This window comes from Camelus bactrianus, chromosome 28, assembly GCF_048773025.1.
Source record: "Camelus bactrianus isolate YW-2024 breed Bactrian camel chromosome 28, ASM4877302v1, whole genome shotgun sequence".
In the NCBI taxonomy this organism is placed as follows: Eukaryota; Metazoa; Chordata; class Mammalia; order Artiodactyla; family Camelidae; genus Camelus; species Camelus bactrianus.
In genome coordinates this window covers 4,436,477-4,508,565 of record NC_133566.1, presented here as the reverse complement: position 1 = coordinate 4,508,565, position 72,089 = coordinate 4,436,477, and positions in this window count along the sequence as shown.

Here is a 72,089-nt window from a genome sequence, read left to right as displayed (position 1 = left end):
GTGTTCCCAACAAGCTAGGTGAAGGACGGCTTTCACACACACATATCTCTCAGAACTGAGCATGTGGAGAAACGTTCGTTCATCTAGCACAAAGGGAACGGGTTGCAGGAGAAACTTTTACTCTGGTTTCTCTCTCTGTATCCTAGTGCCTGTTTGAAGTTCCTGCAGTTTTCACTGTAAAACCGAGTTGGAGCTAGTACCTCCCCATATATATGTATGGATTGGAGTTTACAACTGAAGAGAAATTTTTTGTTCCCAACAAGCTAGGTGAAGGAAGGCTTTCACACACCCTTATCTCTCAGAAATGAGCATGTGGAGAGACGTTCGTTCATCTAGCACAAAAGGAACGGGTTGCAGGAGAAACTTTTACTCTGGTTTCTCAGTCTGTTTCCTATTGCCGGTTTGAAGTTCCTGCAGTTTTCACTGTAAAACTGAGTTGGAGCTTGTACCTCCCCATATATATGTATGGAGTGGAGTTTGCAACTGAAGAGAAACTTTGTGTTCCCAACAAGCTAGGTGAAGGACGGCTTTCACACACACTTATCTCTCAGAATTGAGATTGTGGAGAGACGTTCGTTCATGTAGCACAAAGGGAAAAGGTTGCAGGAGAAACTTTTGCTCTGGGGTCTCAGTCTGTTTCCTAGTGCCGGTTTGAAGTTCCTGCAGTTTTCACTGTAAAACGGATTTGGAGCTAGTACCACCCCATATATATGTATGGAGTGGAGTTTGCATCTGAAGAGAAACTTTGTTTTTCCCAACAAGTTAGGTGAAGAACTTTTTTCACACACACTTATCTCTCAGAACTGAGCATATGGAGAGACGTTCGTTCATCTAGCACAAAGGGAACGGGTTGCAGGAGAAACTTTTACTCTGGTTTCTCTGTCTGTTTCCTAGTGCCGGTTTGAAGTTCCTGCAGTTTTCACTGTAAAATCGAGTTGGAGCTTGTACCTCCCCATATATATGTATGGAGTGGAGTTTGCAACTGAAGAGAAACTTTGTGTTCCCAACAAGCTAGGTGAAGGACGGCTTTCACACAAACTTATCTATCAGAACTGAACATGTGGAGAGACGTTCGTTCATCTAGCACAAAGGGAACGGATTGCAGGAGAAACTTTTACTCTGGTTTCTCAGTCTGTTTCCTAGTGCCGGATTGAAGTTCCTGCAGTTTTCACTGTAAAACCGAGTTGGAGATAGTACCTCCCCATATATATGTATGGAGTGGAGTTTGCAACTGAAGAGAAACTTTGTGTTCCCAACAAGCTAGATGAAGGACGGCTTTCACACACACTTATCTCTCAGAACTGAGCATATGGAGAGACGTTCGTTCATCTAGCACAAAGGGAACGGTTTGCAGGAGAAACATTTACTCTGGTTTCTCAGTCTGTTTCCAAGTGCCGGTTTGAATTTCCTGCAGTTTTCACTGTAAAACCAAGTTGGAGCTTGTAACTCTCCATATATATGTATGGAGTGGAGTTTGCAACTGAAGAGAAACTTTGTGTTCCCAACAAGCTAGGTGAAGGACGGCTTTCACACACCCTTCTCTCTCAGAACTGAGCATGTGGAGAGACGTTCGTTCATCTAGCACAAAGGGAACTGGTTGCAGGGGAAACTTTTTCTCTGGTTTCTCAGTCTGTTTCCAAGTTCCGGGTTGAAGTTCCTGCAGTTTTCACTGTAAAACCGGGTTGGAGGTAGTACTTCCCCATATATATGTATGGATTGGAGTTTGCAACTGAAGAGAAACTTAGTGTTCCCAACAAGCTAGGTGAAGGACGGCTTTCAAAAACACTTATCTCTCAGAATTGAGCTTGTGGAAGGCGTTCGTTCATCTAGCACAAAGGGAACGGGTTGCAGGAGAAACTTTTACTCTGGATTCTCAGTCTGTTTCCTAGTGCCGGTTTGAAGTTCCTGCAGTTTTCTCTGTAAAACCGAGTTGGAGCTAGTACCTCCCCATAAATATGAATAGAGTGGAGTTTGCAACTGAAGAGAAACTTTGTGTTCCCAACAAGCTATGTGAAGTACGGCTTTCACACACACATATCTCTCAGAACTGAGCATGTGAAGAAACGTTCGTTCATCTAGCACAAAGGGAACGGGTTGCAGGAGAAACTTTTACTCTGCTTTCTCAGTCTGTTTCCTAGTGCCGGTTTGAAGTTCCTGCAGTTTTCACTGTAAAACCGAATAGGAGCTAGTACCTACCCATATATATGTATGGAGTGGCGTATGCAACTGAAGAGAAACTTTGTGTTCCCAACAAGCTAGGTGTAGGAAGGCTTTAACACACACTTATCTGTCAGAGCTGAGCATGTGGAGAGACGTTCGTTCATCTAGCACAAAGGTAACGGGTTGCAGGAGAAACTTTTTCTCTGGTTTCTCAGTCTGTTTCCTAGTGCCAGTTTGAAGTTCCTGCAGTTTTCAATGTAAAACCGAGTTGGAGCTATTACCTCCCCATATATATGTATGGAGTGGGGTTGGGAACTGAAGAGAAACTTTGTGTTCCCAACAAGCTAGGTGAAGGACGGCTTTCACACACACTTATCTCTCAGAACTGAGCATGTGGAGAGACATTCGTTCATCTAGCACAAAGGGAACGGGTTGCAGGAGAAACTTTTACTCTGGTTTCTCAGTCTGTTTCCTAGTGCCGGGTGAAATTCCTGCACTATTCACTGTAAAACCGAGTTGGAGCTAGTACCTACCCATATATATGTATGGAGTGGAGTTTGCAACTGAAGAGAATCTTTCTGTTCCCAGCAAGCTAGGTGAAGGACGGCTTTCACACACAATTATCTCTCAGAACTGAGCATGTGGATAGACGTTCGTTCATCTAGCACAAAGGGAACGGGTTGCAGGAGAAACTTTTACTCTGGTTTCTCAGTCTGTTTCCTAGTGCCGGTTTGAAGTTCCTGCAGTTTTCACTGTAAAACCGAGTTGGAGCTAGTACCTCCCCATATATATGTATGGAGTGGAGTTTGCAACTGAAGAGAAACTTTGTGTTCCCAACAAGCTAGGTGAAGGACGGCTTTAACACACACTTATCTGTCAGAACTGAGCATGTGGAGAGACGTTCGTTCATCTAGCACAAAGAGAACGGGTTGCAGTAGAAACTTTACTCTGGTTTCTCAGTGTGTTTCCTAGTGCCGGTTTGAAGTTCCTGCAGTTTTCACTGTAAAACCGAGTTAGAGCTAGTACCTCCCCATATATATGTATGGATTGGAGTTTGCAACTGAAGAGAAACTTTGTGTTCCCAACAAGCTAGGGGAAGGATGGCTTTCACACACAATAATCTCTCAGAACTGAGAATGTGGAGAGACGTTCGTTCATCTAGCACAAAGGAACGGGTTGCAGGAGAAACTTTTACTCTGGTTTCTCAGTGTGTTTCCTAGTGCCGGTTTGAAGTTCCTGCAGTTTTCACTGTAAAACCGAGTTGGAGCTAGTACTTACCCATATATATATGTATGGTATTGAATTTGCAACTGAAGAGAAACTTTGTGTTCCCAACAAGCTAGGTGAAGGACGGCTTCCACACACACATATCTCTCAGAACTGAGCATGTGGAGAGACGTTCGTTCATCTAACAAAAAGAGAACGGGTTGCAGGAGAAACTTTTACTCTGGTTTCTCAGTCTGTTTCCTAGTGCCGGTTTTAAGTTCCTGCAGTTTCACTGTAAAACCAAGTTGGAGCTAGTACCTCCCCATATATATATATAGAGTGGAGTTTGCAACTGAAGAGAATCTTTCTGTTCCCAACAAGCTAGGTGAAGGACGGCATTCACACACAATTATCTCACAGAACTGAGCATGTGGAGAGACGTTCGTTCATCTAGCACAAATGGAACGGGTTGCAGGAGAAACTTTACTCTGGTTTCACAGTCTGTTTCCTGGTGCCGGTTTGAAGTTCCTGCAGTTTTCACTGTAAAACCGAATTGGAGCTAATACCACCCCATATATATGTATGGAGTTGAGTTTGCAACTGAAGAGAAACTTTGTGTTCCCAACAAGCTAGTTGAAGGACGGCTTTCACACACACTTATCTCTCACAACTGAGCATGTGGAGAGACTTTCGTTCATCTAGCACAAAGGGAACGGTTTGAAGGGGAAACTTTTACTCTGGTTTCTCAGTCTGTTTCCTAGTGCCTGTTTGATGTTCCTGCAGTTTTCACTATAAAACGGGGTTGGAGCTAGTACCTCCCCATATATATGTATGGAGTGGAGTTTACAACTGAAGAGAAATTTTGTGTTCCCAACTAGCTAGGTGAAGTAAGGCTTTCACACACACTTATCTCTCAGAACTGAGCATGTGGAGAGACGTTCGTTCATCTAGCACAAAGGGAACGGGTTGCAGGAGAAACTTTTACTCTGGTTTCTCTCTCTGTATCCTAGTGCCGGTTTGAAGTTCCTGCAGTTTTCACTGTAAAACCGAGTTGGAGCTAGTACCTCCCCATATATATGTATGGAGTGGAGTTTACAACTGAAGAGAAATTTTGTGTTCCCAACAAGCTAGGTGAAGGAAGGCTTTCACACACCCTTATCTCTCAGAACTGAGCAAGTGGAGAGACGTTCGTTCATCTAGCACAAAGGGAACGGGTTGCAGGAGAAACTATTTCTCTGGTTTCTCAGTCTGTTTCCTATTGCCGGTTTGAAGTTCCTGCAGTTTTCAGTGTAAAACTGAGTTGGAGCTTGTACCTCCCCATACATATGTATGGAGTGGAGTTTGCAACTGAAGAGAAACTTTGTGTTCCCAACAAGCTAGGTGAAGGACGGCTTTCACACACACTTATCTCTCAGAATTGAGATTGTGGAGAGACGTTCGTTCATCTAGCACAAAGGGAAACGGTTGCAGGAGAAACTTTTGCTCTGGTGTCTCAGTCTGTTTCCTAGTGCCGGTTTGAAGTTCCTGCAGTTTTCACTGTAAAACGGATTTGGAGCTAGTACCTCCCCATATATATGTATGGAGTGGAGTTTGCATCTGAAGAGAAACTTTGTGTTCCCAACAAGTTAAGTGAAGAACTTCTTTCACACACACTTATCTCTCAGAACTGAGCATATGGAGAGACGTTCGTTCATCTAGCACAAAGGGAACGGGTTGCAGGAGAAACTTTTTCTCTGGTTTCTCTGTCTGTTTCCTAGTGCCGTTTTGAAGTTCCTGCAGTTTTCACTGTAAAATCGAGTTGGAGCTTGTACCTCCCCATATATATGTATGGAGTGGAGTTTGCAACTGAAGAGAAACTTTGTGTTCCCAACAAGCTAGGTGAAGGACGGCTTTCACACACACTATCTATCAGAACTGAACATGTGGAGAGACGTTCGTTCATCTAGCACAAAAGGAACAGGTTGCAGGAGAAACTTTTACTCTGGTTTCTCAGTCTGTTTCCTAGTGCCGGATTGAAGTTCCTGCAGTTTTCACTGTAAAACCGAGTTGGAGATAGTACCTCCCCATATATATGTATGGAGTGGAGTTTGCAACTGAAGAGAAACTTTGTGTTCCCAACAAGCTAGATGAAGGACGGCTTTCACACACAGTTATGTCTCAGAACTGAGCATGTGGAGAGAAGTTCGTTCATCTAGCACAAAGGGAACGGTTTGCAGGAGAAACTTTTACTCTGGTTTCTCAGTCTGTTTCCAAGTGCCGGTTTGAATTTCCTGCAGTTTTCACTGTAAAACCAAGTTGGAGCTTGTAACTCTCCATATATATGTATTTAGTGGAGTTTGCAACTGAAGAGAAACTTTGTGTTCCCAACAAGCTAGGTGAAGTAAGGCTTTCACACACCCTTCTCTCTCAGAACTGAGCATGTGGAGAGACGTTCGTTCATCTAGCACAAAGGGAACTGGTTGCAGGGGAAACTTTTTCTCTGGTTTCTAAGTCTGTTTCCAAGTTCCGGGTTGAAGTTCCTGCAGTTTTCAATGTAAAACCGGGTTGGAGCTAGTATTTCCCCATATATATGTATGGATTGGGTCTGCAACTGAAGAGAAACTTTGTGTTCCCAACAAGCTAGGTGAAGGACGGCTGTCAAACACACTTATCTCTCAGAATTGAGCTTGTGGAAGGCGTTCGTTCATCTAGTAAAAAGGGAACGGGTTGCAGGGAAATTTTTACTCTGCTTTCTCAGTCTGTTTCCTAGTGCTGGTTTGAAGTTCCTGCAGTTTTCACTGCAAAAAAGATTTGGAGCTAGTACCACCCCATGTATATGTATGGAGTGGAGTTTGCAACTGAAGAGAAACTTTGTGTTCCCAACAAGCTAGGTGAAGGACGGCTTTCACACACACTTATCTATCAGAACTGAGCATGTGGAGAGACGTTCGTTCATCTAGCACAAAGGGAACGGGTTGCAGGAGAAACTTTTACTCTGGTTTCTCAGTCTGTTTCCTAGTGCCGGTTTGAAGTTCCTGCAGTTTTCGCTGTAAAACCGAGTTGGAGCTAGTACCTGCCCATATATATGTATGGAGTGGAGTTTGCATCTGAAGAGAAACTTTGTGTTCCCAACAAGCTAGGTGAAGGACGGCTTCCACACACACTTATCTCTCAGAACTGAGCATGTGGAGAGACGTTCGTTCATCTAGCACAAAGGGAACGGGTGCAGTATAAACTTTTACTCTGGTTTCTCAGTCTGTTTCCTTGTGCCGGTTTGAAGTTCCTGCAGTTTTCACTGTAAAACCGAATTGGTGCTAGTACCTCCCCATATATATGTATGGAGTGGAGTTTGCAACTGAAGAGAAACTTTGTGTTCCCAACAAGCTAGTTGAAGGACGGCTTTCACACACACTTATCTCTCAGAACTCAGCATGTGGAGAGACGTTCGTTCATCTAGCACAAAGGGAAAGGGGTGCAGGAGAAACTTTTACTCTGGTTTCCCAGTCTGTTTCCTAGTTCCGGTTTGAAGTTCCGGCAGTTTTCACTGTAAAACAGAGTTGGAGCTAGTACCTCCCCATATATATGTATGGAGTGGAGTTTGCAACTGAAGAGAAACTTTGTGTTCCCAACAAGCCTGGTGAAGGACGGCTTTCACACACACATATCACTCAGAACTGAGCATGTGGAGAAACGTTCGTTCATCTAGCACAAAGGGAACGGTTTGCAGGAGAAACTTTTACTCTGCTTTCTCAGTGTGTTTCCTAGTGCCGGTTTGAAGTTCCTGCAGTTTTCACTGTAAAATCGAGTTGGAGCTAGTACCTCCCCATATATATGTATGGAGTGGCGTTTGCAACTGAAGAGAAACTTTGTGTTCCCAACAAGCTAGGTGTAAGACGGCTTTAACACACACTTATCTGTCAGAACTGAGCATGTTGAGAAACGTTCGTTCATCTAGCTCAAAGGGAACGGGTTGCAGGAGAAACTTTTTCTCTGGTTTCTCATTCTGTTTCCAAGTGCCGGTTTGAAATTCCTGCAGGTTTCACTGTAAAACCTGGTTGGAGCTAGTACATCCCCACATATATGTATGGAGTGGAGTTTGCAACTGAAGAGAAACTTTGTGTTCCCAAAAAGCTTGGTGAAGGACATCTTTCACACACACTTATCTCTCAGAACTGAGCATGTGGAGAGACGTTCGTTCATCTTGCACAAAGGGAACGGGTTGCAGGAGAAACTTTTACTCTGGTTTCTCAGTCTGTTTCCTAGTGCCGGTTTGAAGTTCCTGCAGTTTTCACTGTAAAACCGAGTTGGAGCTAGTACCTCCCCATATATATGTATGGAGTGGAGTTTGCAACTGAAGAGAATCTTTCTGTTCCCAACAAGCTAGGTGAAGGACGGCTTTCACACACAATTATCTCTCAGAACTGAGCATGTGGAGAGACGTTCGTTCATCTAACAAAAAGAGAACGGGTTGCTGGAGAAACTTTTACTCTGGTTTCTCAGTCTGTTTCCTAGTGCCGGTTTTAAGTTCCTGCAGTTTCACTGTAAAACCGAGTTGGAGCTAGTACCTCCCCATATATATGTATAGAGTGGAGTTTGCAACTGAAGAGAATCTTTCTGTTCCCAACAAGCTAAGTGAAGGACGGCTTTCACACACAATTATCTCTCAGAACTGAGCATGTGGAGAGACGTTCGTTCATATAGCACAATTGGAACGGGTTGTAGGAGAAACTTTACTCTGGTTTCACAGTCTGTTTCCTGGTGCCGGTTTGATGTTCCTGCAGTTTTCACTGTAAAACCGAATTGGAGCTAGTACCACCCCATATATATGTATGGAGTGGAGTTTGCAACTGAAGAGAAACTTTGTGTTCCCAACAAGCTAGTTGAAGGACGGCTTTCACACACACTTATCTCTCACAACTGAGCATGTGGAGAGACTTTCGTTCATCTAGCACAAAGGGAACGGGTTGCAGGGGAAACTTTTACTCTGGTTTCTCAGTCTGTTTCCTAGTGCTTGTTTGATGTTCCTGCAGTTTTCACTATAAAACGGGTTTGGAGCTAGTACCTCCCCATATATATGTATGGAGTGGTGTTTACAACTGAAGAGAAATTTTGTGTTCCCAACAAGCTAGGTGAAGTAAGGCTTTCACACACACTTATCTCTCAGAACAGAGCATGTGGAGAGACGTTCGTTCATCTAGCACAAAGGGAACGGTTTGCACGAGCAACTTTTACTCTGGTTTCTCAGTATGTTTCCTATTGCCGGTTTGAAGTTCCTGCAGTTTTCACTGTAAAACTGAGTTGGAGCTTGTACAACCCCATATATATGTATGGAGTGGAGTTTGCAACTGAAGAGAAACTTTGTGTTCCCAACAAGCTAGGTGAAGTACGGCTTTCACACACACTTATCTCTCAGAATTGAGATTGTGGAGAGACGTTCGTTCATCTAGCACAAAGGGAAACGGTTGCAGGAGAAACTTTTGCTCTGGTGTCTCAGTCTGTTTCCTAGTGCCGGTTTGAAGTTCCTGCAGTTTTCACTACAAAACGGATTTGGAGCTAGTACTTCCCCATATATATGTATGGAGTGGAGTTTGCATTTTAAGAGAAACTTTGTGTTCCCAACAAGTTAGGTGAAGAACTTCTTTCACATACAGTTATTTATCAGAACTGAACATGTGGAGAGACGTTCGTTCATCTAGCACAAAGGAACGGATTGCAGGAGTAACTTTTACTCTGGATTCTAAGTCTGTTTCCTAGTGCCGGATTGAAGTTCCTGCAGTTTTCACTGTAAAACCGAGTTGGAGATAGTACCTCCCCATAAATATATATGGAGTGGAGTTTGCAACTGAAGAGAAACTTTGTGTTCCCAACAAGCTAGATGAAGGACGGCATTCACACACACTATCTCTCAGAACTGGGCATGTGGAGAGAAGTTCGTTCATGTAGCACAAAGGGAACGGTTTGCAGGAGAAATTTTACTCTGGTTTCTCAGTCTGTTTCCTAGTGCTGGTTTGAAGTTCCTGCAGTTTTCACTGTAAAACCGAGTTGGAGCTTGTAACTCTCCATATATATGTATGGAGTGGAGATTGCAACTGAAGAGAAACTTTGTGTTCCCAACAAGCTAGGTGACGGACGGCTTTCACACACAATTATCTCTCAGAAATGAGCATGTGGAGAGACGTTCGTTCATCTAGCACAAAGGGAACGGGTTGCAGGAGAAACTTTTACTCTGGTTTCTCAGTCTGTTTCCTAGTGCCGGTTTGAAGTTCCTGCAGTTTTCGCTGTAAAACCGAGTTGGAGCTAGTACCTGCCCATATATATGTATGGAGTGGAGTTTGCATCTGAAGAGAAACTTTGTGTTCCCAACAAGCTAGGTGAAGGACGGCTTCCACACACACTTATCTCTCAGAACTGAGCATGTGGAGAGACGTTCGTTCATCTAGCACAAAGGGAACGGGTTGCAGTATAAACTTTTACTCTGGTTTCTCAGTATGTTTCCTTGTGCCGGTTTGAAGTTCCTGCAGTTTTCACTGTAAAACCGAGTTGGAGCTAGTACCTCCCCATATATATGAATAGATTGGAGTTTGCAACTGAAGAGAAACTTTGTGTTCCCAACAAGCTAGGTGAAGGACGGCTTTCACACACACTTATCTCTCAGAATTGAGATTGTGGAGAGACGTTCGTTCATCTAGCACAAAGGGAAAAGGTTGCAGGAGAAACTTTTGCTCTGGTGTCTCAGTCTGTTTCCTAGTGCCGGTTTGAAGTTCCTGCAGTTTTCACTGTAAAACTGATTTGGAGCTAGTACCTCCCCATATATATGTATGGAGTGGAGTTTGCAACTGAAGAGAAACTTTGTGTTCCCAACAAGCTAGGTGAAGGACGGCTTTCACACACACTTATCTATCAGAACTGAACATGTGGAGAGACGTTCGTTCATCTAGCACAAAGGGAACAGATTGCAGGAGAAACTTTTACTCTGGTTTCTCAGTCTGTTTCCTAGTGCCGGATTGATGTTCCTGCAGTTTTCACTGTAAAACCGAGTTGGAGATAGTACCTCCCCATATATATGTATGGAGTGGAGTTTGCAACTGAAGAGAAACTTTGTGTTCCCAACAAGCTAGGTGAAGGACGGCTTTCACACACACTTATCTATCAGAACTGAACATGTGGAGAGACGTTCGTTCATCTAGCACAAAGGGAACGGTTTGCAGGAGAAACTTTTACTCTGGTTTCTCAGTCTGTTTCCTAGTGCCGGTTTGAAGTTCCTGCAGTTTTCACTGTAAAACCAAGTTGGAGCTTGTAACTCTCCATATATATGTATGGAGTGGAGTTTGCAACTGAAGAGAAACTTTGTGTTCCCAACAAGCTAGGTGACGGACGGCTTTCACACACACTTATCTCTCAGAACTGAGCATGTGGAGAGACGTTCGTTCATCTAGCACAAAGGGAACGGGTTGCAGGAGAAACTTTAACTCTGGTTTCTCAGTCTGTTTCCTAGTGCTGGTTTGAAGTTCCTGCAGTTTTCACTGTAAAACCGATTTGGAGCTAGTACCTGCCCATATATATGTATGGAGTGGAGTTTGCATCTGAAGAGAAACTTTGTGTTCCCAACAAGCTAGGTGAAGGACGGCTTCCACACACATTTATCTCTCAGAACTGAGCATGTGGAGAGACGTTCGTTCATCTAGCACAAAGGGAACGGGTTGCAGTATAAACTTTTACTCTGGTTCCTCAGTCTGTTTCCTAGTGCCGGTTAGAAGTTCCTGCAGTTTTCACTGTAAAACCGAGTTGGAGCTAGTACCTACCCATATATATGTATGGAGTGGAGTTTGCAACTGAAGAGAATCTTTCTTTTCCCAACAAGCTATGTGAAGGCGGCTTTCACACACAATTATCTCTCAGAACTGAGCATGTGGATAGACGTTCGTTCATCTTGCACCAATGGAACGGGTTGCAGTAGAAAATTTTTCTCTGGTTTCTCAGTCGGTTTCCTAGTGCCGGTTTGAACTTCCTGCATTTTTCACTGTAAAACCGAGTTAGAGCTAGTACCTCCACATATATATGTATGGATTGGAGTTTGAAACTGAAGAGAAACTTTGTGTTCCCAAGAAGCTAGGTGAAGGACGGCTTTCACACACAATTATCTCTCAGAATTGAGCATGTGGAGAGACGTTCGTTCATCTAGCACAAAGGGAACGGGTTGCAGGTGAAACTTTTGCTCTGGTTTCTCAGTCTGTTTCCTAGTGCCGGTTTAGAAGTTCCTGCAGTTCACTGTAAAAAGGATTTGGAGCTAGTACAACCCCATATATATGTATGGAGTGGAGTTGGCAACTGAAGAGAAACTTTGTGTTCCCAAAAAGCTTGGTGAAGGACATCTTTCACACACACTTATCTCTCAGAACTGAGCATGTGGAGAGACGTTCGTTCATCTAGCACAAAAGGAACGGGTTTCAGGAGAAACTTTTACTCTGGTTTCTCAGTCTGTTTCCTAGTGCCGGTTTGAAGTTCCTGCAGTTTTCACTGTAAAATCGAGTTGGAGCTAGTACCTCCCCATATATATGTATGGAGTGGAGTTGGGAACTGAAGAGAAACTTTGTGTTCCCAACAAGCTAGGTGAAGGATGGCTTTCACACACACTTATTTCTCAGAACTGAGCATGTGGAGAGACGTTCGTTCATCTAGCACAAAGGGAAAGGGTTGCAGGAGAAACTTTTACTCTGGTTTCTCAGTCTGTTTCCTAGTGCCGGTTTGAAGTTCCTGCAGTTTTCACTGTAAAACCGAGTTGGAGCTAGTACCTCCCCATATATATGTATGGAGTGGAGTTTGCAACTGAAAGGAATCTTTCTGTTCCCAACAAGCTATGTGAAGGACGGCTTTCACACACAATTATCTCTCAGAACTGAGCATGTGGATAGACGTTCGTTCATCTAGCACCAATGGAACGGGTTGCAGTAGAAAATTTTACTCTGGTTTCTCAGTCTGTTTCCTAGTGCCGGTTGGAAGTTTCTGCAGTTTTCACTGTAAAACCGAGTTGGAGCTAGTACATCCCCATATATATGTATGGAGTGGAGTTTGCAACTGAAGAGAAACTTTGTGTTCCCAACAAGCTAGGTGAAGGACGGCTTTAACACACACTTATCTGTCAGAACTGAGCATGTGGAGAGACGTTCGTTCATCTAGCACAAAGGGAACGGGTTGCAGGAGAAACTTTTACTCTGGTATCTCAGTCTGATTCCTAGTGCCGGTTTGAAGTTCCTGCAGTTTTCACTGTAAAACCGAGTTGGAGCTAGTACCTCCCCATATATATATGTATGGTATGGAGTTTGCAACTGAAGGGAAACTTTGTGTTCCCAACAAGCTAGGTGAAGGACGGCTTTGACACACAATTATCTCTCAGAACTGAGCATGTGGATAGACGTTCGTTCATCTAGCACAAAATGAACGGGTTGCAGGAGAAACTTTTTCTCTGGTTTCTCAGTCTGTTTCCTAGTGCCGGTTTGAAGTTCCTGCAGTTTTCACTGTAAAACCGAGTTGGAGATAGTACCTAAACATGTATATGTATGGAGTGGAGTTTGCAGCTGAAGAGAATCTTTGTGTTCCCAACAAGCTAGGTGAAGGACGGCTTTCACACACACTTAACTGTCAGAACTGAGAGTGTGGAGAGACGTTCGTTCATCTAGCACAAAGGGAACGGGTTGCAGGGGAATCTTTTACTCTGCTTTCTCAGTCTGTTTCCTAGTGCCGGTTTGAAGTTCCTGCAGTTTTCACTGTAAAACCGATTTGGAGCTAGTACCTCCCCATATATATGTATGGATTGGAGTTTGCAACTGAAGAGAAACTTTGTGTTCCAAAAAAGCTAGGTGAAGGACGGCTTCCACACACACTTATCTCTCAGAACTGAGCATGTGGAGAGACTTTCGTTCATCTAGCACAAAGGGAACGGGTTGCAGGAGTAACTTTTACTCTGGTTTCTCAGTCTGTTTCCTAGTGCCGGTTTGAAGTTCCTGCAGTTTTCACTGTAAATCCGAGTTGGAGCTAGTACCTCCCCATATATATGTATGGAGTGGAGTTTGCAACTGAAGAGAAACTTTGTGTTCCCAACAAGCTAGGTGAAGGACGGCTTTCACAAACACTTATCTCTCAGAACTGAGCATGTGGAGAGACGTTCGTTCATCTAGCACAAAGGGAACGGGTTGCAGGAGAAACTTTTACTCTGGTTTCTCAGTCTGTTTCCTAGTGCCGGTTTGAAGTTCCTGCTGTTTTCACTGTAAAACCGAGTTGGAGCTAGTACCTCCCCATATATATGTATGGAGTGGAGTTTGCATCTGAAGGGAAACTTTGTGTTCCCAACAAGCTAGGTGAAGGACGGCTTCAAGACACACTTATCTCTCAGACCTGAGCATGTGGAGAGACGTTCGTTCATCTACCACAAAGGGAACGGGTTGCAGGAGAAACTTTTACTCTGGTTTCTCAGTCTGTTTCCTAGTGCCGGTTTGAAGTTCCTGCAATTTTCACTGTAAAACCGAGTTGGAGATCGTACCTCCCCATATATATGTATGGAGTGGAGTTTGCAACTGAAGAGAAACATTGTGTTCCCAACAAGCTAGGTGAAGGACGGCTTTCACACATATTTATCTCTCAGAACTGAGCATGTGGAGAGACGTTCGTTCATCTAGCACAAAGGGAACGGGTTGCAGGACAAACTTTTACTCTGGTTTCTCAGTCTGTTTTCTAGTGCCGGTTTGATGTTCCTGCAGTTTTCACTGTAAAACCGAGTTGGAGCTAGTACCTCCCCATATATATGTATGGAGTGGGGTTGGGAACTGAAGAGAAACTTTGTGTTCCCAACAAGCTAGGTGAAGGACGGCTTTAACACACACTTATCTGTCAGAACTGAGCATGTGGAGAGACGTTCGTTCATCTAGCACAAAGGGAACGGGTTGCAGGAGAAATTTTACTCTGGTTTCTCAGTCTGTTTCCTAGTGCCGGTTTGAAGTTCCTGCAGTTTTCACTGTAAAACCGAGTTGGAGCTAGTACCTACCCATATATATATGTATGGTATGGGGTTTGCAACTGAAGAGAAACTTTGTGTTCCCAACAAGCTAGGTGAAGGACGGCTTTCACACACAATTATCTCTCAGAACTGAGCATGTGGAGAGACGTTCGTTCATCTAGCACAAAGGGAACGGGTTGCAGGTGAAACTTTTACTCTGCTTTCTCAGTCTGTTTCCTAGTGCCGGTTTGAATTTCCTGCAGTTTTCACTGTAAAACCGAGTTGGAGCTAGTACCTCCCCATATATATGAATGGAGTGGAGTTTGCAACTGAAGAGAAACTTTGTGTTCCCAACAAGCTAGGTGAAGGACGGCTTTCACACACACTTATCTCTCAGAACGGAGCATGTGGAGAGACGTTCGTTCATCTAGCACAAAGGGAACGGGTTGCAGGAGAAACTTTTACTCTGCTTTCTCAGTCTGTTTCCTAGTGCCGGTTTGAATTTCCCGCAGTTTTCACTGTAAAACCGAGTTGGAGCTAGTACCTCCCCATATATATGTATGGAGTGGCGTTTGCAACTGAAGAGAAACTTTGTGTTCCCAACAAGCTAGGTGAAGGACGGCTTTCACACACACTTATCTCTCAGAACTGAGCATGTGGAGAGACGTTCGTTCATCTAGCACAAAGGGAACGGGTTGCAGTAGAAACTTTTACTCTGGTTTCTCAGTCTGTTTCCTAGTGCCGGTTTGAAGTTCCTGCAGTTTTCACAGTAAAACAGAGTTGGAGCTAGTACCTCACCATATATATGTATGGAGTGGAGTTTGCAACTGAAGAGAATCTTTGTGTTCCCAACAAGCTAGGTGAAGGACGGCTTTCATACACACTTATCTGTCAGAACTGAGCGTGTGGAGAGACGTTCGTTCATCTAGCACAAAATGAACGGTTTGCAGGGGAAACTTTTATTCTGGTTTCTCAGTCTGTTTCCTAGTGCCGGTTTGAAGTTCCTGCAGTTTTCACTGTAAAACCGAGTTGGAGTTAGTTCCTCCCCATATATATGAATGGAGTGGAGTTTGCAACTGAAGAGAAACTTTGTGTTCCCAACAAGCTAGGTGAAGGACGGCTTTCACACACACATATCTCTCAGAACGGAGCATGTGGGAGACGTTCGTTCATCTAGCACAAAGGGAACGGGTTGCAGGAGAAACTTTTACTCTGCTTTCTCAGTCTGTTTCCTAGTGCCGGTTTGAAGTTCCTGCAGTTTTCACTGTAAAACCGAGTTGGAGCTAGTACCTCCCCATATATATGTATGGAGTGGCGTTTGCAACTGAAGAGAAACTTTGTGTTCCCAACAAGCTAGGTGAAGGACGGCTTTCACACACACTTATCTCTCAGAACTGAGCATGTGGAGAGACGTTCGTTCATCTAGCACAAAGGGAACGGGTTGCAGGACAAACATTTACTCTGGTTTCTCAGTCTGTTTCCTAGTGCCGGTTTGAAGTTCCTGCAGTTTTCACTGTAAAACCGAGTTGGAGCTAGTACCTCCCCATATATATGTATGGAGTGGAGTTTGCAACTGAAGAGAATCTTTCTGTTCCCAACAAGCTAGGTGAAGGACGGCTTTCACACACAATTATCTCTCAGAACTGAGCATGTGGATAGACGTTCGTTCATCTAGCACAAAGGGAACGGGTTGCAGGAGAAAATTTACTCTGGTTTCTCAGTCTGTTTCCTAGTGCCGGTTTGAAGTTCCTGCAGTTTTCACTGTAAAACAGAGTTGGAGCTAGTACCTCACCATATATATGTATGGAGTGGAGTTTGCAACTGAAGAGAATCTTTGTGTTCCCAACAAGCTAGATGAAGGACGGCTTTCATACACACTTATCTGTCAGAACTGAGCGTGTTGAGAGACGTTCGTTCATCTAGCACAAAATGAACGGATTGCAGGGGAAACTTTTATTCTGGTTTCTCAGTCTGTTTCCTAGTGCCGGTTTGAAGTTCCTGCAGTTTTCACTGTAAAACCGAGTTGGAGCTATTACCTCCCCATATATATGTATGGAGTGGAGTTTGCAACTGAAGAGAAACTTTGTGTTCCCAACCAGCTAGGTGAAGGACGGCTTTCACACACAACTATCTCTCAGAACTGAGCATGTGGAGAGACGTTCGTTCATCTAGGACAAAGGGAACGGGTTGCAGGAGAAACTTTTACTCTGGTTTCTCAGTCTGTTTCCTAGTGCCGGTGTGAAGTTCCTGCAGTTTTCACTGTAAAACCGATTTGGAGCTAGTACCTCCCCATATATATGTATGGAGTGGAGTTGGGAACTGAAGAGAAGCTTTGTGTTCCCAACAAGCTAGGTGAAGTACGGCTTTCACACACACTTATCTCTCAGAACTGAGCATGTGGAGAGACGTTCTTTCATCTAGCACAAAGGGAACGGGTTGCAGGAGAAACTTTTACTCTGGTTTCTCAGTCTGTTTCCTAGTGCCGGTTTGAAGTTCTTGCAGTTTTCACTGTAAAAAGGATTTAGAGCTAGTACCTCCCCATATATATGTATGGAGTGGAGTTGGCAACTGAAGAGAAACTATGTGTTCCCAAAAAACTTGGTGAAGGACATCTTTCTCACACACTTATCTCTCAGAACTGAGCATGTGGAGAGACGTTCGTTCATCTAGCACAAAGGGAACGGTTTGCAGGAGAAAATTTACTCTGGTTTCTCAGTCTTTTTCCTAGTGCCGGTGTGAAGTTCCTGCAGTTTTCACTGTAAAACCGAGTTGGAGCTAGTACCTCCCCATATATATGTATGGAGTGGAGTTTGCAACTGAAAAGAATCTTTGTGTTCCCAACAAGCTAGGTGAAGGACGGTTTTCACACACACTTATCTGTCAGAACTGAGCGTGTGGAGAGACGTTCGTTCATCTAGCACAAAATGAACGGTTTGCAGGGGAAACTTTTATTCTGGTTTCTCAGTCTGTTTCCTAGTGCCGGTTTGAAGTTCCTGCAGTTTTCACTGTAAAACCGAGTTGGAGCTAGTACCTCCCCATATATATGTATGGAGTGGTGTTTGTAACTGAAGAGAAACTTTGTGTTCCCAACAAGCTAGGTGAAGGACGGCTTTCACACACATTTATCTCTCAGAACTGAGCATGTGGAGAGACATTCGTTCATCTAGCACAAAGGGAACGGGTTGCAGGAGAAACTTTTACTCTGCTTTCTCAGTCTGTTTCCTAGTGCCGGTTTGAAGTTCCTGCAGTTTTCACTGTAAAACCGAGTTGGAGCTAGTACCTCCCCATATATATGTATGGAGTGGAGTTTGAATCTGAAGAGAAACTTTGTGTTCCCAACAAGCTAGGTGAAGGGCGGCTTTAACACACACTTATCTGTCAGAACTGAGCATGTGGAGAGACGTTCGTTCATCTAGCACAAAGGGAACGGGTTGCAGGAGAAACTTTTACTCTGGTTTCTCAGTCTGTTTCCTAGTGCCGGTTTGAAGTTCCTGCAGTTTTCACTGTAAAACCGAGTTGGAGCTAGTACCTCCCCATATATATATGTATGGTATGGAGTTTGCAACTGAAGAGAAACTTTGTGTTCCCAACAAGCTAGGTGAAGGACGGCTTTCACACACACTTAACTCTCAGAACTGAGCATGTGGAGAGACGTTCGTTCTTCTAGCACAAAGGGAACGGGTTGCAGGAGAAACTTTTACTCTGCTTTCTCAGTCTGTTTCCTAGTGCCGGTTTGAAGTTCCTGCAGTTTTCACTGTAAAACCGAGTTGGAGCTAGTACCTCCCCATATATATGAATGGAGTAGAGTATGCAACTGAAGAGAAACTTTGTGTTCCCAACAAGCTAGGTGAAGGACGGCTTTCACACACACTTATCTCTCAGAACTGAGCATGTGGAGAGACGTTCGTTCATCTAGCACAAAGGGAACGGGTTGCAGGAGAAACTTTTACTGTGCTTTCTCAGTCTGTTTCCTAGTGCCGGTTTGAAGTTCCTGCAGTTTTCACTGTAAAACCGAGTTGGAGCTAGTACCACCCCATATATATGTATGGAGTGGCGTTTGCTACTGAAGAGAAACTTTGTGTTCCCAACAAGCTAGGTGAAGGACGGCTTTCACACACACTTATCTCTCAGAACTGAGCATGTGGAGAGACGTTCGTTCATCTAGCACAAAGGGAATGGGTTGTAGGAGAAACTTTTACTCTGGTTTCTCAGTCTGTTTCCTAGTGCCGGTTTGAAGTTCCTGAAGTTTTCACTGTAAAACAGAGTTGGAGCTAGTACCTCCCCATATATATGTATGGAGTGGAGTTTGCAACTGAAGAGAATCTTTGTGTTCCCAACAAGCTAGGTGAAGGACGGCTTTCATACACACTTATCTGTCAGAACTGAGCGTGTGGAGAGACGTTCGTTCATCTAGCACAAAATGAACGGTTTGCAGGGGAAACTTTTATTCTGGTTTCTCAGTCTGTTTCCTAGTGCCGGTTTGAAGTTCCTGCAGTTTTCACTGTAAAACCGAGTTGGAGTTAGTACCTCCCCATATATATGAATGGAGTGGAATTTGCAACTGAAGAGAAACTTTCTGTTCCCAACAAGCTAGGTGAAGGACGGCTTTCACACACACTTATCTCTCAGAACGGAGCATGTGGAGAGACGTTCGTTCATCTAGCACAAAGGGAACGGGTTGCAGGAGAAACTTTTACTCTGCTTTCTCAGTCTGTTTCCTAGTGCCGGTTTGAAGTTCCTGCAGTTTTCACTGTAAAACCGAGTTGGAGCTAGTACCTACCCATATATATGTATGGAGTGGCGTTTGCAACTGAAGAGAAACTTTGTGTTCCCAACAAGCTAGGTGAAGGACGGTTTTCACACACACTTATCTCTCAGAACTGAGCATGTGGAGAGACGTTCGTTCATCTAGCACAAAGGGAACGGGTTGCAGGACAAACTTTTACTCTGGTTTCTCAGTCTGTTTCCTAGTGCCGGTTTGAAGTTCCTGCAGTTTTCACTGTAAAACCGAGTTGGAGCTAGTACCTCCCCATATATATGTATGGAGTGGAGTTTGCAACTGAAGAGAATCTTTCTGTTCCCAACAAGATAGGTGAAGGACGGCTTTCACACACAATTATCTCTCAGAAATGAGCATGTGGATAGACGTTCGTTCATCTAGCACAAAGGGAACGGGTGGCAGTAGAAACTTTACTCTGGTTTCTCAGTCTGTTTCCTAGTGCCGGTTTGAAGTTCCTGCAGTTTTCACTGTAAAACAGAGTTGGAGCTAGTACCTCACCATATATATGTATGGAGTGGAGTTTGCAACTGAAGAGAATCTTTGTGTTCCCAACAAGCTAGGTGAAGGACGGCTTTCACACACACTTATCTCTCAGAACTGAGCATGTGGAGAGACGTTCGTTCATCTAGCACAAAGGAACGGGTTGCAGGAGAAACTTTTACTCTGGTTTCTCAGTCTGTTTCCTAGTGCCGGTTTGAAGTTCTTGCAGTTTTCACTGTAAAAAGGATTTAGAGCTAGTACCTCCCCATATATATGTATGGAGTGGAGTTGGCAACTGAAGAGAAACTTTGTGTTCCCAAAAAGCTTGGTGAAGGACATCTTTCTCACACACTTATCTCTCAGAACTGAGCATGTGGAGAGACGTTCGTTCATCTAGCACAAAGGGAACGGTTTGCAGGAGAAAATTTACTCTGGTTTCTCAGTCTGTTTCCTAGTGCCGGTGTGAAGTTCCTGCAGTTTTCACTGTAAAACCGATTGGAGCTAGTACTTCCCCATATATATGTATGGAGTGGAGTTTGCAAATGAAGAGAATCTTTGTGTTCCCAACAAGCAAGGTGAAGGACGGTTTTCACACACACTTATCTGTCAGAACTGAGCGTGTGGAGAGACGTTCGTTCATCTAGCACAAAATGAACGGTTTGCAGGGGAAACTTTTATTTTGGTTTCTCAGTCTGTTTCCTAGTGCCGGTTTGAAGTTCCTGCAGTTTTCACTGTAAAACCGAGTTGGAGCTAGTACCTCCCCATATATATGTATGGAGTGGAGTTTGCAACTGAAGAGAAACTTTGTGTTCCCAACAAGCTAGGTGAAGGACGGCTTTCACACACATTTATCTCTCAGAACTCAGCATGTGGAGAGACATTCGTTCATCTAGCACAAAGGGAACGGGTTGCAGGAGAAACTTTTACTCTGCTTTCTCAGTCTGTTTCCTAGTGCCGGTTTGAAGTTCCTGCAGTTTTCACTGTAAAACCGAGTTGGAGCTAGTACCTCCCCATATATATGTATGGAGTGGAGTTTGCATCTGAAGAGAAACTTTGTGTTCCCAACAAGCTAGGTGAAGGGCGGCTTTAACACACACTTATCTTTCAGAACTGAGCATGTGGAGAGACGTTCGTTCATCTAGCACAAAGGGAACGGGTTGCAGGAGAAACTTTTACTCTGGTTTCTCAGTCTGTTTCCTAGTGCCGGTTTGAAGTTCCTGCAGTTTTCACTGTAAAACCGAGTTGGAGCTAGTACCTCCCCATATGTATATGTATGGTATGGGGTTTGCAACTGAAGAGAAACTTTGTGTTCCCAACAAGCTAGGTGAAGGACGGCTTTCACACACACTTAACTCTCAGAACTGAGCATGTGGAGAGACGTTCGTTCTTCTAGCACAAAGGGAACGGGTTGCAGGAGAAACTTTTACTCTGGTTTCTCAGTCTGTTTCCTAGTGCCGGTTTGAAGTTCCTGCAGTTTTCACTGTAAAACCGAGTTGGAGCTAGTACCTCCCCATATATATGAATGGAGTAGAGTTTGCAACTGAAGAGAAACTTTGTGTTCCCAACAAGCTAGGTGAAGGACGGCTTTCACACACACTTATCTCTCAGAACTGAGCATGTGGAGAGACGTTCGTTCATCTAGCACAAAGGGAAATGGTTGCAGGAGAAACTTTTACTGTGCTTTCTCAGTCTGTTTCCTAGTGCCGGTTTGAAGTTCCTGCAGTTTTCACTGTAAAACCGAGTTGGAGCTTGTACCACCCCATATATATGTATGGAGTGGCGTTTGCTACTGAAGAGAAACTTTGTGTTCCCAACAAGCTAAGTGAAGGACGGCTTTCACACACACTTATCTCTCAGAACTGAGCATGTGGAGAGACGTTCGTTCATCTAGCACAAAGGGAATGGGTTGCAGGAGAAACTTTTACTCTGGTTTCTCAGTCTGTTTCCTAGTGCCGGTTTGAAGTTCCTGCAGTTTTCACTGTAAAACCGAGTTGGAGCTAGTACCTCCCCATATATATGTATGGAGTGGAGTTTGCAACTGAAGAGAATCTTTCTGTTCACAACAAGCTAGGTGAAGGACGGCTTTCACACACAATTATCTCTCAGAACTGAGCATGTGGAGAGAAGTTCGTTCATCTAGCACAAAATGAACGGTTTGCAGGTGAAACTTTTATTCTGGTTTCTCAGTCTGTTTCCTAGTGCCGGTTTGAAGTTCCTGCAGTTTTCAATGTAAAAACGAGTTGGAGCTAGTACCTCCCCATATATATGTATGGAGTGGAGTTTGCAACTGAAGAGAATCTTTCTGTTCCCAACAAGCTAGGTGAAGGACGGCTTTCACACACAATTATCTCTCAGAACTGAGCATGTGGAGAGACGTTCGTTCATCTAGGACAAAGGGAAAGGGTTGCAAGGGAAACTTTTACTCTGGTTTCTCAGTCTGTTTCCTAGTGCCGGTGTGAAGTTCCTGCAGGTTTCACTGTAAAACCGAGTTGGAGCTAGTACCTCCCCATATATATGTATGGAGTGGAGTTGGGAACTGAAGAGAAGCTTTGTGTTCCCAACAAGCTAGGTGAAGTACGGCTTTCACACACACTTTTCTCTCAGAACTGAGCATGTGGAGAGACGTTCGTTCATCTAGCACAAAGGGAACGGGTTGCAGGAGAAACTTTTACTCTGCTTTCTCAGTCTGTTTCCTAGTGCCGGTTTGAAGTTCCTGCAGTTTTCACTGTAAAACCGAGTTGGAGCTAGTACCTCCCCATATATATGTATGGAGTGGCGTTTGCAACTGAAGAGAAACTTTGTGTTCCCAACAAGCTAAGTGAAGGACGGATTTAACACACTTATCTCTCAGAACTGAGCATGTGGGGAGACGTTCGTTCATCTAGCACAAAGGGAACGGGTTGCAGGAGTAATTTTACTCTGGTTTCTCAGTCTGTTTCCTAGTGCCGGTTTGAAGTTCCTGCAGTTTTCACTGTAAAACCGAGTTGGAGCTAGTACCTACCCATATATATATGTATGGTATGGAGTTTGCAACTGAAGAGAAACTTTGTGTTCCCAACAAGCTAGGTGAAGGACGGCTTTCACACACAATTATCTCTCAGAACTGAGCATGTGGAGAGACGTTCGTTCATCTAGCACAAAGGGAACGGGTTGCAGGTGAAACTTTTACTCTGCTTTCTCAGTCTGTTTCCTAGTGCCGGTTTGAATTTCCTGCAGTTTTCACTGTAAAACCGAGTTGGAGCTAGTACCTCCCCATATATATGAATGGAGTTGAGTTTGCAACTGAAGAGAAACTTTGTGTTCCCAACAAGCTAGGTGAAGGACGGCTTTCACACACACTTATCTCTCAGAACGGAGCATGTGGAGAGACGTTCGTTCATCTAGCACAAAGGGAACGGGTTGCAGGGGAAACTTTTACTCTGCTTTCTCAGTCTGTTTCCTAGTGCCGGTTTGAAGTTCCTGCAGTTTTCACTGTAAAACCGAGTTGGAGCTAGTACCTCCCCATATATATGTATGGAGTGGCGTTTGCAACTGAAGAGAAACTTTGTGTTCCCAACAAGCTAGGTGAAGGACGGCTTTCACACACACTTATCTCTCAGAACTGAGCATGTGGAGAGACGTTCGTTCATCTAGCACAAAGGGAACGGGTTGCAGTAGAAACTTTTACTCTGGTTTCTCAGTCTGTTTCCTAGTGCCGGTTTGAAGTTCCTGCAGTTTTCACAGTAAAACAGAGTTGGAGCTAGTACCTCACCATATATATGTATGGAGTGGAGTTTGCAACTGAAGAGAATCTTTGTGTTCCCAACAAGCTAGGTGAAGGACGGCTTTCATACACACTTATCTGTCAGAACTGAGCGTGTGGAGAGACGTTCGTTCATCTAGCACAAAATGAACGGTTTGCAGGGGAAACTTTTATTCTGGTTTCTCAGTCTGTTTCCTAGTGCCGGTTTGAAGTTCCTGCAGTTTTCACTGTAAAACCGAGTTGGAGTTAGTACCTCCCCATATATATGAATGGAGTGGAGTTTGCAACTGAAGAGAAACTTTGTGTTCCCAACAAGCTAGGTGAAGGACGGCATTCACACACACTTATCTCTCAGAACGGAGCATGTGGAGAGACGTTCGTTCATCTAGCACAAAGGGAACGGGTTGCAGGGGAAACTTTTACTCTGCTTTCTCAGTCTGTTTCCTAGTGCCGGTTTGAAGTTCCTGCAGTTTTCACTGTAAAACCGAGTTGGAGCTAGTACCTCCCCATATATATGTATGGAGTGGCGTTTGCAACTGAAGAGAAACTTTGTGTTCCCAACAAGCTAGGTGAAGGACGGCTTTCACACACACTTATCTCTCAGAACTGAGCATGTGGAGAGACGTTCGTTCATCTAGCACAAAGGGAACGGGTTGCAGGACAAACTTTTACTCTGGTTACTCAGTCTGTTTCCTAGTGCCGGTTTGAAGTTCCTGCAGTTTTCACTGTAAAACCGAGTTGGAGCTAGTACCTCCCCATATATATGTATGGAGTGGAGTTTGCAACTGAAGAGAAACTTTGTGTTCCCAACAAGCTAGGTGAAGGACGGCTTTCACACACAATTATCTCTCAGAACTGAGCATGTGGATAGACGTTCGTTCATCTAGCACAAAGGGAACTGTTTGCAGGAGAAAATTTACTCTGGTTTCTCAGTCTGTTTACTAGTGCCGGTGTGAAGTTCCTGCAGTTTTCACTGTAAAACCGAGTTGGAGCTAGTACCTCCCCATATATATGTATGGAGTGGAGTTTGCAAATGAAGAGAATCTTTGTGTTCCCAACAAGCTAGGTGAAGGACGGTTTTCACACACACTTATCTGTCAGAACTGAGCGTGTGGAGAGACGTTCGTTCATCTAGCACAAAATGAAAGGTTTGCAGGGGAAACTTTTATTCTTGTTTCTCAGTCTGTTTCCTAGTGCCGGTTTGAAGTTCCTGCAGTTTTCACTGTAAAACCGAGTTGGAGCTAGTACCTCCCCATATATATGTATGGAGTGGAGTTTGCAACTGAAGAGAAACTTTGTGTTCCCAACAAGCTAGGTGAAGGACGGCTTTCACACACATTTATCTCTCAGAACTGAGCATGTGGAGAGACATTCGTTCATCTAGCACAAGGGGAACGGGTTGCAGGAGAAACTTTTACGCTGCTTTCTCAGTCTGTTTCCTAGTGCCGTTTTGAAGTTCCTGCAGTTTTCACTGTAAAACCGAGTTGGAGCTAGTACCTCCCCATATATATGTATGGAGTGGAGTTTGCATCTGAAGAGAAACTTTTTGTTCCCAACAAGCTAGGTGAAGGGCGGCTTTAACACACAATTATCTGTCAGAACTGAGCATGTGGAGAGACGTTCGTTCATCTAGCACAAAGGGAACGGGTTGCAGGGGAAACTTTTACTCTGGTTTCTCAGTCTGTTTCCTAGTGCCGGTTTGAAGTTCCTGCAGTTTTCACTGTAAAACCGAGTTGGAGCTAGTACCTCCCCATATATATATGTATGGTATGGAGTTTGCAACTGAAGAGAAACTTTGTGTTCCCAACAAGCTAGCTGAAGGACGGCTTTCACACACACTTAACTCTCAGAACTGAGCATGTGGAGAGACGTTCGTTCTTCTAGCACAAAGGGAACGGGTTGCAGGAGAAACTTTTACTCTGCTTTCTCAGTCTGTTTCATAGTGCCGGTTTGAAGTACCTGCAGTTTTCACTGTAAAACCGAGTTGGAGCTAGTACTTCCCCATATATATGAATGGAGTAGAGTTTGCAACTGAAGAGAAACTTTGTGTTCCCAACAAGCTAGGTGAAGGACGGCTTTCACACACACTTATCTCTCAGAACTGAGCATGTGGAGAGACGTTCGTTCATCTAGCACAAAGGGAACGGGTTGCAGGAGAAACTTTTACTGTGCTTTCTCAGTCTGTTTCCTAGTGCCGGTTTGAAGTTCCTGCAGTTTTCACTGTAAAACCGAGTTGGAGCTAGTACCTACCCATATATATATGTATGGTATGGGGTTTGCAACTGAAGAGAAACTTTGTGTTCCCAACAAGCTAGGTGAAGGACGGCTTTCACACACACTTATCTCTCAGAACTGAGCATGTGGAGAGACGTTCGTTCATCTAGCACAAAGGGAATGGGTTGCAGGAGAAACTTTTACTCTGGTTTCTCAGTCTGTTTCCTAGTGCCGGTTTGAAGTTCCTGCAGTTTTCACTGTAAAACCGAGTTGGAGCTAGTACCTCCCCATATATATGTATGGAGTGGAGTTTGCAACTGAAGAGAATCTTTGTGTTCCCAACAAGCTAGGTGAAGGACGGCTTTCACACACAATTATCTCTCAGAACTGAGCATGTGGAGAGACGTTCGTTCATCTAGCACAAAATGAACGGTTTGCAGGTGAAACTTTTATTCTGGTTTCTCAGTCTGTTTCCTAGTGCCGGTTTGAAGTTCCTGCAGTTTTCAATGTAAAAACGAGTTGGAGCTAGTACCTCCCCATATATATGTATGGAGTGGAGTTTGCAACTGAAGAGAATCTTTCTGTTCCCAACAAGGTAGGTGAAGGACGGCTTTCACACACAATTATCTCTCAGAACTGAGCATGTGGAGAGACGTTCGTTCATCTAGGACAAAGGGAACGGGTTGCAAGGGAAACTTTTACTCTGGTTTCTCAGTCTGTTTCCTAGTGCCGTTGTGAAGTTCCTGCAGTTTTCACTGTAAAACCGAGTTGGAGCTAGTACCTCCCCATATATATGTATGGAGTGGAGTTGGGAACTGAAGAGAAGCTTTGTGTTCCAAACAAGCTAGGTGAAGTACGGCTTTCACACACACTTATCTCTCAGAACTGAGCATGTGGAGAGACGTTCGTTCATCTAGCACAAAGGGAACGGGTTGCAGGAGAAACTTTTACTCTGCTTTCTCAGTCTGTTTCCTAGTGCCGGTTTGAAGTTCCTGCAGTTTTCACTGTAAAACCGAGTTGGAGCTAGTACCTCCCCATATATATGTATGGAGTGGCGTTTGCAACTGAAGAGAAACTTTGTGTTCCCAACAAGCTAATTGAAGGACGGCTTTCACACACCCTTATCTCTCAGAACTGAGCATGTGGAGAGACGTTCGTTCATCTAGCACAAAGGGAACGGGTTGCAGGAGAAACTTTTACTCTGGTTTCTCAGTCTGTTTCCAAGTGCCGGTTTGAAGTTCCTGCAGTTTTCACTGTAAAACCGAGTTGGAGCTAGTACCTCCCCATATATATGTATGGAATGAAGCTTGCAACTGAAGAGAAACTTTGTGTTCCCAACAAGCTAGGTGAAGGGCGGCTTCCACACACACATATCCCTCAGAACTGAGCATGTGGAGAGACGTTCGTTCATCTAGGACAAAGGGAACGGGTTGCAGGAGAAACTTTTACTCTGGTTTCTCAGTCTGTTTCCTAGTGCCGGTGCGAAGTTCCTGCAGTTTTCACTGTAAAACCGATTTGGAGATAGTACGTCCCCATATATATGTATGGAGTGGAGTTGGGAACTGAAGAGAAACTTTGTGTTCCCAACAAGCTAGGTGAAGGACGGCTTTCACACACACTTATCTCTCAGAACTGAGCATGTGGAGAGACGTTCGTTCATCTAGCACAAGGGGAACGGGTTGCAGGAGATCTTTTACTCTGGTTTCTCAGTGTGTTTCCTAGTGCCGGTTTGAAGTTCCTGTAGTTTTCACTGTAAAACCGAGTTGGAGCTAGTACCTCCCCATATATATGTATGGAGTGGAGTTTGCAACTGAATAGAATCTTTGTGTTCCCAACAAGCTAGTTGAAGGACGGCTTTCACACACACTTATCTCTCAGAACTGAGCATGTGGAGAGACGTTCATTCATCTAGCACAAAGGGAACGGGTTGCAGGAGAAACTTTTACTCTGGTTTCTCAGTCTGTTTCCTAGTGCCGGTTTGAAGTTCCTGCAGTTTTCACTGTAAAACCGAGTTGGAGCTAGTACCTCCCCATATATATGTATGGAGTGGAGTTTGCAACTGAAGAGAATCTTTCTGTTCCCAACAAGCTAGGTGAAGGACGGCTTTCACTCACAATTATCTCTCAGAACTGAGCATGTGGAGAGACGTTCGTTCATCTAGCACAAAATGAACGGTTTGCAGGGGAAACTTTTATTCTGGTTTCTCAGTCTGTTTCCTAGTGCCGGTTTGAATTTCCTGCAGTTTTCACTGTAAATCCGAGTTGGAGCTAGTACCTCCCCATATATATGTATGGAGTGGAGTTTGCAACTGAAGAGAATCTTTCTGTTCCCAACAAGGTAGGTGAAGGACGGCTTTCACACACACTTAACCCTCAGAACTGAGCATGTGGAGAGACGTTCGTTCTTCTAGCACAAAGGGAACGGGTTGCAGGAGAAACTTTTACTCTGCTTTCTCAGTCTGTTTCATAGTGCCGGTTTGAAGTACCTGCAGTTTTCACTGTAAAACCGTGTTGGAGCTAGTAGCTCCCCATATATATGAATGGAGTAGAGTTTGCAACTGAAGAGAAACTTTGTGTTCCCAACAAGCTAGGTGAAGGACGGCTTTCACACACACTTATCTCTCAGAACTGAGCATGTGGAGAGACGTTCGTTCATCTAGCACAAAGGGAACGGGTTGCAGGTGAAACTTTTACTGTGCTTTCTCAGTCTGTTTCCTAGTGCCGGTTTGAAGTTCCTGCAGTTTTCACTGTAAAACCGAGTTGGAGCTAGTACCACCCCATATATATGTATGGAGTGGCGTTTGCTACTGAAGAGAAACTTTGTGTTCCCAACAAGCTAGGTGAAGGACGGCTTTCACACACACTTATCTCTCAGAACTGAGCATGTGGAGAGACGTTCGTTCATCTAGCACAAAGGGAATGGGTTGCAGGAGAAACTTTTACTCTGGTTTCTCAGTCTGTTTCCTAGTGCCGGTTTGAAGTTCCTGCAGTTTTCACTGTAAAACCGAGTTGGAGCTAGTACCTCCCCATATATATGTATGGAGTGGAGTTTGCAACTGAAGAGAATCTTTGTGTTCCCAACAAGCTAGGTGAAGGACGGCTTTCACACACAATTATCTCTCAGAACTGAGCATGTGGAGAGACGTTCGTTCATCTAGCACAAAGGGAACGGGTTGCAGGAGAAACTTTTACTGTGCTTTCTCAGTCTGTTTCCTAGTGCCGGTTTGAAGTTACTGCAGTTTTCAATGTAAAAACGAGTTGGAGCTAGTACCTCCCCATATATATGTATGGAGTGGAGTTTGCAACTGAAGAGAATCTTTCTGTTCCCAACAAGGTAGGTGAAGGACGGCTTTCACACACAATTATCTCTCAGAACTGAGCATGTGGAGAGACGTTCGTTCATCTAGGACAAAGGGAACGGGTTGCAAGGGAAACTTTTACTCTGGTTTCTCAGTCTGTTTCCTAGTGCCGGTGTGAAGTTCCTGCAGTTTTCACTGTAAAACCGAGTTGGAGCTAGTACCTCCCCATATATATGTATGGAGTGGAGTTGGGAACTGAAGAGAAGCTTTGTGTTCCAAACAAGCTAGGTGAAGTACGGCTTTCACACACACTTATCTCTCAGAACTGAGCATGTGGAGAGACGTTCGTTCATCTAGCACAAAGGGAACGGGTTGCAGGAGAAACTTTTACTCTGCTTTCTCAGTCTGTTTCCTAGTGCCGGTTTGAAGTTCCTGCAGTTTTCACTGTAAAACCGAGTTGGAGCTAGTACCTCCCCATATATATGTATGGAGTGGCGTTTGCAACTGAAGAGAAACTTTGTGTTCCCAACAAGCTAATTGAAGGACGGCTTTCACACACCCTTATCTCTCAGAACTGAGCATGTGGAGAGACGTTCGTTCATCTAGCACAAAGGGAACGGGTTGCAGGAGAAACTTTTACTCTGGTTTCTCAGTCTGTTTCCAAGTGCCGGTTTGAAGTTCCTGCAGTTTTCACTGTAAAACCGAGTTGGAGCTAGTACCTCCCCATATATATGTATGGAATGAAGCTTGCAACTGAAGAGAAACTTTGTGTTCCCAACAAGCTAGGTGAAGGACGGCTTCCACACACACATATCCCTCAGAACAGAGCATGTGGAGAGACGTTCGTTCATCTAGGACAAAGGGAACGGGTTGCAGGAGAAACTTTTACTCTGGTTTCTCAGTCTGTTTCCTAGTGCCGGTGTGAAGTTCCTGCAGTTTTCACTGTAAAACCGAGTTGGAGCTAGTACCTCCCCATATATATGTATGGAGTGGAGTTGGGAACTGAAGAGAAGCTTTGTGTTCCAAACAAGCTAGGTGAAGTACGGCTTTCACACACACTTATCTCTCAGAACTGAGCATGTGGAGAGACGTTCGTTCATCTAGCACAAAGGGAACGGGTTGCAGGAGAAACTTTTACTCTGCTTTCTCAGTCTGTTTCCTAGTGCCGGTTTGAAGTTCCTGCAGTTTTCACTGTAAAACAGAGTTGGAGCTAGTACCTCCCCATATATATGTATGGAGTGGCGTTTGCAACTGAAGAGAAACTTTGTGTTCCCAACAAGCTAATTGAAGGACGGCTTTCACACACCCTTATCTCTCAGAACTGAGCATGTGGAGAGACGTTCGTTCATCTAGCACAAAGGGAACGGGTTGCAGGAGAAACTTTTACTCTGGTTTCTCAGTCTGTTTCCAAGTGCCGGTTTGAAGTTCCTGCAGTTTTCACTGTAAAACCGAGTTGGAGCTAGTACCTCCCCATATATATGTATGGAATGAAGCTTGCAACTGAAGAGAAACTTTGTGTTCCCAACAAGCTAGGTGAAGGACGGCTTCCACACACACATATCCCTCAGAACAGAGCATGTGGAGAGACGTTCGTTCATCTAGGACAAAGGGAACGGGTTGCAGGAGAAACTTTTACTCTGGTTTCTCAGTCTGTTTCCTAGTGCCGGTGTGAAGTTCCTGCAGTTTTCACTGTAAAACCGATTTGGAGATAGTACGTCCCCATATATATGTATGGAGTGGAGTTGGGAACTGAAGAGAAACTTTGTGTTCCCAACAAGCTAGGTGAAGGACGGCTTTCACACACACTTATCTCTCAGAACTGAGCATGTGGAGAGACGTTCGTTCATCTAGCACAAGGGGAACGGGTTGCAGGAGACCTTTTACTCTGGTTTCTCAGTGTGTTTCCTAGTGCCGGTTTGAAGTTCCTGTAGTTTTCACTGTAAAACCGAGTTGGAGCTAGTACCTCCCCATATATATGTATGGAGTGGAGTTTGCAACTGAATAGAATCTTTGTGTTCCCAACAAGCTAGTTGAAGGACGGCTTTCACACACACTTATCTCTCAGAACTGAGCATGTGGAGAGACGTTCATTCATCTAGCACAAAGGGAACGGGTTGCAGGAGAAACTTTTACTCTGGTTTCTCAGTCTGTTTCCTAGTGCCGGTTTGAAGTTCCTGCAGTTTTCACTGTAAAACCGATTTGGAGCTAGTACCTCCCCATATATATGTATGGAGTGGAGTTTGCAACTGAAGAGAATCTTTCTGTTCCCAACAAGCTAGGTGAAGGACGGCTTTCACTCACAATTATCTCTCAGAACTGAGCATGTGGAGAGACGTTCGTTCATCTAGCACAAAATGAACGGTTTGCAGGGGAAACTTTTATTCTGGTTTCTCAGTCTGTTTCCTAGTGCCGGTTTGAATTTCCTGCAGTTTTCACTGTAAAAACGAGTTGGAGCTAGTACCTCCCCATATATATGTATGGAGTGGAGTTTGCAACTGAAGAGAATCTTTCTGTTCCCAACAAGGTAGGTGAAGGACGGCTTTCACACACAATTATCTCTCAGAACTGAGCATGTGGAGAGACGTTCGTTCATCTAGGACAAAGGGAATGGGTTGCAGGGGAAACTTTTACTCTGGTTTCTCAGTCTGTTTCCTAGTGCCGGTGTGAAGTTCCTGCAGTTTTCACTGTAAAACCGAGTTGGAGCTAGTACCTCCCCATATATATGTATGGAGTGGAGTTGGGAACTGAAGAGAAGCTTTGTGTTCCCAACAAGCTATGTGAAGTACGGCTTTCACACACACTTATCTCTCAGAACTGAGCATGTGGAGAGACGTTCGTTCATCTAGCACAAAGGGAACGGGTTGCAGGAGAAACTTTTACTCTGGTTTCTCAGTTTGTTTCCTAGTGCCGGTTTGAAGTTCCTGAATTTTTCACTGTAAAAAGGATTTAGAGCTAGTACCTCCCCATATATATGTATGGAGTGGAGTTGGCAACTGAAGAGAAACTTTGTGCTCCCAAAAAGCTTGGTGAAGGACATCTTTCACACACACTTATCTCTCAGAACTGAGCATGTGGAGAGACGTTCGTTCATCTAGCACAAAGGGAACGGGTTGCAGGAGAAACTTTTACTCTGGTTTCTCAGTCTGTTTCCTAGTGCCGGTTTGAAGTTCCTGCAGTTTTCACTGTAAAACCGAGTTGGAGCTAGTACCTCCCCATATATATGTATGGAGTGGAGTTGGGAAATAAAGAGAAACTTTGTGTTCCCAACAAGCTAGGTGAAGGATGGCTTTCACACACACTTATCTCTCAGAACTGAGCATGTGGAGAGACGTTCGTTCATCTAGCACAAAGGGAACGGGTTGCAGGAGAAACATTTACTCTGGTTTCTCAGTCTGTTTCCTAGTGCCGGTTTGAAGTTCCTGCAGTTTTCATTGTAAAACCGAGTTGGAGCTAGTACCTCCCCATATATATGTATGGATTGGAGTTTACAACTGAAGAGAAACTTTGTGTTCCCCACAAGCTAGGGGAAGGACGGCTTTCACACACCCTTATCTCTCAGAACTGAGCATGTGGAGAGACGTTCGTTCATCTAGCACAAAGGGAACGGGTTTCAGGAGAAACTTTTTCTCTGGTTTCTCAGTCTGTTTCCAAGTGCCGGTTTGAAGTTCCTGCAGTTTTCACTGTAAAACCAAGTTGGAGCTAGTACCTCCCCATATATATGTATGGAATGAAGCTTGCAACTGAAGAGAAACTTTGTGTTCCCAACAAGCTAGGTTAAGGACGGCTTCCACACACACATATCTCTCAGAACTGAGCATGTGGAGAGATGTTCGTTCATCTAGGACAAAGGGAACGTGTTGCAGGAGAAACTTTTACTCTGGTTTCTCAGTCTGTTTCCTAGTGCCGGTGTGAAGTTCCTGCAGTTTTCACTGTAAAACCGATTTGGAGATAGTACGTCCCCATATATATGTATGGAGTGGAGTTGGGAACTGTAGAGAAACTTTGTGTTCCCAACAAGCTAGGTGAAGGACGGCTTTCACACACACATATCTCTCAGAACTGAGCATGTGGAGAGACGTTCGTTCATCTAGCACAAAGAAAACGGTTTGCAGGAGAAACTTTTACAATGGTTTCTCAGTCAGTTTCCTAGTGCCGGTTTGAAGATCCTGCAGTGTTCACTGTAAAACCGATTTAGAGCTAGTACCATCCCATATATATGTATGGAGTGGCGTTAGCAACTGAAGAGAAACTTTGTGTTCCCAACAAGCTAGGTGAAGGACGGCTTTCACACACACTTATCTCTCAGAACTGAGCATGTGGAGAGACGTTCGTTCATCTAGCACAAGGGGAACGGGTTGCAGGAGATCTTTTACTCTGGTTTCTCAGTCTGTTTCCTAGTGCCGGTTTGAAGTTCCTGTAGTTTTCACTGTAAAACCGAGTTGGAGCTAGTACCTCCCCATATATATGTATGGAGTGGAGTTTGCAACTGAATAGAATCTTTGTGTTCCCAACAAGCTAGTTGAAGGACGGCTTTCACACACACTTATCTCTCAGAACTGAGCATGTGGAGAGACGTTCGTTCATCTAGCACAAAGGGAACGGGTTGCAGGAGAAACTTTTACTCTGCTTTCTCAGTCTGTTTCCTAGTGCCGGTTTGAAGTTCCTGCAGTTTTCACTGTAAAACCGATTTGGAGCTAGTACCTCCCCATATATAATTATGGAGTGGAATTTGCAACTGAAGAGAAACTTTGTGTTCCCAACAACCTAGGTGAAGGACGGCTTTCACACACATTTATCTCTCAGAACTGAGCATCTGGAGAGACGTTCGTTCATTTAGCACAAAGGGAACTGGTTGCAGGAGAAACTTTTACTCTGGTTTCTCAGTCTGTTTCCTAGTGCCGGTTTGAAGATCCTGCAGTTTTCACTGTAAAACCGAGTTGGAGCTAGTACCTCCCCATATATATGTATGGAGTGGAGTTTGCAACTGAAGAGAAACTTTGTGTTCCCAACAAGCTAGGTGAAGGACGGCTTTCACACACACTTAACTCTCAGAACTGAGCATTGGGAGAGACTTTCGTTCATCTGCCTCCAAGGGAACGGGTTGCAGGAGAAACTTTTACTCTGGTTTCTCAGTCTGTTTCCTAGTGCCGGTTTGAAGTTCCTGCAGTTTTCACTGTAAAACCGAGATGGAGCTAGTACCTCCCCATATATATATATGGAGTGGAGTTTGCAACTGAAGAGAAACTTTGTGTTCCCAACAAGCTATGTGAAGGACGGCTTTCACACACACTTATCTGTCAGAACTGAGCATGTGGAGAGACGTTCGTTCATCTAGCACAAAGGGAACGGTTTGCAGGGGAAACTTTTACTCTGGTTTCTCAGTCTATTTCCTAGTGCCGGTTTGATGTTCCTGCAGTTTTCACTGTAAAACCGATTTGGAGCTAGTACCTCCCCATATATATGTATGGATTGGAGTTTACAACTGAAGAGAAACTTTGTGTTCCCAACAAGCTAGGGGAAGGACGGCTTTCACACACCCTTATGTCTCAGACCTGAGCATGTGGAGAGACGTTCGTTCATCTAGCACAAAGGGAACGGGTTGCAGGAGATCTTTTACTCTGGCTTCTCAGTCTGTTTCCTAGTGCCGGTTTGAAGTTCCTGCAGTTTTCACTGTAAAACCGATTTGGAGATAGTACGTCCCCATATATATGTATGGAGTGGTGTTGGGAACTGAAGAGGAACTTTGTGTTCCCAACAAGCTAGGTGAAGGACGGCTTTCACACACACTTATCTGTCAGAACTGAGCATGTGGAGAGACGTTCGTTCATCTAGCACAAAGGGAACGGGTTGCAGGAGATCTTTTACTCTGGCTTCTCAGTCTGTTTCCTAGTGCCGGTTTGAAGTTCCTGCAGTTTTCACTGTAAAACCGAGTTGGAGCTAGTACCTCCCCATATATATGTATGGAGTGGAGTTTGCAACTGAATAGAATCTTTGTGTTCCCAACAAGCTAGTTGAAGGACGGCTTTCACACACACTTATCTCTCAGAACTGAGCATGTGGAGAGACGTTCTTTCATCTAGCACAAAGGGAACGGGTTGCAGGAGAAACTTTTACTCTGGTTTCTCAGTCTGTTTCCTAGTGCCGGTGTGAAGTTCCTGCAGTTTTCACTGTAAAACCGATTTGGAGATAGTACGTCCCTATATATATATATGGAGTGGAGTTGGGAACTGAAGAGAAACTTTGTGTTCCCAACAAGCTAGGTGAAGTACGGCTTTCACACACACTTATCTCTCAGAACTGAGCATGTGGAGAGACGTTCGTTCATCTAGCACAAAGGGAACGGGTTGCAGGAGAAACTTTTACTCTGGTTTCTCAGTCTGTTTCCTAGTGCCGGTTTGAAGATCCTGCAGTGTTCACTGTAAAACCGATTTAGAGCTAGTACCACCCCATAAATATGTATGGAGTGGCGTTTGCAACTGAAGAGAAACTTTGTGTTCCCAACAAGCTAGATGAAGGACGGCTTTCACACACACATATCTCTCAGAAACGAGCATGTGGAGAGACGTTCGTTCATCTAGCACAAAGGGAACGGGTTGCAGGAGACCTTTTACTCTGGTTTCTCAGTCTGTTTCCTAGTGCCGGTTGGAAGTTCCTGCAGTTTTCACTGTAAAACCGAGTTGGAGCTATTACCTCCCCATATATATGTATGGAGTGGAGTTTGCAACTGAATAGAATCTTTGTGTTCCCAACAAGCTAGTTGAAGGACGGCTTTCACACAAACTTATCTCTCAGAACTGAGCATGTGGAGAGACGTTCGTTCATCTAGCACAAAGGGAACGGGTTGCAGGAGAAACTTTTACTCTGCTTTCTCAGTCTGTTTCCAAGTGCCGGTTTGAAGTTCCTGCAGTTTTCACTGTAAAACCGAATTTTAGCTGGTACCTCCCCATATATATTTATGGAGTGGAATTTGCAACTGAAGAGAAACTTTGTGTTCCCAACAAGCTAGGTGAAGTACGGCGTTCACACACACTTATCTCTCAGAACTGAGCATGTGGAGAGACTTACGTTCATCTGCCTCAAAGGGAACGGGCTGCAGGAGAAACTATTACTCTGGTTTCTCAGTCTGTTTCCTAGTGCCGGTTTGAAGTTCCTGCAGTTTTCACTGTACAACCGAGATGGAGCTAGTACTTCCCCATATATATATATGGAGTGGAGTTTGCAACTGAAGAGAAACTTTGTGTTCCCAACAAGCTAGGTGAAGGACGACTTTCACACACACATATCTGTCAGAACTGAGCATGTGGAGAGACGTTCGTTCATCTAGCACAAAGGGAACGGGTTGCAGGAGAAACTTTTACAATGGTTTCTCAGTCAGTTTCCTAGTGCCGGTTTGAAGATCCTGCAGTGTTCACTGTAAAACCGATTTAGAGCTAGTACCACCCCATATATATGTATGGAGTGGCGTTAGCAACTGAAGAGAAACTTTGTGTTCCCAACAAGCTAGGTGAAGGACGGCTTTCACACACACTTATCTCTCAGAACTGAGCATGTGGAGAGACGTTCGTTCATCTAGCACAAGGGGAACGGGTTGCAGGAGATCTTTTACTCTGGTTTCTCAGTCTGTTTCCTAGTGCCGGTTTGAAGTTCCTGTAGTTTTCACTGTAAAACCGAGTTGGAGCTAGTACCTCCCCATATATATGTATGGAGTGGAGTTTGCAACTGAATAGAATCTTTGTGTTCCCAACAAGCTAGTTGAAGGACGGCTTTCACACACACTTATCTCTCAGAACTGAGCATGTGGAGAGACGTTCGTTCATCTAGCACAAAGGGAACGGGTTGCAGGAAAAACTTTTACTCTGCTTTCTCAGTCTGTTTCCTAGTGCCGGTTTGAAGTTCCTGCAGTTTTCACTGTAAAACAGATTTGGAGCTAGTACCTCCCCATATATAATTATGGAGTGGAATTTGCAACTGAAGAGAAACTTTGTGTTCCCAACAACCTAGGTGAAGGACGGCTTTCACACACATTTATCTCTCAGAACTGAGCATCTGGAGAGACGTTCGTTCATTTAGCACAAAGGGAACTGGTTGCAGGAGAAACTTTTACTCTGGTTTCTCAGTCTGTTTCCTAGTGCCGGTTTGAAGATCCTGCAGTTTTCACTGTAAAACCGAGTTGGAGCTAGTACCTCCCCATATATATGTATGGAGTGGAGTTTGCAACTGAAGAGAAACTTTGTGTTCCCAACAAGCTAGGTGAAGGACGGCTTTCACACACACTTAACTCTCAGAACTGAGCATTGGGAGAGACTTTCGTTCATCTGCCTCCAAGGGAACGGGTTGCAGGAGAAACTTTTACTCTGGTTTCTCAGTCTGTTTCCTAGTGCCGGTTTGAAGTTCCTGCAGTTTTCACTGTAAAACCGAGATGGAGCTAGTACCTCCCCATATATATATATGGAGTGGAGTTTGCAACTGAAGAGAAACTTTGTGTTCCCAACAAGCTATGTGAAGGACGGCTTTCACACACACATATCTGTCAGAACTGAGCATGTGGAGAGACGTTCGTTCATCTAGCACAAAGGGAACGGTTTGCAGGGGAAACTTTTACTCTGGTTTCTCAGTCTGTTTCCTAGTGCCGGTTTGAAGTTCCTGCAGTTTTCACTGTAAAACCGATTTGGAGCTAGTACCTCCCCATATATATGTATGGATTGGAGTTTACAACTGAAGAGAAACTTTGTGTTCCCAACAAGCTAGGGGAAGGACGGCTTTCACACACCCTTATGTCTCAGAACTGAGCATGTGGAGAGACGTTCGTTCATCTAGCACAAAGGGAACGGGTTGCAGGGGATCTTTTACTCTGGCTTCTCAGTCTGTTTCCTAGTGCCGGTTTGAAGTTCCTGCAGTTTTCACTGTAAAACCGATTTGGAGATAGTACGTCCCCATATATATGTATGGAGTGGTGTTGGGAACTGAAGAGGAACTTTGTGTTCCCAACAAGCTAGGTGAAGGACGGCTTTCACACACACATATCTGTCAGAACTGAGCATGTGGAGATACGTTCGTTCATCTAGCACAAAGGGAACGGTTTGCAGGGGAAACTTTTACTCTGGTTTCTCAGTCTGTTTCCTAGTGCCGGTTTGAAGTTCCTGCAGTTTTCATTGTAAAACCGAGATGGAGCTAGTACCTCCCCATATATTTGTATGGAATGGGGTTGGGAACTTAAGAGAAACTTTGTGTTCCCAACAAGCTAGGTGAAGGACGGCTTTGACACACACTTATCTCTCAGAACTGAGCATGTGGAGAGACGTTCGTTCATCTAGCACAAAGGGAACGGGTTGCAGGAGAAACTTTTACTCTGGTTTCTCAGTCTGTTTCCTAGTGCCGGTTTGAAGTTCCTGCAGTTTTCACTGTAAAACCGACTTGGAGCTTGTACTTCCATATACATGTATGGATTGGAGTTTGCAACAGAAGAGAAACTTTGTGTTCCCAACAAGCTAGGTGAAGGACGGCTTTCACACGGACTTATCTCTCAGAACCGAGCATGTGGAGAGACGTTCGTTCATCTAGCAGAAAGGGAACGGGTTGCAGGTGAAACTTTAACTCTGCTTTCTCAGTCTGTTTCCTAGTGCCGGTTTGAAGTTCCTGCAGTTTTCACTGTAAAACCGAGTTGGAGCCTGTACCTCCCCATATATATGAATGGAGTGGAGTTTGCAACTGAAAAGAAACTTTGTGTTCCCAACAAGCTAGGTGAAGGACGGCTTTCACACACACTTATGTCTCCGAACCGAGCATGTGGAGAGACGTTCGTTCATCTAGCACAATTGGAACGGGTTGCAGGAGAAACTTTTGCTCTGGTTTCTCAGTCTGTTTCCTAGTGCCGGTTTGAAGTTCCTGCAGTTTTCACTGTAAAACCGAGTTGGAGCTAGTACTTCCCCATATATATGTATGGAGTGGAGTTTGCAACTGAAGAGAAACTTTGTGTTCCCAACAAGCTAGGTGAAGGACCGCTTTCACACACACTTATCTCTCAGAACTGAGCATCTGGAGATACGTTCGTTCAAATAGCACTAAGGGAACGGGTTGCAGGAGAAACTTTTACTCTGGTTTCTCAGTCTGTTTCCTAGTGCCGGTTTGAAGATCCTGCAGTTTTCACTGTAAAACCGAGTTGGAGCTAGTACCTCCCCATGTATATGTATGGAGTGGAGTATGCAACTGAAGAGAAACTTTGTGTTCCCAACAAGCAAGGTGAAGGACGGCTTTCACACACACTTATCTCTCAGAACTGATCATCTGGAGATACGTTCGTTCATCTAGCACAAAAGGAACGGTTTGCAGGAGAAACTTTTACTCTGGTTTCTCAGTCTGTTTCCTAGTGCCGGTTTGAAGTTCCTGCAGTTTTCACTGTAAAACAGAGTTGGAGCTAGTACCTCCCCATATATGTATGGAGTGGAGTTTGCAACTGAAGAGAAACTTTGTGTTCCCAACAAGCTAGGTGAAGGACGGCTTTCACACACACTTATCTCTCAGAACTGAGCATGTGGAGAGACGTTCGTTCATCTGCGTCAAAGGGAACGGGTTGCCGGAGAAACTTTTACTCTGGTTTCTCAGTCTGTTTCCTAGTGCCGGTTTGAAGTTCCTGCAGTTTTCACTGTAAAACCGAGATGGAGCTAGTACCTCCCCATATATATATATGGAGTGGAGTTTGCAACTGAAGAGAAACTTTGTGTTCCCAACAAGCTAGGTGAAGGACGGCATTCACACACACTTTTCTGTCAGAACTGAGCATGTGGAGAGACGTTCGTTCATCTAGCACAAAGGGAACGGTTTGCAGGGGAAACTTTTACTCTGGTTTCTCAGTCTGTTTCATAGTGCCGGTTTGAAGTTCCTGCAGTTTTCACTGTAAAACCGAGTTGGAGCTAGTACATCCCCATGTATATGAATGGAGTGGAGTTTGCAACTGAAGAAAAACTTTGTGTTCCCAACAAGCAAGGTGAAGGACGGCTTTCACACACACTTATCACTCAGAACTGAGCATCTGGAGATACGTTCGTTCAACTAGCACAAAGGGAACGGGTTGCAGGAGAAACTTTTACTCTGGTTTCTCAGTCTGTTTCCTAGTGCCGGATAGAAGTTCCTGCAGTTTTCACTGTAAAACCGAGTTGGAGCTAGTACCTCCCCATATATATGTATGGAGTGGAGTTTGCAACTGAAGAGAAACTTTGTGTTCCCAACAAGCTAGGTGAAGGACGGCTTTCACACACACTTATCCCTCAGAACTGAGCATGTGGAGAGACGTTCGTTCATCTAGCATAAAGGGAACGGGTTGCAGGAGAAACTTTTACTCTGGTTTCTCAGTCTGTTTCCTAGTGCCGGTTTGAAGTTCCTGCAGTTTTCACTGTAAAACAGAGTTGGAGCTAGTACCACCCCATATATATTTATGGAGTGGATTTTGCAACTGAAGAGAAACTTTGTGTTCCCAACAAGCTAGGTGAAGGACGGCTTTGACACACACTTATCTCTCAGAACTGAGCATGTGGAGAGACGTTCGTTCATCTAGCACAAAGGGAACGGTTTGCAGGAGAAATTTTTACTTTGGTTTCTCAGTCTGTTTCCTAGTGCCGGTTTGAAGTTCCTGCAGTTTTCACTGTAAAACCGAGTTGGAGCTAGTACCTCAACATGTATATGTAAGGAGTGAAATTTGCAACTGAAGAGAAACTTTGTGTTCCCAACAAGCTAGGTGAAGGACGGCTTTCACACACACTTATCTCTCAGAACTGAGCATGTGAAGAGACGTTCGTTCATCTAGCACAAAGGGAACGGGTTGCAGGAGAAACTTTTACTCTGGTTTCTCAGTCTGTTTCCTAGTGCCGGTTTGAAGTTCCTGCAGTTTTCACTGTAAAACCGAGTTGGAGCTAGTACCTCCCCATATATATGTATGGAGTGGAGCTTGCAACTGAATAGAATCTTTGTGTTCCCAACAAGCTAGTTGAAGGACGGCTTTCACACACACTTATCTCTCAGAACTGAGCATGTGGAGAGACGTTCGTTCATCTAGCACAAAGGGAACGGGTTGCAGGAGAAACTTTTACTCTGCTTTCTCAGTCTGTTTCCTAGTGCCGGTTTGAAGTTCCTGCAGTTTTCACTGTAAAACCGAATTGGAGTTAGTACCTCCCCATATATATGTATGGAGTGGAATTTGCAACTGAAGAGAAACTTTGTGTTCCCAACAAGCTAGGTGAAGGACGGCTTTCACACACACTTATCTCTCAGAACTGAGCATCTGGAGAGACGTTCGTTCATCTAGCACAAAGGGAACGGGTTGCAGGAGAAACTTTTACTCTGGTTTCTCAGTCTGTTTCCTAGTGCCGGTATGAAGATCCTGCAGATTTCACTGTAAAACCGAGTTGGAGCTAGTACCTCCCCATTTATATGTTTGGAGTGGAGTTTGCAACTGAAGAGAAACTTTGTTTTCCCAAAAAGCAAGTTGAAGTACGGCTTTCACACACACTTATCTTTCAGAACTGAGCATCTGGAGATACGTTCGTTCAAATAGCACAAAGGGAACGGGTTGCAGGAGAAACTATTACTCTGGTTTCTCAGTCTGTTTCCTAGTGCCGGTTAGATGTTCCTGCAGTTTTCACTGTAAAACCGAGTTGGAGCTAGTACCTCCCCATATATATGTATGGAGTGGAGTTTGCAACTGAAGAGAAACTTTGTGTTCCCAACAAGCTAGGTGAAGGACGGCTTTCACACACACTTATCTGTCAGAACTGAGCATGTGGAGAGACGTTCGTTCATCTAGCATAAAGGGAACGGGTTGCAGGAGAAACTTTTACTCTGGTTTCTCAGTCTGTTTCCTAGTGCCGGTTTGAAGTTCCTGCAGTTTTCACTGTAAAACAGAGTTGGAGCTAGTACCTCCCCATATATATGTATGGAGTGGAGTTTGCAACTGAAGAGAAACTTTGTGTTCCCAACAAGCTAGGTGAAGGACGGCTTTCACACACAGTAATATGTCAGAACTGAGCATGTGGAGAGACGTTCGTTCATCTAGCACAAAGGGAACCGTTTGCAGGGGAAAGTTTTACTCCGGTTTCTCAGTCTGTTTCCTAGTGCCGGTTTGAAGTTCCTGCAGTTTTCACTGTAAAACCGAGTTGGAGCTAGGACCACCCCATATATATGTATGGAATGGAGTTGGGAAATGAAGAGAAACTTTGTGTTCCCAACAAGCTAGGTGAAGGACGGCTTTGACACACACTTATCTCTCAGAACTGAGCATGTGGAGAGACGTTCGTTCATCTAGCACAAAGGGAACGGGGTGCAGGATAAACTTTTACTCTGGTTTCTCAGTCTGTTTCCTAGTGCCGTTTTGAAGTTCCTGCAGTTTTCACTGTAAAACCGAGTTGGAGCTAGTACCTCAACATGTATATGTATGGAGTGGAATTTGCAACTGAAGAGAAACATTGTGTTCCCAACAAGCTAGGTGAAGGACGGCTTTCACACACATCTATCTCTCAGAACTGAGCATGTGGAGAGACGTTCGTTCATCTAGCACAAAGGGAACGGGATGCAGGAGAAACTTTTACTCTGGTTTCTCAGTCTGTTTCCTAGTGCCGGTTTGAAGTTCCTGCAGTTTTCACTGTAAAACCGAGTTGGAGCTAGTACCTCCCCATATATATGTATGGAGTGGAGTTTGCAACTGAATAGAATCTTTGTGTTCCCAACAAGCTAGTTGAAGGACGGCTTTCACACACACTTATCTCTCAGAACTGAGCATGTGGAGAGACGTTCGTTCATCTAGCACAAAGGGAACGGTTTGCAGGGGAAACATTTACTCCGGTTTCTCAGTCTGTTTCCTAGTGCCGGTTTGAAGTTCCTGCAGTTTTCAGTGTAAAACCGAGTTGGAGCTAGTACCACCCCATATATATGTATGGAATGGAGTTGGGAAATGAAGAGAAACTTTGTGTTCCCAACAAGCTAGGTGAAGGACGGCTTTGACACACACTTATCCCTCAGAACTGAGCATGTGGAGAGACGTTCGTTCTTCTAGGACAAAGGGAACGGGTTGCAGGAGAAACTTTTACTCTGGTTTCTCAGTCTGTTTCCTAGTGCAGGTTTGAAGTTCCTGCAGTTTTCTCTGTAAAACCGAGTTGGAGCTAGTACCTCCCCATATATATGTATGGAGTGGGGTTTGCAACTGAATAGAATCTTTGTGTTCCCAACAAGCTAGTTGAAGGACGGCTTTCACACACACTTATCTCTCAGAACTGAGCATGTGGAAAGACGTTCGTTCATCTAGCACAAATGGAACGGGTTGTAGGAGAAACTTTTTCTCTGCTTTCTCAGTCTGTTTCCTAGTGCCGGTTTGAAGATCCTTCAGTTTTCACTGTAAAACCGAATTGGAGCTAGTACCTCCCCATATATATGTATGGAGTGGAATTTGCAACTGAAGAGAATCTGTGTGTTCCCAACAAGCTAGGTGAAGGACGGCTTTCACACACACTTATCTCTCAGAACTGAGCATCTGGAGAGACGTTCGTTCATCTAGCACAAAGGGAATTGGTTGCAGGAGAAACTTTTACTCTGGTTTCTCAGTCTGTTTCCTAGTGCCGGTTTGAAGTTCCTGCAGTTTTCACTGTAAAACCGAGTTGGAGCTAGTACCTCAACATGTATATGTATGGAGTGGAATTTGCAACTAAAGAGAAACTTTGTGTTCCCAGCAAGCTAGGTGAAGGACGGCTTTCACACACACTTATCTCTCAGAACTGAGCATGTGGAGAGACGTTCGTTCATCTAGCACAAAGGGAACGGTTTGCAGGAGAAACTTTTACTCTGGTTTCTCAGTCTGTTTCCTAGTGCCGTTTTGAACTTCCTACAGTTTTCACTGTAAAACCGAGTTGGAGCTAGTACCTCCCCATATATATGTAGGGAGTGGAGTTTGCAACTGAATAGAATCTTTGTGTTCCCAACAAGCTAGTTGAAGGACGGTTTTCACACACACTTATCTCTCAGAACTGAGCATGTGGAGAGACGTTCGTTCATCTAGCACAAAGGGAACGGGTTGCAGGAGAAACTTTTACTCTGGTTTCTCAGTCTGTTTCCTAGAGCCGGTTTGAAGATCCTGCAGTTTTCACTGTAAAACAGAGTTGGAGCTAGTACATCCCCATGTATATGAATGGAGTGGATTTTGCAACTGAAGAGAAAATTTGTGTGCCAACAAGCAAGGTGAAGGACGGCTTTCACACACACTTATCACTCAGAACTGAGCATCTGGAGATACGTTCGTTCAACTAGCACAAAAGGAACGGGTTGCAGGAGAAACTTTTACTCTGGTTTCTCAGTCTGTTTCCTAGTGCCGGTTAGAAGTTACTGCAGTTTTCACTGTAAAACCGAGTTGGAGCTAGTACCTCCCCATATATATGTATGGAGTGGAGTTTGCAACTGAAGAGAAACTTTGTGTTCCCAACAAGCTAGGTGAAGGACGGCTTTCACACACACATATCCCTCAGAACTGAGCATGTGGAGAGACGTTCGTTCATCTAGCATAAAGGGAACGGGTTGCAGGAGAAACTTTTACTCTGGTTTCTCAGTCTGTTTCCTAGTGCCGGTTTGAAGTTCCTGCAGTTTTCACTGTAAAACCGAGTTGGAGCTAGTACCTCCCCATATATATGTATGGAGTGGAGTTTGCAACTGAAGAGAAACTTTGTTTTCCCAACAAGCTAGGTGAAGGACGGCTTTGACACACACTTATCTCTCAGAACTGAGCATGTGGAGAGACGTTCGTTCATCTAGCACAAAGGGAACGGTTTGCAGGAGAAACTTTTACTCTGGTTTCTCAGTCTGTTTCCTAGTGCCGGTTTGAAGTTCCTGCAGTTTTCACTGTAAAACCGAGTTGGAGCTAGTACCACAACATGTATATGTATGGAGTGGAATTTGCAACTGAAGAGAAACTTTGGGTTCCCAACAAGCTAGGTGAAGGACGGCTTTCACACACACTTATCTCTCAGAACTGAGCATGTGAAGAGACGTTCGTTCATCTAGCAAAAAGGGAATGAGTTGCAGGAGAAACTTTTACTCTGGTTTCTCAGTCTGTTTCCTAGTGCCGGTTTGAAGTTCCTGCAGTTTTCACTGTAAAACCGAGTTGGAGCTAGTACCTCCCCATATATATGTATGGAGTGGAGTATGCAACTGAATAGAATCTTTGTGTTCCCAACAAGCTAGTTGAAGGACGGCTTTCACACACACTTATCTCTCAGAACTGAGCATGTGGAGAGACTTTCGTTCATCTAGCACAAAGGGAACGGGTTGCAGGAGAAACTTTTACTCTGGTTTCTCAGTCTGTTTCCTAGTGCCGGTTTGAAGTTCCTGCAGTTTTCACTGTAAAACCGAATTGGTGTTAGTACCTCCCCATATATATGTATGGAGTGGAATTTGCAACTGAAGAGAAACTTTGTGTTCCCAACAAGCTAGGTGAAGGACGGCTTTCACACACACTTATCTCTCAGAACTGAGCATCTGGAGAGACGTTCGTTCATCTAGCACAAAGGGAACGGGTTGCAGGAGAAACTTTTACTCTGGTTTCTCAGTCTGTTTCCTAGTGCCGGTTTGAAGATCCTGTAGTTTTCACTGTAAAACCCAGTTGGAGCTAGAACCTCCCCATGTATATGTATGGAGTGGAGTTTGCAACTGAAGAGAAACTTTGTTTTCCCAACAAGCTAGGTGAAGGACGGCTTTCACACACACTTATCTCTCAGAACTGAGCATCTGGAGAGACGTTCGTTCATCTAGCACAAAGGGAACGGGTTGCAGGAGAAACTTTTACTCTGGTTTCTCAGTCTGTTTCCTAGTGCCGGTTTGAAGATCCTGTAGTTTTCACTGTAAAACCCAGTTGGAGCTAGAACCTCCCCATGTATATGTATGGAGTGGAGTTAGCAACTGAAGAGAAACTTTGTGTTCCCAACAAGCTAGGTGAAGGACGGCTTTCACACACACTAATATGTCAGAACTGAGCATGTGGAGAGACGTTCGTTCATCTAGCACAAAGGGAACGGTTTGCAGGGGAAAGTTTTACTCCGGTTTCTCAGTCTGTTTCCTAGTGCCGGTTTGAAGTTCCTGCAGTTTTCACTGTAAAACCGAGTTGGAGCTAGTACCACCCCATATATATGTATGGAATGGGGTTGGGAAATGAAGAGAAACTTTGTGTTCCCAACAAGATATTTGAAGGACGGCTTTGACACACACTTATCTCTCAGAACTGAGCATGTGGAGAGACGTTCGTTCATCTAGCACAAAGGGAACGGGTTGCAGGAGAAACTTTTACTCTGGTTTCTCAGTCTGTTTCCTAGTGCCGGTTTGAAGTTCCTGCAGTTTTCACTGTAAAACCGAGTTGGAGCTAGTACCGCCCCATATATATGTATGGAGTGGAGTTTGCAACTAAATAGAATCTTTGTGTTCCCAACAAGCTAGTTGAAGGACGGCTTTCACACACACTTATCTCTCAGAACTGAGCATGTGGAGAGACTTTCGTTCATCTAGCACAAATGGAACGGGTTGCAGGAGAAACTTTTACTCTGCTTTCTCAGTCTGTTTCCTAGTGCCGGTTTGAAGTTCCTGCAGTTTTCACTGTAAAACCGAATTGGAGCTAGTACCTCCCCATATATATGTATGGAGTGGAATTTGCAACTGAAGAGAAACTTTGTGTTCCCAACAAGCTAGGTGAAGGACGGCTTTCACACACACATAACTCTCAGAACTGAGCATCTGGAGAGACGTTCGTTCATCTAGCACAAAGGGAACGGGTTGCAGGAGAAACTTTTACTCTGGTTTCTCAGTCTGTTTCCTAGTGCCGGTTTGAAGATCCTGCAGTTTTCACTGTAAAACCGAGTTGGAGCTAGTACCTCCCCATGTATATGTATGGAGTGGAGTTTGCAACTGAAGAGAAACTTTGTGTTCCCAAAAAGCAAGTTGAAGGACGGCTTTCACACACACTTATCTCTCAGAACTGAGCATCTGGAGATACGTTCGTTCAAATTGCACAAAGGGAACGGGTTGCAGGAGAAACTTTTACTCTGTTTTCTCAGTCTGTTCCCAAGTGCCGGGAAGAAGTTCCTGCAGTTTTCACTGTAAAACAGAGTTGGAGCTAGTACCTCCCCATATATATGTATGGAGTGGAGTTTGCAACTGAAGAGAAACTTTGTGTTCCCAACAAGCTAGGTGAATGACGGCTTTCACACACACTTATCTGTCAGAACTGAGCATGTGGAGAGACGTTCGTTCATCTAGCACAAAGGGAACGGTTTGCAGGGGAAAATTTTACTCCGGTTTCTCAGTCTGTTTCCTAGTGCCGGTTTGAAGTTCCTGCAGTTTTCAGTGTAAAACCGAGTTGGAGCTAGTACCACCCCATATATATGTATGGAATGGAGTTGGGAAATGAAGAGAAACTTTGTGTTCCCAACAAGCTAGTTGAAGGACGGCTTTGACACACACTTATCTCTCAGAACTGAGCATGTGGAGAGACGTTCGCTCTTCTAGCACAAAGGGAACGGGTTGCAGGAGAAACTTTTACTCTGGTTTCTCAGTCTGTTTCCTAGTGCGGGTTTGAAGTTCCTGCAGTTTTCTCTGTAAAACCGAGTTGGAGCTAGTACCTCCCCATATATATGTATGGAGTGGCGTTTGCAACTGAATAGAATCTTTGTGTTCCCAACAAGCTAGTTGAAGGACTGCTTTCACACACACTTATCTCTCAGAACTGAGCATGTGGAGAGACGTTCGTTCATCTACCACAAAGGGAACGTGTTGCAGGAGAAACTTTTACTCTGCTTTCTCAGTCTGTTTTCTAGTGCTGGTTTGAAGATCCTGCAGTTTTCACTGTAAAACCGAATTGGAGCTAATACCTCCCCATATATATGTATGGAGTGGAATTTGCAACTCAAGAGAAACTTTGTGTTCCCAACAAGCTAGGTGAAGGACGGCTTTCACACACACATATCTCTCAGAACTGAGCATCTGGAGAGACGTTCGTTCATCTAGCACAAAGGGAATGGGTTGCAGGAGAAACTTTTACTCTGGTTTCTCAGTCTGTTTCCTAGTGCCGGTTTGAAGTTCCTGCAGTTTTCACTGTAAAACCGAGTTGGAGCTAGTACCTCAACATGTATATGTATGGAGTGGAATTTGCAACTAAAGAGAAACTTTGTGTTCCCAACAAGCTAGGTGAAGGACGGCTTTCACACACACTTATCTCTCAGAACTGAGCATGTGGAGAGACGTTAGTTCATCTAGCACAAAGGGAACGGGTTGCAGGAGAAACTTTTACTCTGGTTTCTCAGTCTGTTTCCTAGTGCCGGTTTGAAGTTAATGCAGTTTTCACTGTAAAACCGAGTTGGAGCTAGTACTTCCCCATATATATGTATGGAGTGGAGTTTGCAACTGAATAGAATCTTTGTGTTCCCAACAAGCTAGTTGAAGGACGGTTTTCACACACACTTATCCCTCAGAACTGAGCATGTGGAGAGACGTTCGTTCATCTAGCATAAAGGGAACGGGTTGCAGGAGAAACTTTTACTCTGGTTTCTCAGTCTGTTTCCTAGTGCCGGTTTGAAGTTCCTGCAGTCTTCACTGTAAAACCGAGTTGGAGCTAGTACCTCCCCATATATATGTATGGAGTGGAGTTTGCAACTGAAGAGAAACTTTGTGTTCCCAACAAGCTAGGTGAAGGACGGCTTTCACACACACTTATCTCTCAGAACTGAGCATGTGGAGAGACGTTCGTTCATCTAGCACAAAGGGAACGGTTTGCAGGAGAAACTTTTACTCTGGTTTCTCAGTCTGTTTCCTAGTGCCGGTTTGAAGTTCCTGCAGTTTTCACTGTAAAACCGAGTTGGAGCTAGTACCTCAACATGTATATGTATGGAGTGGAATTTGCAACTGAAGAGAATCTTTGTGTTCCCAACAAGCTAGGTGAAGGACGGCTTTCACACACACTTATCTCTCAGAACTGAGCATGTGAAGAGACGTTCGTTCATCTAGCACAAAGGGAACGGGTTGCAGGAGAAACTTTTACTCTGGTTTCTCAGTCTGTTTCCTAGTGCCGGTTTGAAGTTCCTGCAGTTTTCACTGTAAAACCGAGTTGGAGCTTGTACCTCCCCATATATATGTATGGAGTGGAGTTTGCAACTGAATAGAATCTTTGTGTTCCCAACAAGCTAGTTGAAGGACGGCTTTCACACACACTTATCTCTCAGAACTGAGCATGTGGAGAGACTTTTGTTCATCTAGCACAAAGGGAACGGTTTGCAGGAGAAACTTTTACTCTGCTTTCTCAGTCTGTTTCCTAGTGCCGGTTTGAAGTTCCTGCAGTTTTCACTGTAAAACCGAATTGGAGTTAGTACCTCCCCATATATATGTATGGAGTGGAATTTGCAACTGAAGAGAAACTTTGTGTTCCCAACAAGCTAGGTGAAGGACGGCTTTCACACACACTTATCTCTCAGAACTGAGCATCTGGAGAGACTTTCGTTCATCTAGCACCAAGGGAACGGGTTGCAGGAGAAACTTTTACTCTGGTTTCTCAGTCTGTTTCCTAGTGCCGGTTTGAAGATCCTGCAGTTTTCACTGTAAAACCGAGTTGGAGCTAGTACCTCCCCATGTATATGTATGGAGTGGAGTTTCAACTGAAGAGAAACTTTGTTTTCCCAAAAAGCAAGTTGAAGGACGGCTTTCACACACACTTATCTCTCAGAACTGAGCATCTGGAGATACGTTCGTTCAAATAGCACAAAGGGAACGGGTTGCAGGAGAAACTTTTACTCTGGTTTCTCAGTCTGTTTCCTAGTCCCGGTTTGATTTTCTTGCAGTTTTCAGTGTAAAACCGAGTAGGAGCTATAGCCTCCCCATATATATGTATGGAGTGGAGTTTGCAACTGAAGAGAAACATTGTGTTCCCAACAAGCTTGGTGAAGTATGGTTTTCACACACACTTATCTCTCAGAACTGAGCATGTGGAGAGACGTTCGTTCATCTAGCACAAAGGGAACGGTTTGCAGGGGAAACTTTTACTCTGGTTTCTCAGTGTGTTTCCTAGTGCCGGTTTGAAGTTCCTGCAGTTTTCACTGTAAAACCGAGTTGGAGCTAGTACCTCAACATGTATATGTATGGAGTGGAATTTGCAACTAAAGAGAAACTTTGTGTTCCCAGCAAGCTAGGTGTAGGACGGCTTTCACACACACTTATCTCTCAGAACTGAGCATGTGGAGAGACTTTCGTTCATCTAGCACAAAGGGAACGGGTAGCAGGAGAAACTTTTACTCTGGTTTCTCAGTCTGTTTCCTATTGCCGGTTTGAAGTTCCTGCAGTTTTCACTGTAAAACCGAGTTGGAGCTAGTACCTCCCCATATATATGTATGGAGTGGAGTTTGCAACTGAATAGAATCTTTGTGTTCCCAACAAGCTAGTTGAAGGACGGTTTTCACACACACTTATCTCTCAGAACTGAGCATGTGGAGAGACGTTCGTTCATCTAGCACAAAGGGAACGGGTTGCAGAAGAAACTTTTACTCTGGTTTCTCAGTCTGTTTCCTAGAGCCGGTTTGAAGATCCTGCAGTTTTCACTGTAAATCAGAGTTGGAGCTAGTACATCCCCATGTATATGAATGGAGTGGAGTTTGCAACTGAAGAGAAACTTTGTGTTCCCAACAAGCAAGGTGAAGGACGGCTTTCACACACACTTATCACTCAGAACTGAGCATCTGGAGATACGTTCGTTCAACTAGCACAAAGGGAACAGGTTGCAGGAGAAACTCTTACTCTGGTTTCTCAGTCTGTTTCCTTGTGCCGGTTAGAAGTTCCTGCAGTTTTCACTGTAAAACCGAGTTGGAGCTAGTACCTCCCCATATATATGTATGGAGTGGAGTTTGCAACTGAAAAGAAACTTTGTGTTCCCAACAATCAAGGTGAAGGACTGCTTTGACACACACTTATCTCTCAGAACTGAGCATGTGGAGAGACGTTCGTTCATCTAGCACAAAGGGAACGGTTTGCAGGGGAAACTTTTACTCCGGATTCTCAGTCTGTTTCCTAGTGCCGGTTTGATGTTCCTGCAGTTTTCAGTGTAAAACCGAGTTGGAGCTAGTACCACCCCATATATATGTATGGAATGGAGTTGGGAAATGAAGAGAAACTTTGTGTTCCCAACAAGCTAGGTGAAGGACGGCTTTGACACACACTTATCTCACAGAACTGAGCATGTGCAGAGACGTTCGTTCTTCTAGCACAAAGGGAACGGGTTGCAGGAGAAACTATTTCTCTGGTTTCTCAGTCTGTTTCCTAGTGCCGGTTTGAAGTTCCTGCAGTTTTCTCTGTAAAACCGAGTTGGAGCTAGTACCAACCCATATATATGTATGGAGTGGAGTTTGCAACTGAATAGAATCTTTGTGTTCCCAACAAGCTAGTTGAAGGACGGCTTTCACACACACTTATCTCTCAGAACTGAGCATGTGGAGAGACGTTCGTTCATCTAGCACAAAGGGAACGGGTTGCAGGAGAAACTTTTACTCTGCTTTCTCAGTCTGTTTCCTAGTGCCGGTTTGAAGATCCTGCAGTTTTCACTGTAAAACCGAATTGGAGCTAGAACCTCCCCATATATTTGTATGGAGTGGAATTTGCAACTGAAGAGAAACTTTGTGTTCCCAACAAGCTAGGTGAAGGACGGCTTTCACACACACATATCTCTCAGAACTGAGCATCTGGAGAGACGTTCGTTCATCTAGCACAAAGGGAATGGGTTGCAGGAGAAACATTTACTCTGGTTTCTCAGTCTGTTTCCTAGTGCCGGTTTGAAGTTCCTGCAGTTTTCACTGTAAAACCGAGTTGGAGCTAGTACCTCAACATGTATATGTATGGAGTGGAGTTTTCAACTGAATAGAATCTTTGTGTTCCCAACAAGCTAGTTGAAGGACGGTTTTCACACACACTTATCTCTCAGAACTGAGCATGTGGAGAGACATTCGTTCATCTAGCACAAAGGGAACGGGTTGCAGGAGATACTTTTACTCTGCTTTCTCAGTCTGTTTCCTAGTGCCGGTTTGAAGTTCCTGCAGTTTTCACTGTAAAACCGAATTGGAGCTAGTACCTCCCCATATATATGTATGGAGTGGAATTTGCAACTGAAGAGAAACTTTGTGTTCCCAACAAGCTAGGTGAAGGACGGCTTTCACACACACTTATCTCTCAGAACTGAGCATCTGGAGAGACGTTCGTTCATCTAGCACAAATGGAACGGGTTGCAGGAGAAACTTTTACTCTGGTTTCTCAGTCTGTTTCCTAGTGCCGGTTTGAAGATCCTGCAGTTTTCACTGTAAAACCGAGTTGGAGCTAGTACCTCCCCATGTATATGTATGGAGTGGAGTTTGCAACTGAAGAGAAACTTTGTGTTCCCAACAAGCAATTTGAAGGACGGCTTTCACACACACTTATCCCTCAGAACTGAGCATCTGGAGATACGTTCGTTCAACTAGCACAAAAAGGAACGGTTTGCAGGAGAAACTTTTACTCTGGTTTCTCAGTCTGTTTCCTAGTGCCGGTTTGAAGTTCCTGCAGTTTTCACTGTAAAACAGAGTTGGAGCTAGTACCTCCCCATATATATATATGGAGTGGAGTTTGCAACTGAAGAGAAACTTTGTGTTCCCAACAAGCTAGGTGAAGGACGGCTTTCACACACACTTATCTGTCAGAACTGAGCATGTGGAGAGACGTTCATTCATCTAGCACAAAGGGAACGGTTTGCAGGGGAAACTTTTACTCCGGTTTCTCAGTCTGTTTCCTAGTGCCAGTTTGAAGTTCCTGCAGTTTTCACTGTAAAACCGAGTTGGAGCTAGTACCACCCATATATATGTATGGAATGGAGTTGGGAAATGTAGAGAAACTTTGTGTTCCCAACAAGCTAGGTGATGAACGGCTTTGACACACACTTATCTCTCAGAACTGAGCATGTGGAGAGACGTTCGTTCATCTAGCACAAAGGGAACGGGTTGCAGGAGAAACTTTTACTCTGGTTTCTCAGTCTGTTTCCTAGTGCCGGTTTGAAGTTCCTGCAGTTTTCACTGTAAAAGCGAGTTGGAGCTAGTACCTCCCCATATATATGTATGGAGTGGGGTTTGCAACTGAATAGAATCTTTGTGTTCCGAACAAGCTAGTTGAAGGACGGCTTTCTCACACACTAATCTCTCAGAACTGAGCATGTGGAGAGACGTTCGTTCATCTAGCACAAAGGGAACGGGTTGCAGGAGAAACTTTTACTCTGCTTTCTCAGTCTGTTTCCTAGTGCCGGTTTGAAGTTCCTGCAGTTTTCACTGTAAAACCGAATTGGAGCTAGTACCTCCCCATATATATGTATGGACTGGAATTTGCAACTGAAGAGAAACTTTGTGTTCCCAACAAGCTAGGTGAAGGACGGCTTTCACACACACTTATCTCTCAGAACTGAGCCTCTGGAGAGACGTTCGTTCATCTAGCACAATGGGAACGGTTTGCAGGAGAAACTTTTACTCTGGTTTCTCAGTCTGTTTCCTAGTGCCGGTTTGAAGATCCTGCAGTTTTCACAGTAAAACCGAGTTTGAGATAGTACCTCACCATATATATGTATGGAGTGGAGTTTGCAACTGAAGAGAAACTTTGTGTTCCCAACAAGCTAGATGAATGACGGCTTTCACACACACTTATCTCTCAGAACTGAGCATGTGGAGAGAAGTTCGTTCATCTAGCACAAAGGGAACGGTTTGCAGGAGAAACTTTTACTCTGGTTTCTCAGTCTGTTTCCTAGTGCTGGTTTGAAGTTCCGGCAGTTTTCACTGTAAAACCGAGTTGGAGCTTGTACCTCCCATATATATGTATGGAGTGGAGTTTGCAACTGAAGAGAAACTTTGTGTTCCCAACAAGCTAGGTGAAGAACGGCTTTCACACACACTTATCTGTCAGAACTTAGCATGTGGAGAGACGTTCGTTCATCTAGCACAAAGGGAACGGGTTACAGGAGAAACTTTTACTCTGGTTTCTCAGTCTATTTCCTATTGCCGGTTTGAAGTTCCTGCAGTTTTCACTGTAAAACCGAGTTGGAGCTCGTACCTCCCCATATATATGTATGGAGTGGAGTTTGCAACTGAAGAGAAACTTTGTGTTCCCAACAAGCTAGGTGAAGGACGGCTTTCACACACACTTATCTGTCAGAACAGAGCATGTGGAGAGACGTTCGTTCATCTAGCACATATGGAACGGGTTGCAGGGGAAACTTTTGCTCTGGTTTCTCAGTCTGTTTCCTAGTGCCGGTTTAGAAGTTCCTGCAGTTCACTGTAAAAAGGATTTGGAACTAGTACATCCCCATATATATGTATGGAGTGGAGTTGGCAACTGAAGAGAAACTTTGTGTTCCCAAAAAGCTTGGTGAAGGACATCTTTCACACACACTTATCTCTCAGAACTGAGCATGTGGAGAGACGTTCGTTCATCTAGCACAAAGGGAACGGGTTGCAGGAGAAACTTTTACTCTGGTTTCTCAGTCTGTTTCCTAGTGCCGGTTTGAAGTTCCTGCAGTATTCACTGTAAAACCGAGTTGGACCTAGTACCTCCCCATATATATGTATGGAGTGGAATTTGCAACTGAAGAGAAACTTTGTGTTCCCAACAAGCTAGGTGAAGGATGGCTTTCACACACACTTATCTCTCAGAACTGAGCATGTGGAGAGACGTTCGTTCATCTAGCACAAAGGGAAAGGGTTGCAGGAGAAATTTTTACTCTGGTTTCTCAGTCTGTTTCCTAGTGCCGGTTTGAAGTTCCTGCATTTTTCACTGTAAAACCGAGTTGGAGCTAGTACCTACCCATATATATGTATGGAGTGGAGTTTGCAACTGAAGAGGATCTTTCTGTTCCCAACAAGCTATGTGAAGGCGGCTTTCACACACAATTATCTCTCAGAACTGAGCATGTGGATAGACGTTCGTTCATCTAGCACCAATGGAACGAGTTGCAGTAGAAAATTTTACTCTGGTTTCTCAGTCTGTTTCCTAGTGCCGGTTTGAAGTTCCTGCAGTTTTCACTGTAAAACCGAGTTGGAGCTAGTACCTCCCCATATATATGTATGGAGTGGAGTTTGAAACTGAAGAGAAACTTTGTGTTCCCAACAAGCTAGGTGAAGAACGGCTTTCACACACACTTATCTATCAGAACTGAACATGTGGAGAGACGTTCGTTCATCTAGCACAAAGGGAACGGATTGCAGGAGAAACTTTTACTCTGGTTTCTCAGTCTGTTTCCTAGTGCCGGATTGATGTTCCTGCAGTTTTCACTGTAAAACCGTGTTGGAGATAGTACCTCCCCATATATATGTATGGAGTGGAGTTTGCAACTGAAGAGAAACTTTGTGTTCCCAACAAGCTAGATGAAGGACGGCTTTCACACACACTTATCTCTCAGAACTGAGCATGTGGAGAGAAGTTCGTTCATCTAGCACAAAGGGAACGGTTTGCAGGAGAAACTTTTACTCTGGTTTCTCAGTCTGTTTCCTAGGGCTGGTTTGAAGTTCCTGCAGTTTTCACTGTAAAACCAAGTTGGAGCTTGTAACTCTCCATATATATGTATGGAGTGGAGTTTGCAACTGAAGAGAAACTTTGTGTTCCCAACAAGCTAGGTGACGGACGGCTTTCACACTCACTTATCTCTCAGAACTGAGCATGTGGAGAGACGTTCGTTCATCTAGCACAAAGGGAACGGGTTGCTGGAGAAACTTTTACTCTGGTTTCTCAGTCTGTTTCCTAGTGCTGGTTTGAAGTTCCTGCAGTTTTCACTGTAAAACCGATTTGGAGCTAGTACCTGCCCATATATATTTATGGAGTGGAGTTTGCATCTGAAGAGAAACTTTGTGTTCCCAACAAGCTAGGTGAAGGACGGCTTCCACACACACTTATCTCTCAGAACTGAGCATTTGGAGAGACGTTCGTTCATCTAGCACAAACGTAACGGGTTGCAGTATAAACTTTTACTCTGGTTTCTCAGTCTTTTTCCTTGTGCCGGTTTGAAGTTCCTGCAGTTTTCACTGTAAAACCGAGTTGGAGCTAGTACCTCCCCATATATATGTATAGAGTGGAGTTTGCAACAGAAGAGAAATTTTGTGTTCCCAACAAGCTAGTAGAAAGACGGCATTCACACACACTTATCTCTCAGAACTCAGCATGTGGAGAGACGTTCGTTCATCTAGCACAAAGGGAAAGGGGTGCAGGAGAAACTTTTCTCTGGTTTCCCAGTCTGTTTCCTAGTTCCGGTTTGAAGTTCCGGCAGTTTTCACTGTAAAACCGAGTTGTAGCTATTACCTCCCTTATATATGTATGGAGTGGAGTTTGCAACTGAAGAGAAACTTTGTGTTCCCAACAAGCTAGGTGAAGAACGGCTTTCACACACACTTATCTGTCAGAACTTAGCATGTGGAGAGACGTTCGTTCATCTAGCACAAAGGGAACGGGTGGCAGGAGAAACTTTTACTCTGGTTTCTCAGTCTGTTTCCTATTGCCGGTTTGAAGTTCCTGCAGTTTTCACTGTAAAACCGAGTTGGAGCTCGTACCTCCCCATATATATGTATGGAGTGGAGTTTGCAACTGAAGAGAAACTTTGTGTTCACAACAAGCTAGGTGAAGGACGGCTTTCACACACACTTATCTCTCAGAACTGAGCTTGTGGAGAGACGTTCGTTCATCTAGCACAAAGGGAACGGGTTGCAGGAGAAACTTTTACTCTGGTTTCTCAGTCTTTTTCCTAGTGCCGGTTTGAAGTTCCTGCAGTTTTCACTGTAAAACCGAGTTGGAGCTAGTACCTACACATATATATGTATGGAGTGGAGTTTGCAAATGAAGAGAAACTTTGTGTTCCCAACAAGCTAGGTGAAGAACGGCTTTAACACACACTTATCTGTAAGAACTGAGCATGTGGAGAGACATTCGTTCATCTAGCACAAAGGGAAAGGGTTGCAGGAGAAATTTTTACTCTGGTTTCTCAGTCTGTTTCCTAGTGCCGGTTTGAAGTTCCTGCAGTTTTCACTGTAAAACCGAGTTGGAGCTAGTACCTCCCCATATATATATGTATGGTATGGAGTTTGCAACTGAAGAGAAACTTTGTGTTCCCAACAAGCTAGGTGAAGGACGGCTTTCACACACAATAATCTCTCAGAACTGAGCATGTGGAGAGACGTTCGTTCATCTAGCACAAATGGAACGGGTTGCAGGAGAAACATTTACTCTGGTTTCTCAGTCTGTTTCCTAGTGCCGGTTTGATGTTCCTGCAGTTTTCACTGTAAAACCGAGTTGGAGCTAGTACCTCCCCATATATATGAATAGATTGGAGTTTGCAACTGAAGAGAAACTTTGTGTTCCCAACAAGCTTGGTGAAGGACGGCTTTCACACACACATATCTCTCAGAACTGAGCATGTGGAGAGAAGTTCGTTCATCTAGCACAAAGGGAACGGTTTGCAGGAGAAACTTTTACTCTGGTTTCTCAGTCTGTTTCCTAGGGCCGGTTTGAAGTTCCTGCAGTTTTCACTGTAAAACCAAGTTGGGGCTTGTAACTCTCCATATATATGTATGGAGTGGAGTTTGCAACTGAAGAGAAACTTTGTGTTCCCAACAAGCTAGGTGACGGACGGCTTTCACACACAATTATCTCTCAGAACTGAGCATGTGGAGAGACGTTCGTTCATCTAGCACAAAGGGAACGGGTTGCAGGAGAAACTTTTACTCTGGTTTCTCAGTCTGTTTCCTAGTGCTGGTTTGAAGTTCCTGCAGTTTTCACTGTAAAACCGATTTGGAGCTAGTACCTGCCCATATATATTTATGGAGTGGAGTTTGCATCTGAAGAGAAACTTTGTGTTCCCAACAAGCTAGGTGAAGGACGGCTTCCACACACACTTATCTCTCAGAACTGAGCATGTGGAGAGACGTTCGTTCATCTAGCACAAAGGGAACGGGTTGCAGTATAAACTTTTACTCTGGTTTCTCAGTCTTTTTCTTGTGCCGGTTTGAAGTTCCTGCAGTTTTCACTGTAAAACCGAGTTGGAGCTAGTACCTCCCCATATATATGTATAGAGTGGAGTTTGCAACAGAAGAGAAATTTTGTGTTCCCAACAAGCTAGTTGAAGGACGGCTTTCACACACACTTATCTCTCAGAACTCAGCATGTGGAGAGACGTTCGTTCATCTAGCACAAAGGGAAAGGGGTGCAGGAGAAACTTTTACTCTGGTTTCCCAGTCTGTTTCCTAGTTCCGGTTTGAAGTTCCGGCAGTTTTCACTGTAAAACCGAGTTGTAGCTAGTACCTCCCATATATATGTATGGAGTGGAGTTTGCAACTGAAGAGAAACTTTGTGTTCCCAACAAGCTAGGTGAAGAACGGCTTTCACACACACTTATCTGTCAGAACTTAGCATGTGGAGAGACGTTCGTTCATCTAGCACAAAGGGAACGGGTTGCAGGAGAAACTTTTACTCTGGTTTCTCAGTCTGTTTCCTATTGCCGGTTTGAAGTTCCTGCAGTTTTCACTGTAAAACAGAGTTGGAGCTCGTACCTCCCCATATATATGTATGGAGTGGAGTTTGCAACTGAAGAGAAACTTTGTGTTCACAACAAGCTAGGTGAAGGACGGCTTTCACACACACCTATCTCTCAGAACTGAGCATGTGGAGAGACGTTCGTTCATCTAGCACAAAGGGAACGGGTTGCAGGAGAAACTTTTACTCTGGTTTCTCAGTCTTTTTCCTAGTGCCGGTTTGAAGTTCCTGCAGTTTTCACTGTAAAACCGAGTTGGAGCTAGTACCTACCCATATATATGTATGGAGTGGAGTTTGCAAATGAAGAGAAACTTTGTGTTCCCAACAAGCTAGGTGAAGGACGGCTTTAACACACACTTATCTGTAAGAACTGAGCATGTGGAGAGACGTTCGTTCATCTAGCACAAAGGGAAAGGGTTGCAGGAGAAAATTTTACTCTGGTTTCTCAGTCTGTTTCCTAGTGCCGGTTTGAAGTTCCTGCAATTTTCACTGTAAAACCGAGTTGGAGCTAGTACTTCCCCATATATATATGTATGGTATGGAGTTTGCAACTGAAGGGAAACTTTGTGTTCAAAACAAGCTAGGTGAAGGACGGCTTTGACACACAATTATCTCTCAGAACTGAGCATGTGGATAGACGTTCGTTCATCTAGCACAAAATGAACGGGTTGCAGTAGAAAATTTTACTCTGCTTTCTCAGTCTGTTTCCTAGTGCCGGTTTGAAGTTCCTGCAATTTTCACTGTAAAACCGAGTTGGAGCTAGTACCTCCCCATATATATGTATGGAGTGGAGTTTGCAGCTGAAGAGAATCTTTGTGTTCCCAACAAGCTAGGTGAAGGACGGCTTTCACACACACTTAACTGTCAGAACTGAGAGTGTGGAGAGACGTTCGTTCATCTAGCCCAAAGGGAACGGTTTGGAGGAGAAAATTTTTCTCTGGTTTCTAAGTCTGTTTCCTAGTGCCGGTGTGAAGTTCCTGCAGTTTTCACTGTAAAACCGATTTGGAGCTAGTACCTCCCCATATATATGTATGGAGTGGAGTTTGCAACTGAAGAGAAACTTTGTGTTCCCAACAAGCTAGGTGAAGGACATCTTTCACACACACTTATCTCTCAGAACTGAGCATGTGGAGAGACGTTCGTTCATCTAGCACAAAGGGAACGGGTTGCAGGGGAATCTTTTACTCTGCTTTCTCAGTCTGTTTCCTAGTGCCGGTTTGAAGTTCCTGCAGTTTTCACTGTAAAACCGAGTTGGAGCTAGTACCTCCCCATATATATGTATGGATTGGAGTTTGCAACTGAAGAGAAACTTTGTGTTCCAAAAAAGCTAGGTGAAGGACGGCTTCCACACACACTTATCTCTCAGAACTGAGCATGTGGAGAGACGTTCGTTCATCTAGCACAAAGGGAACGGGTTGCAGGAGTAACTTTTACTCTGGTTTCTCAGTCTGTTTCCTAGTGCCGGTTTGAAGTTCCTGCAGTTTTCACTGTAAATCCGAGTTGGAGCTAGTACCTCCCCATATATATGTATGGAGTGGAGTTTGCAACTGAAGAGAAACTTTGTGTTCCCAACCAGCTAGGTGAAGGACGGCTTTCACAAACACTTATCTCTCAGAACTGAGCATGTGGAGAGACGTTCGTTCATCTAGCACAAAGGGAACGGGTTGCAGGAGAAACTTTTACTCTGGTTTCTCAGTCTGTTTCCTAGTGCCGGTTTGAAGTTCCTGCTGTTTTCACTGTAAAACCGAGTTGGAGCTAGTACCTCCCCATATATATGTATGGAGTGGAGTTTGCATCTGAAGGGAAACTTTGTGTTCCCAACAAGCTAGGTGAAGGACGGCTTCCAGACACACTAATCTCTCAGAACTGAGCATGTGGAGAGACGTTCGTTCATCTAGCACAAAGGGAACGGGTTGAAGTAGAAACTTTTACTCTGGTTTCTCAGTCTGTTTCCTAGTGCCGGTTTGAAGTTCCTGCAGTTTTCACTGTAAATCCGAGTTGGAGCTAGTACCTCCCCATATATATGTATGGAGTGGAGTTTGCAACTGAAGAGAAACTTTGTGTTCCCAACCAGCTAGCTGAAGGACGGCTTTCACAAACACTTATCTCTCAGAACTGAGCATGTGGAGAGACGTTCGTTCATCTAGCACAAAGGGAACGGGTTGCAGGAGAAACTTTTACTCTGGTTTCTCAGTCTGTTTCCTAGTGCCGGTTTGAAGTTCCTGCTGTTTTCACTGTAAAACCGAGTTGGAGCTAGTACCTCCCCATATATATGTATGGAGTGGAGTTTGCATCTGAAGGGAAACTTTGTGTTCCCAACAAGCTAGGTGAAGGACGGCTTCCAGACACACTAATCTCTCAGAACTGAGCATGTGGAGAGACGTTCGTTCATCTAGCACAAAGGGAACGGGTTGAAGTAGAAACTTTTACTCTGGTTTCTCAGTCTGTTTCCTAGTGCCGGTTGAAGTTCCTGCAGTTTTCACTGTAAAACCGAGTTGGAGCTAGTACCTCCGCATATATATGTATGGAGTGGAGTTTGCAACTGAAGAGAAACTTTGTGTTCCCAACAAGCTAGGTGAAGGACGGCTTTCACACACACTTATCTGTCAGAACTGAGCATGTGGATAGACGTTCGTTCATCTAGCACAAAGGGAAAGGTTTGCAGGAGAAACTTTTACTCTGGTTTCTCAGTCTGTTTCCTAGTGCCGGTTTGAAGTTCCTCCAATTTTCACTGTAAAACCGAGTTGGAGCTCGTACCTCCCCATATATATGTATGGAGTGGAGTTTGCAACTGAAGAGAAACATTGTGTTCCCTACAAGCTAGGTGAAGGACGGCTTTCACACATATTTATCTCTCAGAACTGAGCATGTGGAGAGACGTTCTTTCATCTAGCACAAAGGGAACGGGTTGCAGGAGAAACTTTTACTCTGGATTCTCAGTGTGTTTTCTAGTGCCGGTTTGATGTTCCTGCAGTTTTCACTGTAAAACCGAGTTGGAGCTAGTACCTCCCCATATATATGTATGGAGTGGGGTTGGGAACTGAAGAGAAACTTTGTGTTCCCAACAAGCTAGGTGAAGGACGGCTTTAACACACACTTATCTGTCAGAACTGAGCATGTGGAGAGACGTTCGTTCATCTAGCACAAAGGGAACGGGTTGCAGGAGAAATTTTACTCTGGTTTCTCAGTCTGTTTCCTAGTGCCGGTTTGAAGTTCCTGCAGTTTTCACTGTAAAACCGAGTTGGAGCTAGTACCTCCCCATATATATATGTATGGTTTGGAGTTTGCAACTGAAGAAAAACTTTGTGTTCCCAACAAGCTAGGTGAAGGACGGCTTTCACACACAATTATCTCTCAGAACTGAGCATGTGGAGAGACGTTCGTTCATCTAGCACAAAGGGAACGGGTTGCAGGTGAAACTTTTACTCTGCTTTCTCAGTCTGTTTCCTAGTGCCGGTTTGAATTTCCTGCAGTTTTCACTGTAAAACCGAGTTGGAGCTAGTACCTCCCCATATATATGAATGGAGTGGAGTTTGCAACTGAAGAGAAACTTTGTGTTCCCAACAAGCTAGGTTAAGGACGGCTTTCACACACACTTATCTCTCAGAACGGAGCATGTGGAGAGACGTTCGTTCATCTAGCACAAAGGGAACGGGTTGCAGGAGAAACTTTTACTCTGGTTTCTCAGTCTGTTTCCTAGTGCCGGTTTGAAGTTCCTGCAGTTTTCACTGTAAAACCGAGTTGGAGCTAGTACCTCCCCATATATATGTATGGAGTGGCGTTTGCAACTGAAGAGAAACTTAGTGTTCCCAACAAGCTAGGTGAAGGACGGCTTTCACACACACTTATCTCTCAGAACTGAGCATGTGGAGAGACGTTCGTTCATCTAGCACAAAGGGAACGGGTTGCAGTAGAAATTTTACTCTGGTTTCTCAGTCTGTTTCCTAGTGCCGGTTTGAAGTTCCTGCAGTTTTCACTGTAAAACAGAGTTGGAGCTAGTACCTCCCCATATATATGTATGGAGTGGAGTTTGCAACTGAAGAGAATCTTTCTGTTCCCAACAAACTAGGTGAAGGACGGCTTTCACACACAATTATCTCTCAGAACTGAGCATGTGGAGAGACGTTCGTTCATCTAGGACAAAGGGAACGGGTTGCAGGAGAAACTTTTACTCTGCTTTCTCAGTCTGTTTCCTAGTGCCGGTTTGACTTTCCTGCAGTTTTCACTGTAAAACCGAGTTGGAGCTAGTACCTCCCCATATATATGAATGGAGTGGAGTTTGCAACTGAAGAGAAACTTTGTGTTCCCAACAAGCTAGGTTAAGGACGGCTTTCACACACACTTATCTCTCAGAACGGAGCATGTGGAGAGACGTTCGTTCATCTAGCACAAAGGGAACGGGTTGCAGGAGAAACTTTTACTCTGGTTTCTCAGTCTGTTTCCTAGTGCCGGTTTGAAGTTCCTGCAGTTTTCACTGTAAAACCGAGTTGGAGCTAGTACCTCCCCATATATATGTATGGAGTGGCGTTTGCAACTGAAGAGAAACTTAGTGTTCCCAACAAGCTAGGTGAAGGACGGCTTTCACACACACTTATCTCTCAGAACTGAGCATGTGGAGAGACGTTCGTTCATCTAGCACAAAGGGAACGGGTTGCAGTAGAAATTTTACTCTGGTTTCTCAGTCTGTTTCCTAGTGCCGGTTTGAAGTTCCTGCAGTTTTCACTGTAAAACAGAGTTGGAGCTAGTACCTCCCCATATATATGTATGGAGTGGAGTTTGCAACTGAAGAGAATCTTTCTGTTCCCAACAAACTAGGTGAAGGACGGCTTTCACACACAATTATCTCTCAGAACTGAGCATGTGGAGAGACGTTCGTTCATCTAGGACAAAGGGAACGGGTTGCAGGAGAAACTTTTACTCTGGTTTCTCAGTCTGTTTCCTAGTGCCGGTGTGAAGTTCCTGCAGTTTTAACTGTAAAACCGAGTTGGAGCTAGTACCTCCCCATATATATGTATGGAGTGGAGTTGGGAACTGAAGAGAAGCTTTGTGTTCCCAACAAGCTAGGTGAAGTACGGCTTTCACACACACTTATCTCTCAGAACTGAGCATGTGGAGAGACGTTCGTTCATCTAGCACAAAGGGAACGGGTTGCAGGAGAAATTTTACTCTGGTTTCTCAGTCTGTTTCCTAGTGCCGGTTTGAAGTTCTTGCAGTTTTCACTGTAAAAAGGATTTAGAGCTAGTACCTCCCCATATATATGTATGGAGTGGATTTGGCAACTGAAGAGAAACTTTGTGTTCCCAAAAAGCTTGGTGAAGGACATCTTTCTCACACACTTATCTCTCAGAACTGAGCATGTGGAGAGACGTTCGTTCATCTAGCACAAAGGGAACGGTTTGCAGGAGAAAATTTACTCTGGTTTCTCAGTCTGTTTCCTAGTGCCGGTGTGAAGTTCCTGCAGTTTTCACTGTAAAACCGATTTGGAGCTAGTACCTCCCCATATATATGTATGGAGTGGAGTTGGGAACTGAAGAGAAACTTTGTGTTCCCAACAAGCTAGGTGAAGGACGGCTTTCACACACACTTATCTCTCAGAACTTAGCATGTGGAGAGACGTTCGTTCATCTAGCACAAAGGGAACGTGTTGCAGGAGAAACATTTACTCTGGTTTCTCAGGCTGTTTCTTAGTGCCGGTTTGAAGTTCCTGCAGTTTTCACTGTAAAACCGAGTTGGAGCTAGTACCTCCCCATATATATGTATGGAGTGGAGTTTGCAAATGAAGAGAATCTTTGTGTTCCCAACAAGCTAGGTGAAGGACGGTTTTCACACACACTTATCTGTCAGAACTGAGCGTGTAGAGAGACGTTCGTTCATCTAGCACAAAATGAACGGTTTGCAGGGGAAACTTTTATTCTGGTTTCTCAGTCTGTTTCCTAGTGCCGGTTTGAATTTCCTGCAGTTTTCACTGTAAAACCGAGTTGGAGCTAGTACCTCCCCATATATATGTATGGAGTGGAGTTTGCAACTGAAGAGAAACTTTGTGTTCCCAACAAGCTAGGTGAAGGACGGCTTTCACACACATTTATCTCTCAGAACTGAGCATGTGGAGAGACATTCGTTCATCTAGCACAAAGGGAACGGGTTGCAGGAGAAACTTTTACTCTGTTTCTCAGTCTGTTTCCTAGTGCCGGTTTGAAGTTCCTGCAGTTTTCACTGTAAAACCGAGTTGGAGCTCGTACCTCCCCATATATATGTATGGAGTGGAGTTTGCAACTGAAGAGAAACTTTGTGTTCACAACAAGCTAGGTGAAGGACGGCTTTCACACACACTTATCTCTCAGAACTGAGCTTGTGGAGAGACGTTCGTTCATCTAGCACAAAGGGAACGGGTTGCAGGAGAAACTTTTACTCTGGTTTCTCAGTCTTTTTCCTAGTGCCGGTTTGAAGTTCCTGCAGTTTTCACTGTAAAACCGAGTTGGAGCTAGTACCTACACATATATATGTATGGAGTGGAGTTTGCAAATGAAGAGAAACTTTGTGTTCCCAACAAGCTAGGTGAAGAACGGCTTTAACACACACTTATCTGTAAGAACTGAGCATGTGGAGAGACGTTCGTTCATCTAGCACAAAGGGAAAGGGTTGCAGGAGAAATTTTTACTCTGGTTTCTCAGTCTGTTTCCTAGTGCCGGTTTGAAGTTCCTGCAGTTTTCACTGTAAAACCGAGTTGGAGCTAGTACCTCCCCATATATATATGTATGGTATGGAGTTTGCAACTGAAGAGAAACTTTGTGTTCCCAACAAGCTAGGTGAAGGACGGCTTTCACACACAATTAACTCTCAGAACTGAGCATGTGGAGAGACGTTCGTTCATCTAGCACAAATGGAACGGGTTGCAGGAGAAACATTTATTCTGGTTTCTCAGTCTGTTTCCTAGTGCCGGTTTGATGTTCCTGCAGTTTTCACTGTAAAACCGAGTTGGAGCTAGTACCTCCCCATATATATGAATAGATTGGAGTTTGCAACTGAAGAGAAACTTTGTGTTCCCAACAAGCTTGGTGAAGGACGGCTTTCACACACACATATCTCTCAGAACTGAGCATGTGGAGAGAAGTTCGTTCATCTAGCACAAAGGGAACGGTTTGCAGGAGAAACTTTTACTCTGGTTTCTCAGTCTGTTTCCTAGGGCCGGTTTGAAGTTCCTGCAGTTTTCACTGTAAAACCAAGTTGGAGCTTGTAACTCTCCATATATATGTATGGAGTGGAGTTTGCAACTGAAGAGAAACTTTGTGTTCCCAACAAGCTAGGTGACGGACGGCTTTCACACACAATTATCTCTCAGAACTGAGCATGTGGAGAGACGTTCGTTCATCTAGCACAAAGGGAACGGGTTGCAGGAGAAACTTTTACTCTGGTTTCTCAGTCTGTTTCCTAGTGCTGGTTTGAAGTTCCTGCAGTTTTCACTGTAAAACCGATTTGGAGCTAGTACCTGCCCATATATATTTATGGAGTGGAGTTTGCATCTGAAGAGAAACTTTGTGTTCCCAACAAGCTAGGTGAAGGACGGCTTCCACACACACTTATCTCTCAGAACTGAGCATGTGGAGAGACGTTCGTTCATCTAGCACAAAGGGAACGGGTTGCAGTATAAACTTTTACTCTGGTTTCTCAGTCTTTTTCTTGTGCCGGTTTGAAGTTCCTGCAGTTTTCACTGTAAAACCGAGTTGGAGCTAGTACCTCCCCATATATATGTATAGAGTGGAGTTTGCAACAGAAGAGAAATTTTGTGTTCCCAACAAGCTAGTTGAAGGACGGCTTTCACACACACTTATCTCTCAGAACTCAGCATGTGGAGAGACGTTCGTTCATCTAGCACAAAGGGAAAGGGGTGCAGGAGAAACTTTTACTCTGGTTTCCCAGTCTGTTTCCTAGTTCCGGTTTGAAGTTCCGGCAGTTTTCACTGTAAAACCGAGTTGTAGCTAGTACCTCCCATATATATGTATGGAGTGGAGTTTGCAACTGAAGAGAAACTTTGTGTTCCCAACAAGCTAGGTGAAGAACGGCTTTCACACACACTTATCTGTCAGAACTTAGCATGTGGAGAGACGTTCGTTCATCTAGCAAAAAGGGAACGGGTTGCAGGAGAAACTTTTACTCTGGTTTCTCAGTCTGTTTCCTATTGCCGGTTTGAAGTTCCTGCAGTTTTCACTGTAAAACAGAGTTGGAGCTCGTACCTCCCCATATATATGTATGGAGTGGAGTTTGCAACTGAAGAGAAACTTTGTGTTCACAACAAGCTAGGTGAAGGACGGCTTTCACACACACCTATCTCTCAGAACTGAGCATGTGGAGAGACGTTCGTTCATCTAGCACAAAGGGAACGGGTTGCAGGAGAAACTTTTACTCTGGTTTCTCAGTCTTTTTCCTAGTGCCGGTTTGAAGTTCCTGCAGTTTTCACTGTAAAACCGAGTTGGAGCTAGTACCTACCCATATATATGTATGGAGTGGAGTTTGCAAATGAAGAGAAACTTTGTGTTCCCAACAAGCTAGGTGAAGGACGGCTTTAACACACACTTATCTGTAAGAACTGAGCATGTGGAGAGACGTTCGTTCATCTAGCACAAAGGGAAAGGGTTGCAGGAGAAAATTTTACTCTGGTTTCTCAGTCTGTTTCCTAGTGCCGGTTTGAAGTTCCTGCAATTTTCACTGTAAAACCGAGTTGGAGCTAGTACTTCCCCATATATATATGTATGGTATGGAGTTTGCAACTGAAGGGAAACTTTGTGTTCAAAACAAGCTAGGTGAAGGACGGCTTTGACACACAATTATCTCTCAGAACTGAGCATGTGGATAGACGTTCGTTCATCTAGCACAAAATGAACGGGTTGCAGTAGAAAATTTTACTCTGCTTTCTCAGTCTGTTTCCTAGTGCCGGTTTGAAGTTCCTGCAATTTTCACTGTAAAACCGAGTTGGAGCTAGTACCTCCCCATATATATGTATGGAGTGGAGTTTGCAGCTGAAGAGAATCTTTGTGTTCCCAACAAGCTAGGTGAAGGACGGCTTTCACACACACTTAACTGTCAGAACTGAGAGTGTGGAGAGACGTTCGTTCATCTAGCCCAAAGGGAACGGTTTGGAGGAGAAAATTTTTCTCTGGTTTCTAAGTCTGTTTCCTAGTGCCGGTGTGAAGTTCCTGCAGTTTTCACTGTAAAACCGATTTGGAGCTAGTACCTCCCCATATATATGTATGGAGTGGAGTTTGCAACTGAAGAGAAACTTTGTGTTCCCAACAAGCTAGGTGAAGGACATCTTTCACACACACTTATCTCTCAGAACTGAGCATGTGGAGAGACGTTCGTTCATCTAGCACAAAGGGAACGGGTTGCAGGGGAATCTTTTACTCTGCTTTCTCAGTCTGTTTCCTAGTGCCGGTTTGAAGTTCCTGCAGTTTTCACTGTAAAACCGAGTTGGAGCTAGTACCTCCCCATATATATGTATGGATTGGAGTTTGCAACTGAAGAGAAACTTTGTGTTCCAAAAAAGCTAGGTGAAGGACGGCTTCCACACACACTTATCTCTCAGAACTGAGCATGTGGAGAGACGTTCGTTCATCTAGCACAAAGGGAACGGGTTGCAGGAGTAACTTTTACTCTGGTTTCTCAGTCTGTTTCCTAGTGCCGGTTTGAAGTTCCTGCAGTTTTCACTGTAAATCCGAGTTGGAGCTAGTACCTCCCCATATATATGTATGGAGTGGAGTTTGCAACTGAAGAGAAACTTTGTGTTCCCAACCAGCTAGGTGAAGGACGGCTTTCACAAACACTTATCTCTCAGAACTGAGCATGTGGAGAGACGTTCGTTCATCTAGCACAAAGGGAACGGGTTGAAGTAGAAACTTTTACTCTGGTTTCTCAGTCTGTTTCCTAGTGCCGGTTGAAGTTCCTGCAGTTTTCACTGTAAAACCGAGTTGGAGCTAGTACCTCCGCATATATATGTATGGAGTGGAGTTTGCAACTGAAGAGAAACTTTGTGTTCCCAACAAGCTAGGTGAAGGACGGCTTTCACACACACTTATCTGTCAGAACTGAGCATGTGGATAGACGTTCGTTCATCTAGCACAAAGGGAACGGTTTGCAGGAGAAACTTTTACTCTGGTTTCTCAGTCTGTTTCCTAGTGCCGGTTTGAAGTTCCTCCAATTTTCACTGTAAAACCGAGTTGGAGCTCGTACCTCCCCATATATATGTATGGAGTGGAGTTTGCAACTGAAGAGAAACATTGTGTTCCCTACAAGCTAGGTGAAGGACGGCTTTCACACATATTTATCTCTCAGAACTGAGCATGTGGAGAGACGTTCTTTCATCTAGCACAAAGGGAACGGGTTGCAGGAGAAACTTTTACTCTGGATTCTCAGTGTGTTTTCTAGTGCCGGTTTGATGTTCCTGCAGTTTTCACTGTAAAACCGAGTTGGAGCTAGTACCTCCCCATATATATGTATGGAGTGGGGTTGGGAACTGAAGAGAAACTTTGTGTTCCCAACAAGCTAGGTGAAGGACGGCTTTAACACACACTTATCTGTCAGAACTGAGCATGTGGAGAGACGTTCGTTCATCTAGCACAAAGGGAACGGGTTGCAGGAGAAATTTTACTCTGGTTTCTCAGTCTGTTTCCTAGTGCCGGTTTGAAGTTCCTGCAGTTTTCACTGTAAAACCGAGTTGGAGCTAGTACCTCCCCATATATATATGTATGGTTTGGAGTTTGCAACTGAAGAAAAACTTTGTGTTCCCAAAAAGCTAGGTGAAGGACGGCTTTCACACACAATTATCTCTCAGAACTGAGCATGTGGAGAGACGTTCGTTCATCTAGCACAAAGGGAACGGGTTGCAGGTGAAACTTTTACTCTGCTTTCTCAGTCTGTTTCCTAGTGCCGGTTTGAATTTCCTGCAGTTTTCACTGTAAAACCGAGTTGGAGCTAGTACCTCCCCATATATATGAATGGAGTGGAGTTTGCAACTGAAGAGAAACTTTGTGTTCCCAACAAGCTAGGTTAAGGACGGCTTTCACACACACTTATCTCTCAGAACGGAGCATGTGGATAGACGTTCGTTCATCTAGCACAAAGGGAACGGGTTGCAGGAGAAACTTTTACTCTGGTTTCTCAGTCTGTTTCCTAGTGCCGGTTTGAAGTTCCTGCAGTTTTCACTGTAAAACCGAGTTGGAGCTAGTACCTCCCCATATATATGTATGGAGTGGCGTTTGCAACTGAAGAGAAACTTAGTGTTCCCAACAAGCTAGGTGAAGGACGGCTTTCACACACACTTATCTCTCAGAACTGAGCATGTGGAGAGACGTTCGTTCATCTAGCACAAAGGGAACGGGTTGCAGTAGAAATTTTACTCTGGTTTCTCAGTCTGTTTCCTAGTGCCGGTTTGAAGTTCCTGCAGTTTTCACTGTAAAACAGAGTTGGAGCTAGTACCTCCCCATATATATGTATGGAGTGGAGTTTGCAACTGAAGAGAATCTTTCTGTTCCCAACAAACTAGGTGAAGGACGGCTTTCACACACAATTATCTCTCAGAACTGAGCATGTGGAGAGACGTTCGTTCATCTAGGACAAAGGGAACGGGTTGCAGGAGAAACTTTAACTCTGCTTTCTCAGTCTGTTTCCTAGTGCCGGTTTGACTTTCCTGCAGTTTTCACTGTAAAACCGAGTTGGAGCTAGTACCTCCCCATATATATGAATGGAGTGGAGTTTGCAACTGAAGAGAAACTTTGTGTTCCCAACAAGCTAGGTTAAGGACGGCTTTCACACACACTTATCTCTCAGAACGGAGCATGTGGAGAGACGTTCGTTCATCTAGCACAAAGGGAACGGGTTGCAGGAGAAACTTTTACTCTGGTTTCTCAGTCTGTTTCCTAGTGCCGGTTTGAAGTTCCTGCAGTTTTCACTGTAAAACCGAGTTGGAGCTAGTACCTCCCCATATATATGTATGGAGTGGCGTTTGCAACTGAAGAGAAACTTAGTGTTCCCAACAAGCTAGGTGAAGGACGGCTTTCACACACACTTATCTCTCAGAACTGAGCATGTGGAGAGACGTTCGTTCATCTAGCACAAAGGGAACGGGTTGCAGTAGAAATTTTACTCTGGTTTCTCAGTCTGTTTCCTAGTGCCGGTTTGAAGTTCCTGCAGTTTTCACTGTAAAACAGAGTTGGAGCTAGTACCTCCCCATATATATGTATGGAGTGGAGTTTGCAACTGAAGAGAATCTTTCTGTTCCCAACAAACTAGGTGAAGGACGGCTTTCACACACAATTATCTCTCAGAACTGAGCATGTGGAGAGACGTTCGTTCATCTAGGACAAATGGAACGGGTTGCAGGAGAAACTTTTACTCTGGTTTCTCAGTCTGTTTCCTAGTGCCGGTGTGAAGTTCCTGCAGTTTTCACTGTAAAACCGAGTTGGAGCTAGTACCTCCCCATATATATGTATGGAGTGGAGTTGGGAACTGAAGAGAAGCTTTGTGTTCCCAACAAGCTAGGTGAAGTACGGCTTTCACACACACTTATCTCTCAGAACTGAGCATGTGGAGAGACGTTCGTTCATCTAGCACAAAGGGAACGGGTTGCAGGAGAAATTTTACTCTGGTTTCTCAGTCTGTTTCCTAGTGCCGGTTTGAAGTTCTTGCAGTTTTCACTGTAAAAAGGATTTAGAGCTAGTACCTCCCCATATATATGTATGGAGTGGATTTGGCAACTGAAGAGAAACTTTGTGTTCCCAAAAAGCTTGGTGAAGGACATCTTTCTCACACACTTATCTCTCAGAACTGAGCATGTGGAGAGACGTTCGTTCATCTAGCACAAAGGGAACGGTTTGCAGGAGAAAATTTACTCTGGTTTCTCAGTCTGTTTCCTAGTGCCGGTGTGAAGTTCCTGCAGTTTTCACTGTAAAACCGATTTGGAGCTAGTACCTCCCCATATATATGTATGGAGTGGAGTTGGGAACTGAAGAGAAACTTTGTGTTCCCAACAAGCTAGGTGAAGGACGGCTTTCACACACACTTATCTCTCAGAACTGAGCATGTGGAGAGACGTTCGTTCATCTAGCACAAAGGGAACGTGTTGCAGGAGAAACATTTACTCTGGTTTCTCAGGCTGTTTCTTAGTGCCGGTTTGAAGTTCCTGCAGTTTTCACTGTAAAACCGAGTTGGAGCTAGTACCTCCCCATATATATGTATGGAGTGGAGTTTGCAAATGAAGAGAATCTTTGTGTTCCCAACAAGCTAGGTGAAGGACGGTTTTCACACACACTTATCTGTCAGAACTGAGCGTGTAGAGAGACGTTCGTTCATCTAGCACAAAATGAACGGTTTGCAGGGGAAACTTTTATTCTGGTTTCTCAGTCTGTTTCCTAGTGCCGGTTTGAATTTCCTGCAGTTTTCACTGTAAAACCGAGTTGGAGCTAGTACCTCCCCATATATATGTATGGAGTGGAGTTTGCAACTGAAGAGAAACTTTGTGTTCCCAACAAGCTAGGTGAAGGACGGCTTTCACACACATTTATCTCTCAGAACTGAGCATGTGGAGAGACATTCGTTCATCTAGCACAAAGGGAACGGGTTGCAGGAGAAACTTTTACTCTGTTTCTCAGTCTGTTTCCTAGTGCCGGTTTGAAGTTCCTGC